We start from the raw sequence: 72,089 nt of genomic DNA, 5'->3' as shown, positions 1-72,089 counted from the left end.
TCAGCCGCTCACCCAGCAGACCCCCCAGGCGATTTTTTAGCGTCGGCGCCCAAAAATCGGCTCAGACGCATTCCAGGAGCTTGTTTTTCGCCGGTTTGAGCCGAAACTGGCGTCGGCGGACCCAGCCCCAACCCGGCGAGCTGGGGGCGCCCGGGAACACCGGGGCAATTGTTTTTGGCATGAAAGGACGGCGGGCCCGCCGAGTCAACGACCCCGCACCTTGTCATCCTCATCGCCTCGGTTTTCCGCGGGGAATCAATGCCAAGGTTACCGTCGGTCAGCCTTCCATTGATTCCTCACGGGCGGCGTGGCACGGCGACGCATCACCTCCCGCCACGCGTACAGATGGCACACGGGGCCAACACCCCCTCCGACCGCTATATAAGCAGCACCTCCCCTTGCTTGTGGCCGCACCCCCGCCCACAGCCGCCGAGATCTCTCCCCGTGCGCCGCCGTCGCCGCCATTCCTCCTCTCTCTTCCCGTGACCAGCCATGACGATGGGCGAGAGGTTCCCCGGCGATGGGGCGGCGGCCAATGGCTTCAGACGCCACTCGTTACACGAGTGGGAAGCCTACCTGATGTTTGAGGCCAACGTCCTGACGCCTCCCGACATGCGCACACTGGGGCAGTGGAAGCTAAGTGTCGGTGGCGTCCCATTCCCCTGCTGCCCGACGTCACCGCGCGTGCCGACTACTTCGCCGACAAGGTCGATCGCGTGCAGACGTCGCTGACAGAGGGGCAGCAGGCCCTCCCGCAGTACGCCGCCGGCAACCACGAGGCGTGGGTGGCATACTTCCAGCGCCGACAGGCGGAGCAGCTGGCCTCCACAAATGGGGCGCCGGTGGTGTTGGAGACCAAGAACAGCGAGGGCCGCCGCCTGTGGTAGGGCGCCCCCGGCCGCACTCTCCACACCGTCCTCCAGCACCTCGAGGGAGGCAACGACCCGCCGTTGACGTATCCTACCGCCCCGGTCCCCCGATAGAGTGGAGGAAAATGGATGCCGAGGAGGGTCGAATCCTCTTCACCCTCCTCCCGCTCCTCCTCCCACTCCTCTGGAGCGTCGGCATTGTTCGGCGTCAAGGCTGAGCGTGCGGAGACGCCGCTCGGCCGGCGCACCCGCAGCGCCGGCATCGTCATCAACGAGGGCGGGTGCGCGTCCTCTTCGGCTCCTCCCTGCTTTGTCAAGTAGAAGACGGAGCCGGGGCTCGCCGCCGTGAAGACGGAGCCAGGGCTCGACGACGCGGTGGCCTTGAAGTGGGCGCACGAAGACTAGGCGCGGACAGAGCTGGAGCGCCAGCGCCGCGCCTTTGAGCGGTTCACCGCTCGGCGCCGTGCCCGCGACGAGGAAGGCGTCGTCGTCCTCGACGACGACATCGATGACGACGCGCCGCCACCGTTCTGCCAGGGCGACCCCGGGCAGGGGTCCAGCAGGGGCGGCCGCGTGAAGGAGGAAAAGGACAACGACAGACAACGACGGCGGCGACTTTGCCTCTCTCAGCGCGTTATTTGGCTTGTAGTCGTGGCCTCTTTATTTTTTTAAGTATTTTATCTATGTAAAAAATTATTTCAATTCGCCGAAGTGATGTACTGTTTCGCCAAATATTTGTCTCGTTCGCCGAATTTTAGCCAAATAAATGTTTAAAAAAGTTTAAAACAGGCGTCTGGGGCTGATCCTTGGGGCGTTGGCTGGGAACCCCATCATCCTCAGGCTGATTTTAGTGCCGGTTTGCCCTCAGTGGCGATTTTTCAATCGCCGCCTAGAGGCCAATGGCTGGAGATGCTCTTATGTGCTACTCCTACCAATTACCGTGTGCAGGACAGCAGGAGTATTATATAGTACGGCCATCGAGTCGCCCCGTGCTTTAGTTAACACTTAACTGGCAGCAGGCGTGACAATTTATGTAGTCTTTCTGACCCAAGGGTCGTTTACTATTATTAGCATTTGCACTTTTGTGCACTTTTTCAGCTGAATGATGTCCTTTCGTGGTCTCGGAAGAACTACACGCTGGTGCTAGTGACATTTGTTAACGGGCCTGGCATGGCATCAAGTGCGAAGATCTACTGTTATCTTATTGAGGGAGAGAGACATTTACCATTCTTAACATGCACTTTTGTGCGCTTTTCTGCTGACTGGATTTGAACGCTTTTTGCATGGTGCCCTTTCGGAGTCTCTAGAGATATGCTGCTCCTGGTAATCTTGTTGTCCTCTGCGTACTTTACTCGGCCGAGTGCCTCATATAAGAATTGCACTTCTTTTCTTAGTTTTTTTTTTCGTGGGAACGACGAATTGCATATGTCAGTACGTGAGGGTGGTCTGTCGAATGAGCTGAGAGTTGCCGCCTCTGTATAGTGTCCCGAAATGGATGTATGAATGCAGAAACGAATCAGAAAATCAGGGCCCAGGGAAATGGAGGAGAAAAGGAAGTGTAAGACACATCGAGAAAGCATTTTCGATTGCTGAATATAGTGTTTTTTTTCAAGGTGGCAAAAGCTTCACCGGCGATGCTCCAAATTGCCACCTCCTACCCTGCGTGGCGAAGATGGTTGTTGGCATGGCGGAGATGTTGCAGAGATGGCACAGTTTTGGTTGTTGGCATGGTCCCCTGTCCAAATCCGATCTTCCAAGCGAACAACATACGCTTCCGACAGTGCCCAATTACGAGTGAGTTCATTGTGGTTTGCGGGGCTCCTCCGAACTGCACCTATAAGGGCATCTTCAACATCTATTCTTAAACCGTCTGCATCCTTCTGGACCGCGGAAGCTATCCAACGCGGTCCTGTATCGGTCTGTGGCACGGTCCGGACATACTTTCTTTCGCAAAACAAAGACACACGTTGGGAAATTTTGCGGGAGTCCGGACATTCTCATAACAAACCAAAAGTGACCACGTGCCCCACCTTTTCGTCCGGATGGCGGAAGGCCGTTAGCATGTTAGGTGATTAGTATTTGGGCATTTGACGGAAGCTTTGCAAATATAGTTGGGCATTTGACGGAAGGTTACTTCTTGCCATATGATTAGCAATAGGCAAGGTGATTAGAATTTGGGCATTTGATGGAAGCTTTGCGAATATATTTGGCCATTTGGCCGAAGGTTACTTTTTGCCATATGATTAGCATTTGACAAGATTAGTTTTCTATTAAGGTTCTTTATCACACATTGGTGGAATAACGGAAGCTTTGTAAATTGATTTGGCCTTTTGGCAGAAGGTTTGAAAATGGCCAAGCCCATTTGACGGAAGGAAGCTAGTTCTGTGGCAGAAGCAGCTAGCTTTCGTAGAAACTACACTCGCACATGGATTGATAGCCTTTCGGCAAACAAAAAGCCATTAATCATAATTTTTAGAGGGAATCCTGTAGTTATTTAGCGGTTAAAATTTAACAGCGACGAACATTTACGACCACGGTTGGATGGCGACCTCCCACATCTGTGTCCACGGACTGGCCGCCCTGTCCCCGGTCAGATGCGTGAGGAACTTTGCGGTTTGCCGTTGGAGATGCCCTAAGCTGACTTTGCATGTTAATTTTACTTCTTTTCTTGCGGGGGGAATGTTAATTTTACTTAACATAACGTAAGAAATCCAAGGAATATTCACAAACTATTTGCTACTTTAGTTCTCGTGCGGCGACTCGTGCGGCGACGCGGAGGTGAGATGGTAGGTCTCCTTCGCCGCCGATTTCGCGACGCGCACGCTCATGTTCCACGACGGCGAGCTCCTTCTGCGTCGCGATGCTCTCCGCCTGGTTCTCAAGGATTCGCGAGGGGTCACGGTGGACGCGCGGTACCTGCGCGCGGCGGAGGAGATCAACATCGGCGGTGTCATAGCCTTCCCGTGCCACTTCGCTAGAGTGCGCGATCGGCTGCCGGCAGCGAGCCGGCCGGTGAGATTCACCGCGGCCCCTGAAGCGGTTCAGACCGAAAAAACCCAGGCCGAGAGAGCGGTTCGGTCCGAGACGGGCCCGAGGTTTCCTAACCGCCCGCCAATGGCGGATGCGCGACACGTGGGGAGACATCCAACCCTCCATTCCCCGTCACAGCCACGCAACGGAGGTATAAATCCCGCACCCCGACCTGTGCTTGACCTAGAAACTTCATTCTCCCATTTCTGGGCGGCGGAGAGAAACCCTAGATCTAGGCCAGCAGAGTCGTTTGGGTGGTGGAGAGGCAAGGTGGGGGGAGACTCGAGATCCTTTGCTGTGGTGGTCGCCTCCTCTCCCATAGCGACAGAGGGAGGACGCGGCTATTATGGAGATCGACGTGAGGCGACTGGAGGGGGAAGAGCTGGTCGAGGGATGGGCCGGGTCCCCGGGCGCGACAACGACCACGGGGGTGAGAGGAGCAAGTTCTCATGGCGGCGCGACGACGACGGGGGCCACACCAACTCCAACTCCAACTCGTCCAAGGCCGCATAGGCGTCGGACGAAACATCCAGATGGGAGGAGGCTGCGGGGAGACGCCGCGAGATCCACGACGGAGGGATCTGGGTGCAGAAGGCACAGGCATCGTCGGGCTCGGGCGGCGTCAGTGCGGATCAACACGCCCCTCCACCGCAGCAGCGCCCTCATGGGAAGCAAAATCAAGTGCACCCTACAAAGAATCATGATCTCTGTCCCATTTGAAGTCTCCTGAGCAACCTCCTGTGCGATGCCCGCAAGCTTTCTGTGAGCGCTGCAACAAATTAGGTCATCTTGCATCTGTTTGTGTCGAATTCCTTCCTTGGGAGTGCATTGCCCCTATGTGTGCTTTCCAATCAAGAGGACAGGGCTTTTACTACATTCATGATTCTTGTACTGCTAGTCAGGTGAAAGAGAGGGCCAATAGTATTGTTGTTACTATCATAGAAGGGGAAACATCGACTCACCAAATGGAGCTCGATCTTAGTGATTACTTGACTACGGGTTGGCGATGTTCGACTCATGCTATTGGCCCTGGAGTCTTTGTTGTGAGGTTTCCTTATCCCAGATCAGTGGCGCAAATCTGTTATGTGGGAAAAGTCACTCTTAAAAAAGTGTGGCAGTGATTCATGCCACACAGTGGTCATCTGCTGTGGGGGCCAAGGGGGTCATGGAGGTGGCCTGGGTGAGAGTCAGTAACGTTCCTCTGGATAAGAGAAGCGAAAGAAACATGGCTTATGTTACATCTTTGGTAGGTGTTCCCCTTGAAATAGACGGTGCAACTCTGCATCTCCTAGCTCCATTCGTGTTAAATTGGGGTGCAGAAACATTAATGAAATCCATGTTGTTGCTGAGGCAGTACTAGGAGGGCACTTTTATGATTTTTTCTATGAAGTGGCGCAAGTTTTGACTAGAGATCCTAACAGAGAGAAAAAAACAGTGGAGATATCTCAAGAGCCTAATCAGAATGTGGAAAAAGAGGGGACTAAGCATGCGGCTCCTGGAGCTAAGATGAACAGTTTCTCCCCCGAACTTGGGTAGGCCCCTTCCATATCCAAGGGTGAGAAACATGAAATCATTCGGGAGTCACAGGAAAGTGTTGAACTCGATGACTCCTTGCACACTACTCTGTTAATTGACACTATGGCTCAAGAACGAAACCTGAGAGAGGAGAGTGTAAGTATCCTTAACAATGGCAGAAAATCGGTTACTCACTTGCCTAAGAATGGGCTAAAGTCCTACTCTCATGTTATGAGGTCATCCACACAGGTAAATGAGATGGCTGAATACAAACAAGACAAGCTGGGTGGGGGCAACAACTACAAAGTGGAAATGCCTGATGATGCGGTGGAAGATGAGGTGATTCCCACTCCTCCTCTAGTCACCGAAGATAACCTTCGCTTCAGTTCGCGTAATGTGCATAACAAAATGGAGAGGGTGGAGGAAAAAGCTGTGGCAGCAATGAAGAAGAGAAATATGGAAGGTACTCATAATAGCCCAAACTCTTTTGAAGCTCTATCTAATCCTGATTTAATTCTTAGGGCGGTTAAAATGGGGGTTGACATTCCTGATACTGATTTTACTTGCATTGATGTTTTAAGAGAACTTGAAAAATGTCGTAATAGAGAACCTCAGGATGGAAAGAAAGAGGATAATAATAATGTGGAGATCCCTATGATCTTAACTAATGCCAAAAGGGATAAAACTCCATTGAGTTTGAGGTGGGGTGATGAAAATGATATAGAGGAAGAGAATTTTACTGTTGTTAAATCCATGAAAAAGAGGGATAGGAAAAATAATGTGGTGATATCCAAACCTGTGACCAGGAGTCAGAAAAATGGTGCTTCCTTAATGAAAAAAGAGGGCAATCCTACTCTGCCTCCTAGTAGGATTACCAGAAGGGGAAAATAGTGTTATTAAATGAATGGAATGTTTTGCAATTGCAGAGGAGCAGGAAAGAAAGGAATGACTACCTGCTTCTCCGACTTAATTAGAGATCATTCCCTAGACTTTATAGACCTGCAAGGAACTATGAAGAAAAAATTCTCTCCTAAATTCTTAAGGAAGGTGGACCCCTTGGATATATATACCTGGAACTGGAGTCCCTCTATTGGCAAGTCAGGTGGCATCCTATGTGGTGTCAAGAAAGAAAACCTTGAAATTATATCCTGGGTACTTGGTAGCTTCCTTCTCCAAGCTAACATATATGATGTTAAAAACAAATGTGTCTGGGCCCTTGTTGTGGTCTATGGGGCAGCTCAGGATGATAGGAAGGATGAGTTCCTAAATGAGCTAGACTCTGTTTGTTCCCAGATCCATGTCCCCTATATAGTGGGTGGTGATTTCAATATCTTACGAAACAGTGAGGAGAAAAAACAAAAACATGGCCCATTCCCACTACACAGACAAGTTTAATTCTATCATTCAATCCCTGAATTTAAGGGAGATTTATATGGGAGGGAGGAAATACACATGGTCCAATAAGTAGAAGCATCCTACTTTGGAGAAATTAGACAGAATCCTTATGAATTTTGAGTGGGAGGATTTATTCCCTTTGGTGTCTGTTCGTAAGCTGGTGAGAGATACCTCAGATCACAACCCATTGCTTTTGACCACGGAACCTGTGAAAACAAGCCCTTCCCATAATCGGGAGTTCAGATTTGAGCTGAGCTGGCTCAAGAATGAAGAGTTTTATATCAAAGCTAAGAATATATGGGAGCAACCTGTGAATTCTGAGGATCCCATTGATATCTTGAATATCAAGCTCAAGCGTATCAAGAAATACTTCAAGGGATGGGGCGCTCACTCCTTTGGGCATGCTAGAAAAAGGAAAAAGTATATTAAAGAAGAATTAGAGAGGATTGAGAGATTGGAAAAAAGTGGTCCCCTTGATCCAAAAGTTTATGAAGAAAGGACCTCCTTGTGTGCGGAGTTGAATGACCTTCTAGTTATGGAAGAACTGTTCTGTTTACAACACTCCAACGAGCGATGGCTGCTTAAAGGAGACCGAAACACAACTTTCTATCATAGGATTGCAAATGGTAGGAAGAGAAAAAAAATACTATTAACTCGTTCACAGCAGGGGAGGTGACCATTGAGGGCACGCAAAACCTACTAGAACACGCAACCTCTTACTACAAGGAACTGTTTGGCCCGGCCAGGGGCAACATGTTCCACTTATCCCCTGAAGCCTGGTCTGAAGAAGAAAAGCTCAATGAGGAGGATAATGTACTACTCACGAGTGAATTCACAGAGGAAGAGGTGAGAAAGGCGTTGTTTGGGATGGGATGTAATCATGCACCAGCGCCGGATAACATTCCGACAGAGTTTTATATGCACTGTTGGGACTTTGTCAAGAGTGACATCATGCGCCTGTTCGAAGCTTTTCATTCAAACAAACTTGACATAGCCCGCCTGAACTATGAGGTGATTACACTTATTCCAAAGATGAAAGGGGCAAAGAAAATACAACAGTACCGCCCAATCTGTCTCCTAAGATGTCCTTATAAGCTTATCACCAAGGTTTTGGATAACCAGGTGGCGATTTTTGTTGATAAATTGATTAGCAAACATCAAAATGCTTTCATTAAACACAGGAACATCATGGATGGTATCCTTACGTTGCATGAAGTACTACATCATACACACCAGAAAAAAGAGTTGGGGTGGTGCTAAAATTAGACTTTGAAAAATCCTATGACAAAATTGATTGGGATTTCCTACTAGAGTGTCATCGAGACCGAGGTTTTGGTACAACATGGTGTGGCTGGATTAAAAAAAATTCTTCACAATGGCACTGTCAGTGTCAAACTGAATAATGAAAAAGGCCCCTATTTCTAGAGCCACAAGGGGGTGCGTCAAGGCGACCCCACTCCCCTTTTCTCTTCAACCTGGAAGTGGACACATTGTCAAAAATGATCCGCAATGCACAGAAAGAAAAGCTTCTTACTGGTTTGGCTTCGGATCTTATCAAAGATGGGGTAGCCATCCTCCAATATGCAGATGACACTGTCATTTGCCTGGAACATGATAAGAAAGCTGCTATTAACCTGAAGCTATTGCTTTATATCTTTGAACTCATGTCAGGACTTAAAATTAATTTCCTAAAAAGCGAAATCCTTTGTGTTGGAGGGGATGATGATACTCTAGCCTTCTATGCAGACTTGTTTAATTGTCAGATTGGTCATTTCCCAATGAAATATTTGGGTGTGCCAGTCAGCTATTCGACCCTCCGTAGCCTGCATTGGAACTTTGCTGACGAAAGATTTCTACGCTGCTGCGAGTCTTGGATAGGTAATGTGGCCTCCTCAGGAGGGAGACTTATCCTTCTTAATTCCTCCCTTACTAGCATCATCTATTTTTATATGTCCAGGTTTCTTCTGCCTAAGATGATCATTGAAAAACTGGACAAACACCGTAAACGCTTCTTTTGGCAAGAACATGAGGGTCGCAAGCGATATCACCTGATTAAATGGACCAGAATCTGTAGATCTAAAAGCAAAGGAGGACTGGGGGTGAAGACCTCCAAAAACAAAACATCAGCCTACTCACCAAGTGGTGGTGGAAACTGGAAACACAGCAAGGGCTGTGGCAAGAGGTGATCCGGGCGAAATACTTGAAAAAAGATACGGTAACATCGGTCAAAAGCAGATTTAGTGACTCCCCTATTTGAAAGGCTATTCTGAAAGTAAAAGAATATTATTTGGCCGGTCATAAAGTGGTTATGAAGTCGGGCAATCTTGCTAGGGCGTGGAAGGATTCCTTACATGATGAGCCACCTATGGACCAGAAATACCCTGTGTTGTATAGCATTTGCAATAAGCAGGAGATCATGGTGGAAAAGTTTAGAAATGGTGTGGGGGATGACTTCTTCCGGAGACAACTTCATACAACACTGTTAGATCAATGGAATGAGCTTAATGCCACTGTTAACTCCTGGGCGTTGTCGGAGGAACCTGATCAAGTGGTTTGGAACCTGAGCAAGAAGAAATTTTTTTACAACCAAATTGATTTATGATTATCTGGAGAGAAACATAGCAGGATGTAACTGTAGGTGGATTTGGCAGGCGAAAATCCCTCTGAAAATTCAAATTTTCCTGTGGCAAACCTTCAAGGATGCTATGTTGACTAGATATGTCATGAGTAGAAGACGATGGGCTGGCAACCCTAAATGTTCCTTCTATTGGAACAGAGAGACTTCGAAACACCTACTCTTCATGTGTCCTGTGGCCAGGGTGGTCTGGAGGATGGTGGGTTGCGTTCTGGGTACAGACACTTGTCCGAACAATATATGGCAATATTTCTCATGGTGCTATGTTTTCCTTCCTGATGGGGGGAAGTTTTACACATTTGTGCTAGCAGCCATATGTTGGGCTATATGGAATTGCCGCAACCAAGCTACCTTTGAGCAGAAAAAATTAAAGAAACCTTTTGCTGTGATTTATTCTGCATGTGGCTTTATCTCTTATTGGGCAGGGATGATGAATGGAGCGGACCGGGAGGTGATGGAGAGAGGAGCCAAAATGCTAAGGGCCAGCGCATCAAACATGATGAGGATCTACGCGGCATCGGGTGAGATGGCGCAGGATTGAAGGAGGGAAACTTTGCTTGTGATGGGTCATATTAACTTCGTTTTGGATCCTTCATCTTGGTCTTAGTATTTGATCATACTGCTCCTGTGTGAGCGCTGCATGTTGCTCCTGTGTGAGCCCTTTTGATGTCGTAAACCTTGCTGGATACTCTCGTTTAGGACTAGTTCGTGTTTGGGTGTCCTTGGGTTTTAGCCCCACGGTAAGCTGCTCGATGACGAGTGCTTGCAGTGTGTTTCCCAAGGATGCGTTGAACTTGCTTTCCCCTTTCTCAGTTCCTTAGTGACTGTAGTGTGGAAAACTTTGCATTTCCGTTATGTCAAAGTAATGGAAAGGGGTTATGCCCGGTTAAAAAAAAATTCTCCATTTATACTAGAAACTATCTTAATTTGCAGTATTTTCTGTTCAATATTACATATTTTACCAGTTTAGATTTTTTTCTTCAGATTTAACGTCTAGAGCAAACATTCCAGCGGGCCAGACAACGGCGGTTTTTTGCATTTACCCCGTACCTCTCTCACCGTATCATGTAAGGGCATTTCTAACTAAACCCTAATATTTCTTCAACTCCTCATATTGGCATGTTTTGACGAGTTAGACCTCAGTTGACTAAAGCCCCATACATATAACTCCTGTAAGTGCATCTAGTGCCACCCCTAGTTGGTTTTGGAGTATTGACGACAAACCTGGTTGAGGGACTAATGTGTTTGTGAGAATTGCAGGATAACACAGGTAGTAGTCCCTCATTGATTCGGTTTACCTACCGAAGATGACCCCTAAAAATGTGTGAAGACGTTGAAGACAATGGTGGTCTGTGAAGCTAATCACGTTGAACACTACAAGAGATCGAGCCTACTATGACGAGCTGAAAAATGTCATGGAACATCCATAAATGTCACGAAATACCCCTACGTGACATTTTCTGTGCGTCACGAGCATCGTCACGGAATCCCCGTCACAGATTATACCTTGTGACAGCGCGTGCACAAAACGTCACTCAATATGGGACCTTCAGTGACGTTCGATGTCACTAGATTTTTGATGGACCAATACACATTGTATTTCTAAATGGGCCGAGCCCGATAATTTGGTTGATTTACATTTTATATCAATTTTCTAGGCCATAGGCAATTTGTTGCACAATATTGTTTGATTGGGCCTTTCTTGGGCCATATGCATTTTCCACCAATTATTAAAAAAATTATACTCGTTCAATCCATATTTCAATTTTCCACACATAATATTTTCACTTCATATGACAAGCAATTTCGATGCAAAAAAATGACAAACAATTAATCTGTAAACAACTTGCGTATTTCACAAAACACATCATAGAACATCACAATCATAGTTCACATACTACATAAGACGAAATAAAACAAGTTACATAGGAACCTTATGAAACAAGTAGAATTAATGGGCACTAAGGACTACATTAACAAGTGAGTATTGTCTTTGGCTCCCAAACATTATTGTATAGCTTTTGTCTTCATCAAAGCAAGGAACATTTTTTGGTTCTCTATTATCCTAATTTCTTGAAGGCAACTAAAGTTGTTGTAACCCTTCTTTGTCCACCGTGACTTCTTCAAAGATGACTTGCATATCATCCTGTCAAAAGCTAGCATAGGATTAGAATTTGCAACAAACTTATAAACATATCAAAAGGAGAGGGCATGCTGTGATTATAAGGCCAGTAGTGACTTAATATATCGTGCATGTGCAACTAAGACTTACAACCACATTACAACTATCAGCACATATATTAAACCATGCAGATCCATTACTTGCGGGTAACAATGATTTTGGTTTATTTACAGTGGGAAGACAGAGAGGGTACGTAGGTGAGCAATCACACTGGTACCTATTAGCATCTAGAGAGAACGACATCTGTTTCAGACTATGCTTGATTCTAGCATGAGCACTACTCCATGTTCAAAACAATCATCATTGGCTGATGAGGGGTCTAATCACACAAGGAACAAACTTGTTGCCTATGTAGCACTTTGGCACACACGCAACAATGCAAAACTGTATACGGTGTGGATTATAGCAATCCAAAATTTTGGAACAGCATGGTTGAGGAGGAAATTGGAGTAGCAGCTACCATGTGTCGTTGGATCCGAATGGAGGGAGTGTCATATTGTTCGCCCGACATAGAGAGGAATGATGTTAGATTGGGATCCTGTCAATCGGAGGCAAAGATGAACTAGAGGTGGTGGGAATATGGCTTACCTGTAGAGACGAAAATAACATGACGTCGGCTGCATCGTCGATGCCTCATAGTTCTCTGCTGCTGCTCAGTGCAGGTAATGGCCATCATCATCCACCTCACGATCGGCACCCGTAGAAAATTCTAGCATTATGAATTATGTTTTCATTAACTTACTAAGATAATTAGTTCACCAATTTCACATCACCTAGTTCATCAGTAGATGAAAACTTCAAAAGTTCACTCGATATCCTACAAAAGAAGGGGAAATAGATGGAGAAAATGGTATCTCACAGTGCTCATCGTCTTTGAGGTGGCCGGCGACCCCTACATCTGACGACCATGCGCGGGTGGAACCCCTGGACGGCGGTTAGGCAGGTAGGGGCCTAGGGGTTGGGCGTGGAGGACGGTCCTCCTCATGACGGTGGTGGCGGATCCAGTCATCCTGGAGGTTGGCCTTGCTCACCGTGGTGGCTGACGACGACGAGGAGATGCAGGGATGGGCGGGGAGCCCGGGAGGTGTCCATCGTGGCAGGGCCGCACCTCTGCTCCCAACGCGGTGGATGTTGGAGGAGGGCCACGAAGGTGGTGACGCGTGCGTCGACGTGGTGGAGGGGTCGGCAGTGTTAGGGATCGCAGTGTCAAGGAGGAAACGGGACAACTGCAGTGGATATCACGCCATGGACGTGCGGCCCGAGAACGTCGAGAAGAGCAGGTACACGGAGCGCTCGTCCTCCCGGGCCCGACTGTCGCCGCTACAGGGCCTTCCTTTGGGGTCTCGATGTCGGCGGTGGCGGTAGTTGTTGCATTGATGGTGGGGGCGGCGGAGGTGGATGGGAGTGGGAACGTGGGAGAAGAGCGGCGGAGGAGATTGCAAGATTGGATCGGGGTTGAGAAATAAAAGGACGAAGCGAGATCAGATAATGAAATTAATTAGGTTCGGCTGGTGTACAGCTAAATGGGCTTCGCTCCCAAAATCTTAAAGTTTTCATACCGCTCAGAAAAAACATAAAGTTTTCATTCTCTCATTTCAAAAAATATATTTTCATTTTCTGCGCGCTGTAGAGCAAACCGATTCTACTGCAACTACTGGGTTTGATACGCTTACGTCAAAAAAGCAGTTGATAGTGGGTTTGACACTACCATGTATGTGTATAATCTTTTTCTGAACACTCCAATTTTTTTTTTCAAAAAGACGTGTACGATGTACATACTCTGATAAAAAAAGAAAACATGTACCACGTAATCTTGATAAAATAAAAACAAAAGGCATGTACCACGTACAATTTATCATGTATCTTGATTTCTCTCATTATTCCCTTTCTTGAGATGGAACAAAATAACTGCACGCCATATTCATGGGCTCACGGCATCACCAATAAGCTTTATTTTGCCACCACCTATGTGTATTACGTTGAAAAAAATTTGCATCACTTACCACATGACATATGTGGTAAGCAATTCAAACTATTCAAAAAAATACTGAATAACCTATGAAAAAATTATGTCGGGGTCCGACAACCAGGATTGACACAAGGGTCGTACTGCTCAATAAGCCGTCAAGCTTCTATGAGGGTGCCACTGCTAGTAGTTTCACGATGAAAAAATGAGCGTCACACATTTGTAATAATCGGTGACTGTAGTAGGCTCATCACGGAAATTACCAAATCGTCAAAGAAATTGGCAGCCAGGTGGCACTCGGTGGCTTAGGCAATTCAGTGACATTAACCGTCACCCATTTACAATATTCAATGACGCTACCTCCAAAACATCACACATTAGACATTTTCGTGACGTTGTCAACCATCGTCACATGGACTTTCGTCACAGTATCTTAATTTTCTTGTAGTGGAAGACTATGACATGAGAAGACAATGTCTGAAGACTATGGAGCGCGAAGACTTGGCTGTTTTGTTGTTTCTTTTCTTCTTTGTTGAGTCGTAGGAACCACCGCACTATTAAGTGGGGTCCAAGTGAACAAAGTCAGAGTGACTGAACTGATGCTTCACCAAATCCTATGTCTTCGAGCGAAGACAATGAAAGCAAATCTTATCCAGAGTCGGATGAGTCAGCTTTACTTGTAGCCCAAGTCAAGCTGCCGCGTGTGATTGAAATCTGACTGTTGAGACACGTGTCAGTTCCTTAGTGACCTAGGGTCATTTCAGACAAATCAGGTCGGGTTGCCCAGTGGCTATAAATAGCCCACCCCCTACGCCATAAATTCGTGGTTGCTCAGAGTTAGTATACGGCTTTTGTCGTTTGAGAGCATCCCGCCTCTGAAGCTTTTGAGAGAGAATCCTTGCGAGGACAAATCCCAAACCACCCAGAGGCCCAAGAGTGTTTGGCATCACTAAAGTCTTTCTGTCTGCGTGATCTGAAGACTTATTTCACTTGAGGACTGTGAATCCTCTAGCCGGTTAGGCGTCACGTTCTGAGCATCCAAGATTCATTGTGGATTGCGGTGAACGTAGTCTGTGAAGGTTTGGGAGTCTACCTTGAAGACTTACCAGAGTGATTGGGCAGGGACTGAGAGTCCTTAGCTCAAGGGGAATAAGGTGAAGACACGGTCTTATGAGTTAAATATCAGCCTCCCTAACCAGACGTACAGTTGTCACAGCAACTGGAACTGGTCGAACAAACCCCTGTCCTCCTGAAGCTACTGGTTCTATCTCTCACTTCTATTTACTTACAGTTTGTCTTCATGAAGTCATTGCCTACTTGCATTATCTGTTTGACTTCACTGTGTGACTATTTGTCCTGATTGGCTTCATACTATCTTCCATCCTGATCTTTACTACCTAGCTGCTAATAGTCTACGTGCTTTCACTTCATTGAATACTTGACTATGGCTTGCCTAGTGTAGTCTACCTTCCGCTGCATACGAATAGTGTCGTTTCTATTGCTTGTCTTTAAAACTCCCATGTTTTGAAGACTTTCATAAAAATCGCCTATTCACCCCCCTCTAGTCGATAACTAGCCATTTCAATTGGTATCAGAGCAAGGTGCTCCCTTGTTCTATGTGATTCGGTTTAACCACCTGGAGTTTTAGCTATGTTGACTGCATAGATAATCAAAGTCTCCGCTTCGTGCCCCATCTTCAGTGGCACTGAGTATCCCTACTGGAAGAATAGGATGCGCATGCATCTTGAAGCCATTGATGTCGATCTATGGTATGTCGTCAAGAATGGCGTTCCCAAGACTGGTGAAGGTGTCACCCCTGCTGATGTCAAGAAGTTCATTCAACTGGACTCTACAGCAAGAACATCATCTGTGGTCATCTGACTTAAGGGAAATATGGCCGTGTGAGTGCTCTGGAAATGTCGAAAATAGTCTGGGACTGGCTCTCCAAAGTCAATGAAGGTGTCTCAACTCAGCAAGATCAACGAATCAGTACTCTCCGCAACCTCTTCAACCGCTTCAAGAGACAAGACAATGAGAACGTCCAGCTCACATTTGATCACCTCACTGATATCACAAATGAGATCCAAGCACTCGGTGCAACTGACATTACGAAGCATGAAATAGTGAAGACACTACTGAGATCTCTTGACAACTCATTTGACACCTTAGCCCTGATGATACAAGGACGCCCTGACTTCAAGACGCTCGATCCGTCGGACATTCCTGAGAGGCTCAACACACATGAGTACCAGCTATCTGAGAAAAGAGATATCTATGGCCCTAACTATGGCCGAACTCGCGCTTTGAAGGCAAAGGTTGTTTCCTCGTCTGAAGAAGAATCTGACTGTAGGTCTGGTGATCCTGAAGATATTGGAAAGGAGCTTGCTATGATTGTAAAGAAGTTTCAGAAGTTCACCAAGAAGAAAGGCTTCAGAAAATCTTCACGATCCAGCTCAAGGAATGATGAAGCTTCCACCCATGACAACAAGAAAAGAACCTGTCACAAGTGCAAGAAACCTGGCCACTACATCTCTGAATGTCCACATTGGGACAATGAGAAGAAGAAGAAGAAGAGCTAAGAATATGATTATGATGACAAGAAGAAGAAGAAATCCTCAAAGTCTTCTTCCAAATCTTCTTCCAAGTCTTCATCACACAAGAAGAGCTCATCAGGCAAGGCACGTGCTTTTGTTGGCAAGGAGATGGATTCTGAGGAGGAGTCTGCTTCTGAGGAGGCGGTGGTGGAGTCTGAGGAGGAGTCTGACTCTGGTGTCGCAAGTCTGGCTCTAGATACAACTTACGTTGCCAAGTCCATCTTCAACACTGAAGACAATGGCTCTGTCACCAACGCTGATGACGAGAACGACTCGGCTCCCACCTACTGCTTCATGGCACGTGGTGCCAAGGTAAACTCACGCGATGCTTACTTTCAGACCTCAAGTGAAGATGACTCTGATGGTGAATCCAAACCTAGCTACCAAAAACTTGCTAAAATTGCAACTGAACAACAGAAAGCTATGGAACATATTCAAAAATTATTAGACAAAAGCGATGACCTATTGGACGCGAAAATGACTAAGACTCAGTCCTTAAATGAAGACATAAAAAATCTTCATGTTAAGTACCAGGAACTTGAAGGTCGACATGAAACGCTCTCAACCTCTCATGAAAAGCTTTCCTATGATTATCTTCAAAGGAAGCAAGAGCTTGAGAAATTGAGATCGGATCATGAAGATCTTCTAAAGGAAAACGAGTCACTCCGCACTCAACAGATCAGTCCCGATCAGGAAGGATTTGAACCACCATGTTTAAAATGCATTGAGCGTGATAACGCTGCCTCTGTTGTTGAATGTTCTACTACTGTCCCTGTTGAAATATCTTCAACTGCTAATGTGGTAACTAACCCCTCTGCTAAGGACACCACTACTACTGCTGATGAGAATGCTAGGTTGAAGACACTGCTTGAGACAGGGATGTACAAAAGTCTCAAAGGGCATCAGACACTATGTGATGTTCTCAAAAAGCAGATTCTGAACCGAAACCCTAGGAAAGAGGGTGTTGGGTTCGAGAGGAAAATGAATGTTGATGGGTTGTATTGGAAGCCTGAGCAGTACCCCAAAACCACCTGGGTTGCTGCAAAGGAACCTTCAGTAGATCCATCCACTTTATCTGGCTTCACTTGTGCTAACCCTATTATCATTGATGAATCCATTGATGCAAACTATAAATTGTTTAAGAATCTGAATGGCGAAGTGTTTGCCAGGTATATTGGTACTAACTGCAGGAATGGGCCACCTGTGAAGAAGATATGGGTACCCAAAAGTTGTCTTCAGAATCTTCCTGTGAATGTCATCTTGACACCACCTATGAAGAAGACAAACCCCATGCCAAAGGCTTCATATGGTCCAAAAGCTTCATACAGACCGAGGACTCATCTGAGTCACCCTAACGTCAATGTTTTGCAGGGAAATCATACTCAGATCCATGAATATGAGCGTGTTTCATTGAACCGCTATGTTCATAGAACTAAGAACTTTTCTGCTTATTCATATGAGTATTATTCACCCCCTGCAAGGCTATTCACTAGGGCTCCGAAGCCGAAGTTCTCAGATGCCGCACTTAGACTCATTGCTTCTAAGCCACCCCTGAAGATGTGGGTGGTTAAGAAAACTTAACTCTCTTTTGCAGGGAAAGGTCTCCAGCCGGAAATCAAAGGCGTCCAAAGCTAATGCTGGAGACCTTAAAATTCTTGTAGGGCACAAGATAAAATGCCCAAATGGTCTTACTATGTATGTCGCTCCAGATTTCCTTGACACTCATCCTATCTATCCTAACCAAGACCTGAATTTCCATGTTCCACTTGTTCGTCAAATGTTTCTGCTTCATAACTCGCTTGGTGAAGCCTATCCCCCAAACTGCACTGTAGGCTACGACACCTCGTGCTTTAGAATGGATTATGGACAGTGGATGCACTAATCACATGACTGGCGATCGAATTCTTCTGATGGATTCAATGATACGTCCATCAGACAAGAGCCACATCACATTTGCTGACACTGGTAAAAGCAAGGTATTGGGTCTAGGTAGAGTTGCAATATCAAGGGATCAGCACATGGATAAAGTGATGCTTGTTGAATCCCTTGGTTTCAACTTAATGTCTGTCGCTTTGTGACTTAAACATGATTGTGCTATTTGGAAAATACCGTTGCCTTGTACTGATGGAATATGACAAGTCTCTAGTCTTTGAAGGGTATCGAAAAGATGATTTGTATATGGTAGATTTCTCTGCAGGACCGCAGATGGCCGTATGTCTTCTAGCAAAAGCTTCAGAATGCTGGCTTTGGCATCGAAGGTTAGGGCATGCTGGCATGAGGAACTTGCACAATCTCGTGAAGAAGAAGCATGTTGTGGGCATCAAAGGCGTCAAGTTCAAGAAGGATCATCTGTGTGGTGCCTGCGAAGCCGAAAAGATGACAAGAGCCAAGCATCCCTCTAAGACAATCATGGCTACATCTCAACCCTTCGAGCTGCTGCACATGGACTTATTTGGTCCTACTCACTACTCTACTCTCAATGCTACTGCTTGCCTCTATGGCTTCGTCACTGTTTATGATTACTCTCGTTATACATGGGTGCATATAATCCTCTACAAGACTGAAGTGCAGGATGTCTTCAGACGCTTTGCCAATCGTGCCATGATGAACTATGGCGTCAAGATCAAGCATATCAGAAGCGACAACGACACTGAGTTTAAGAACACCGGCCTCGACCTTTACTTGGATACCATGGGTATCACTCATGAGTTCTCTGCTCCTTACACTCCTCAGCAGAATGGCATCATGGAGTGCAAGAACAGAACTCTTATTGAGATGGCCCGAACGATGCTCGATGAGTACATGACTCCACGGAAGTTCTGTCCTGAAGCTATTGATACTACATGCCACGTCATCAATCGCGTTTATCTTCACAAGCTTCTGAAGAAAACATCATACGAACTCCTAACTGGTAAGAAGCCAAATGTCAGTTACTTCAGAGTATTTGGTGCTAAGTGCTGGATCAAGGATCCACATCACACTTCAAAATTTGCACCTAAAGCACATGAAGGTTTTATGCTTGGTTACGGAAAGGATTGGCACTCCTATAGAGTCTTCAACCTCTTTCACTATAAAGTGGTTGAAACTGTGGATGTGTGGTTCGATGAGACTAACGGCTCGCAAAGGGAACACAAATGTGCTAGATGAATTACCCTCTAGCGAGTCAGTCAAGCCAATGGGAATTGGAGAGATCATACCATCTGAGAATCGGACTGAAGAAGAACTGGTTGTTTCTGCATCTACTCAACCTGAAGACAATGCTCAGCCTGAAGATAATCCCCCAAATGATGAAATTGATCAGAATGAGCAAAATCTTCGTCCTGCTCATCCTCGTGTTGCAAATGAAGTACAGATTGAGAAGATAATCGACAGCCTCAATGCACCTGGTCCACTCACTAGTTCAAGAGCTACACAAAGAGCAACACAACTAACCAACTTTTGTGGGCATTTTGCATTCGTCTCAATCTCAGAACCCAAGAAAGTCACTGAAGCCTTCATGGAACCTGAATGGATTCAAGCAATCGAAGAAGAGCTTCAACAGTTCGAGCTGAACAATGTGTGGGAACTGGTCAAGCGTCCTGATCCCCGGAAGCACAATATCATTGGCACCAAATGGATATATCGCAACAAGCAAGATGAGCATGGTCAAGTAGTCAGAAACAAAGCTCGTCTCGTTGCACAAGGTTACACTCAAGTGGAAGGAATTGACTTCGATGAAACATTTGCACCGGTGGCAAGGCTTGAAGCCATTCGCATATTGCTTGCCTATGCAAAGCATCACAACATCCTTCTGTATCAAATGGATGTAAAGAGTGCTTTTCTCAATGGAAAGATAGAAGAAGAAGTATATGTTGCACAACCTCCTGGCTTTGAAGATCCAAAACATCCTAATATGGTATACAAGCTCAACAAGGCACTATATGGCCTCAAACAAGCCCCTCGTGCTTGGTATGACACGCTCAAAGACTTCTTGAAGAGCAAAGGATTCAAACCTCACTACTAGGAAAAGGGCTATAGATAGGATTGATTCTAATGGCGCACTGTGGAAGCAGTGCGCCACTACTATATACTAATGGCGCACCTGTTTGTGATACGCCATTAGTGTGGAAGACACTAATGGCGCACCGTAAACAGGTTGCGCCACTAGTATGAATTATTTTTTTTTCCATTTTCCCATACATACTAATGGCGCATCGGGTCCATAATGCGCCATTACTATCTATAACTACTAATGGCGCACCAAGCAGGCAGTGCGCCATTACTGTAAATTTTGTTTTATTCTTTTTTTTGCAAAACTACTAATGGCGCATCGTGGCACAGTGCGCCATTACTAGTTTAAACTAGTAATGGCGCACTCAGAGGAGATGCGCCATTAGTATATATACTTATTATTTTTACTTTTTTGCAAAACTACTAATGGCGCACCGTAGGCTGATGCGCCATTAGTAACCAGGGTTACTAATGGCGCATTTTCCTACGGTGCGCCATTAGTAACCTGGGACCAACAAGATATTTTGGACAGCCCACACCTACCCACTCACTTTCCCCACTTCATTCCATCCACCTCCTTCTCCAAGCTTTCGGCCATCTCCTCCTCCTCATCTCATTTCCACCATAGATTCAACAAAATTAAGTGGTGAAATTACCTTTTTTTGATAGGTAAGTAAGGGAAAGCTATCTTCATGATATAGATCTACTTTTTTTTCTCCCTAGCTCGCTCCAACAACGTGCACATGCACTTTTTGTGGCCTAGCTAGATCTATGTATGTTTGTGGTGTTGCATGTGTTTGTGGTGTTGCATATATGTTTGTGTTTGAAGGTACTGGTATTTGAAATATGCGATAGTTGCCAATATTTTGCCGGAATGTTTTGATTCATTTCCGTTTCGGCGAGAATTTTGGCACTATGCATTCTTTTTGGTCCTATTTTTAGGGAAGGTCATGCCAAATTTTTTCTTGGTTCTAACATATCGTTTTGCTCTACCCCGCAGGCGACCATGGTCCACACGATGACTGAAGGCATCGTGAATAGGTTTTTGAGCTCCGCGAAGGCCGAGATGCTTCAAAAGAACGAGACGGAGATAAGATGTCCATGTCAAAGATGCAAGCTGAAGAGCCTTATTGCGGACCCGGATTCCGGGCAGGTGCGGGACCACCTGCTCTTGCGTGGTTTCATGGATGGCTATCGGTGGCAAGGTGATGAAGATGACTATCAAGTCGTCCATGGCCGAGGCCGGGCAAGAAATGAGGAAGGGCAACAAGACAAGTACCACCGCGGCGAGGGCGGGCGAGAAGACGAAGAATCTCCAGGACATGATCACGACGGTGATGCTGTACACAGTCATCATGTAGAAGATGTCGTACATGATGATGAGGAAGATCAAGACGAAGGGAATGATCATGAAGATGAAGATGCCGGAGCAGATGACGATGGAGGCTGGGTGCAGGACCCTCATATTCAAGAGCTGCTTCTCAAGCGGACGGATAACGCAAGAGCTGCCGCCCGAGAGAAAGCCAAGCTGGATCAACTGGAGATAGACGCGGTTACTCCATTGTATGAAGGATGCAGGCCCGAGGATACCCGCCTGAAAGTAACGCTCATGGCTCTGGAGATGAAGGTAAAACACAAAATGACCGACGCATGCTTCGGCGAGAGCATGTCATTCTGGCACGAACGTCTTCCCAAGGGGAACAAGTGCCCGACCAGTTTCGAGGAGGCGAAGAAAATCGTGTGTCCTCTGGATTTACCGCATGTGAAATACCATGTGTGCATGAACAATTGCATCATTTATCGGGACGAGCACGCGGAGTCTACCATATGTCCGGTGTGCGGCGTCACTCGATACAAGAAGAGGAAGAAAGCTCCTCGAAAATCGGTGTGGTACTTTCCGATCACTCCTCGTCTGCAGCGGTATTTCGCGGACCCTAAGGTAGCAAAGCTCCTACGTTGGCACGCGGATAGGGAGGAGAAGAAGCGAGAAGATGACGCAAATGATTCGGAGATAGATAAAAAAGACAAGATGATGAGTCACCCTAAGGATGCGAGCCAGTGGCAAGCGTTGAACTTCGAATACCCAGAATTTGGGAACGATCCAAGGAACATCGTGCTGGGCGCGAGCACCGATGGAGTCAATCCGTTTGGCAGCCAGAGAAGCACACATAGCACCTGGCCTGTGTTTGTGTGGATGTACAACCTTCCCCCCTGGTTGTGCATGAAGAGGAAGTACATTCACATGAGTATGCTAATTGAAGGGCCGAAACAACCAGGGAACGACATCAATCTGTATCTGGGGCTGCTGAAAGAGGAGCTTGACACGCTATGGAAAACGCCAGCCAATACGTGGGACGCCGCAGAGAAAGAATATTTCCCTATGAGAGCCGCACTGCTCACGACGGTGCACGACTATCTCGGTTACGGATATCTCGCGGGGCAGGTAGTCCACGGATTTTCTGGATGCGTAAGGTGCATGGATGACACAACGTATCGCCAGCTAGATAGAGATCCCTGGTCTTCGAAAACCGTGTTCATGGGACATCGAAGGTGGCTTCGCGACGATGACCCGTGGAGGAAACGCAAGGATCTGTTCGATGGTGAAACCGAACCCCGAAAACGCCCGTGTACGAGGAGCGGCGAGGAAATAGACAAGCTGTTGAAAAATTGGAAAGACTGCCCACTGCCGGGAAAGAAGCGAAAGGCGCCAGAGCCGCTGCTGAAGGTATGGAAAACGAGGTCTGTTTTCTGGGACTTGCCGTACTGGAAGATCCACCGTGTGCCTCACAGCCTTGATGTCATGCATATCACGAAGAACGTGTGCGAGAGTCTGCTTGGTTACCCTTGCTCAACATGCCAGAGAGGACCAAAGATGGGCCGAAAGCAAGGGCAGACTTGAAATCAATGGGCATCAGGCAGGAGCTTCACGCTAATGATGATGATGATGATGATGATGATGAGGCGAAGCAGGACACGGAAAGTCGTCGCAAAGGCAAAAAGGCCAAGAAGACCGGAAATGACTACCCTCCCGCGTGCTTCACTCTAAGTCAGGAGGAGATCGAGCAGTTTTTCACCTGCCTCCTAGGAGTAAAACTTCCTTACGGTTACGCGGGGAAGATAATCAGATACCTAGACCCAGCGAAGCAGAAGTTCAGCGGGATGAAGTCTCACGACTGTCACGTGCTGATGACGCAGATACTTCCAGTTGCAATCCGTGGGATCATGGACGCGCACGTCCGTGAAACGCTATTTGGCCTATGCAACTTTTTCGACGTCATCTCTCGGAAGTCGATTGGCGTGAGGCAACTCAGAAGGCTACAGGAAGAGATCGTGGTGATACTATGCGAGCTTGAGATGTACTTCCCGCCCGCATTCTTCGACGTTATGGTGCATCTGCTGGTCCATATAGTGGAGGATATCATCCAACTCGGGCCGACGTTCCTGCACAGCATGATGCCGTTCGAAAGGATGAATGGTGTCATCAAAGGATACGTTCGCAACATGTCACGTCCAGAGGGAAGCATAGCCAGGGGCTTTCTGACCGAAGAGTGCATCTCCTACTGCACGAATTATCTAGGCATCGAGAACCCCGTTGGTCTGCCCGTCAACAGGCACCTCGGCAGGCTCGCTGGATTGGGTCACCATGAGGGTCGCCGCGAAATGCATGTCGACTTCGAGGGTCGACTCGCCGACTTTGAAAGAGCAAACCTAGTCGCGCTACAACACATAGACGTGGTCGATCCTTGGGTGGTAGAGCACAAAACCTTTATTAAGAAGACGTACAATGACCGAGGCCAACAGAGGACGGACGGAGATATACTCAAAGAGCACAACTCATGTTTCACGCGTTGGTTCAAGCAGAAGCTTCTGTCGTACCCTTTACATGAGGATTCTTCCGCGGAAGAACAACTCATATTCGCCTTGTCACAGGGCGCCGAGCACAACCTGATGACCTATGAGGCGTACGATATCAACGGCTACACATTCTACACCGAGGACAAGGACATGAAGAGCGATGGTTATCAGAACTCCGGGGTAACGATGGAATCCTACACCGGTAACGACAAGGACAGATACTACGGAAGGATCGAGGAGATCTGGGAGCTGAGCTACGCTGGAGAGAAGGTCCTGATGTTCCGTGTCAGATGGGCCAAAAACGTCATAAAAGAAGACCGGTATTTCACCACCATGGTTATACCCGAAGCCAAATCCAAGACCGCGGGCGCAAACGTCACCGCGAAAAATGAGCCATGGGTACTGGCTTCCCAAGTGGACCAATGCTTCTTCATTACCGACCCGCCAAAGCCCAGTCGTGTTGTCGTGAGGAGAGGCAAAAGGAAGATCATCGGAATGGATGGAGTAGCCAATGAGCAAGACTTCGACAAGTACGGCGACCCGAAGATCGAACATGACGACGACGATGAAGTAGCAGCACACACCACAAGAAGAAGCAGGACCACCCTACCTAAAGGACGTCCGTTCCACAGAAGAACTCCGTTTGCGAAAAAGAAGGGCAAGAAGATTGTGAACAGATAGCTAGCTAAGACCGATTGTATTTAAATCGTAGTCTTCATTTCTCGATTGTATTTCATGGGCACCTTTTGATATCATGAATATTTTTAAATTTCATGGGCACTTTTTGAATTCATGAGGACACTTGATCTCGATTCCCCCTCCATCTCGATCTCGATCCCCCTCCATCTCGATCGCACCCGCACCCTCCCCCGCTAGCTCCACCCATCGCAACCCTCCCCCGCTCCACCGCCGGAGCACCCGGCCCCCCGCACCCGCACTTTTTGAACATATTTTTTAATTTTTTTTACTATTTTTATAAAAAATATTACTGTTATAATTTAAACAAGTTTGAACATATTTAAACACAAATAAATATAAAAAACAGCATTTAAAATGCATAAAAAATATTACTGTTATGATTTAAACAAGTTTGAACATATTTAAACACAAATAAATATAAAAAACACCATTTAAAATGCATAAAAAAATATTGGGGATCCTGGGAATCGAACCCAGGACCTCCTGGTGTGTGTGCTGCGTGCTGACCAGTCGGGCTAGTGCGTGGGTTCTGTTGTAGATAGGGTTGGGCTGTAGATATGGCTACTAGGCTAGGTTAAAACAAAATTCTAATGGCGCACCGAGGGGTGGTGCGCCATTAGAACAGTCGTACTTATGGCGCACCTGCGTGTGGTGCGCCATTAGAAAGCTTCCCTCCACCTATTCCCCTCTGGCCTCTCTCCCTCCCTCGCCAGATCCCCCCCCACTCGACCTAACTTTGCCCCCGCGCCGTCGCCCCGCGCCGTCGCCCCCCGACGCCCAGCCGCTGCCGGAGCTTCAACGCCGGCGTCTTCCTCAGTCCGGGCACGGGGTGCAGGACGACGACCGCGGCCGCCGGCCTTCCCACGGCCAACTGAGGCATCCCTTCGACGACGCCGCCGCCGCCGACCCCGACCCCAACCCCGACCCTGACCCCTCCGGCGACCGGCCGCGCCTGCCCAGGTACCTCTCCTCCTTCCTCCTTCCTCCCTCTCCATCCTTCCTCCCTCCCCAACCTATGCATGGTGATTCCTCCCTTCTCCTCCACCCCCTCACCTGCAAACCCTAGGGCCATGGCGGCAGGCTTCTTGCTCCCTTGTAAGAACATCCTCTCTGTTGGCCTACATGTATTTCAGAGAACAAATTCGTAGTTCATTTCATTCTGTTGGCCTGCATTAGGTAAGCATCAAGTGGATTTAACTATTTTAGATAGTTTCAGTTAACTGTTTTGCGTTTCCTGAAGAGGTTCACCTATAGTTTCAAAAATTCAGTCACTGGATATATGCAATAATTTACAAAGAGCAAGTGATGTAGAGCAAAAATTCAGCAAATGATGTATAGTTTCAAAAATTCAGTGAAACTGAACCTACCCTATTGCTTCATGTAGCAAAGGCGGCAATGCAAGCAAGATCATGCTTGGCTTAGCCAAATTCATGTTACTGAATTTTTTTCAACATGATAAAATTGTCATGCTACTAAATGTTATAGAAATGCAAGGGAACACAGAAATACTAGGGCACACAACATTTAGAGTACTCTGAAATTCAGTTCTGAATTTTTTGTTAGATAGTGGCTACACTAATCTAGAGTAGTATCCCAATCTGATGGAGTACTTGATTTGGGGGACTGAACTTATGCTTATGTATGCCATCAGAAGCAGTTCGAAATCATTATTCTCTCTTTTCCTTGCAGGTTTGGGCAACTTCAGTCGGTTGATCTTGAATCCATTGAGCCTTCACTTAGAGCTGGTACTCATCCATGTAACTCTTCACATTTCCATGTAGGATGGTTGCCTATCACTTACTAGTGTGCTAGTGCCCCTTAGTCCAAAGACTAATAGCTATGACAAAGTATAATTCCTTGTAGTGTTTAAGTATAACAAAATTCAGAGAAATGCATGCAGAAGCTAGATCAGTACCAGCTAGCTAGCTAGCTAGTAGTAGTACTACTGCTACTGTTCTTTCCTTTCTTTTGGTAGTACTACTGCTACTGTTCTTTTGTGTGCTGTCCACAGATTGGTGTACAGTCCTCCTTCGAACCCAACTTTTTCACCAGGTGGAACCAATGTGATTAACTTTAGGATCATTCTGTATGCATTTTCGCTGTTAAGAAGGCGCGCCCACAAAGCCATCTTCCACGTGCTTGACCATCCAGGTCCATCTTCCCCTAGTAAGAAACAACGATGTATTAACTTTCGATTTGAGGAGAAATGTCCCTTTACTAGTAGGTGAGATAAACCAGTACTAGGAAAATATTTCTTGTTGCACCCTTTCTTGGCAAAACACATACAGCTACAAGTTTGTGTCTTATGTTTTCACTTGATAAGCGATGCTCCTAAGGCACATCCCGATAGTAAACCATTAATTCCAGCAATGAAGTTCAACAATGTGTATTCTTATTAGACTAGCACAATGCCCGTTTGCTGCCACGGATTAAAAATTACACTGCAAGATTAAGATGATTATACTGCTATCTGTGCCAGACCACACCATCCATATCTGCTCTTATACACCCCCTTTGTGCTAGATCGAAGTCCAACAGTGGGTGTGGCGACTGTCAACAGTCATGATGATGGACAGATTGCCACAACCATTTGATTTTCTTTTGCATTCATCCTATTGTCAAAACATGCACAATTATTTGACTAATTCCATAGTATTGCTCGATACGGTTGATTCAAAAAGCAGGACAGACAAAAAGGACATATCAAATGTGGACATGTACTGTAAGGAAAGCATAAGCTATTTTATACCGAACAAGTAAAATCATAAGACTAATCTGCTGTATCCATTACTATATTTGGTCCATAGATGTTTATGACTCTGAGCCATGATCTGTAAAAATACATTTGTCATTCTTTCTGTGTTTGTACAGACTTTCTAAACTATTGATGATTTTTTGTTGGGAGACATATTATATCTGGAATGGAAGCTCACATAAGTTGAGCTGATTTTTGTCCATATGAAAGCAGAGGACCATATGGTCTGTGGCTGGGTTTTGTCTCCGACCATCGTGTCGTGATGAATTTGCAGGTACCCCGAGAGGCCCTTGAGTTTGCCGGAATGTCGATTAACTTCCGTTCCGGCAAATTCGGGTACTCCATATGTCCTATTTTCAGCAAAGGTCATGCTGAAATTTTCCGTGAATTTTAGCATGACTTTGCTAAAAATAGGACATATGGGGTACTTGCGACTAATGCATGGGCCGGGCTATCTTAGTACTTAGTTAAGTAGGATCAACTGCCCTGCCATTCTTGCTGCATTAAATCATAGGTGGCAATAGAGCCAAGTGATTAGGCCCAACTTAGAATTATCCTTAGCATCGATAAACCCTAGATGATAAACCCAACATAGGTGGCAATAGAGCCAAGATTAGGCCCAACCTAGGGTGCCTCGGCATCGATAAACCCTAAATGATGAAAACTTAACTTGGTTGCCCCGGATGCCTCGGTGTCGATGAGAACCTAAATGATGAAAGCTTAGGCTTTTAGGGTGCCTCGGTGTCGACAAACCCTAAATCATGAGACCATGATCTTGTTCCTTGACAATAACCATCTTTTTGACCAAACTTTTTTCCTATTTAGAGAGAAACATGGCCCACAACGATGAGGCCGGTGGTTCGGGCGGCAAGCAATTCTGGGAGCTGTCCCAAGAGATGGAGGAACAACCTCACCGCTATGATGACGCCGCGGAAGACACCGATCCTGATTACACAACCCCTAGTGGCGTCGGGGATGACACCACTGATGGTGCCGCCGAGGATGCCACCACTGATGATGGCGGCGCACACACAGATGGTGGCGGCGCACACACAGATGGCAGCCAACCGAAGAAGCAAAGGAAGGACCGGCGCCCGAATGCGCTCCGCACCGTCAAGGAGGAATTCACTCAAGTGGACTCCGACGGGAATCCAACGGAGCCCAAACATATAGTCAAGGGGTACTCGGTTCAGCTCGGGTGCATTCTCCGGAGCACCGTCTCGATCAACACCGAGAACCTTAGGCATAAGGACCGAGGGAATTTGCGCAACCTCCTCTTCACGAAGCTGCACGAACGATACAAGTTCCCCGCCGAATTTGAAAACACACGCCTCTCAGGGAATAAAGTGAACAATGCCGCCCTCACGAAGATGAGCACGGCCCTGTCTACTTGGAGAAGCGCGGTGAAGAGAATGATTGATAAAGGTGATAGTTATGACAAGATCAAGGCGAAATATCCTTTGATGAGCGAAGATGAGTACAAGGAGTTCAAGATCAAGTGCCAGAGCCCCGCAACCTCCGAATCAAGTCAGTGGGGGAAAGAAATGCGGGAGTTGAACTTAGGGGAACACAAACTCGGTCCCGGCGGTTATAGAGTGGCGGAGCCTATATGGGACAAGGAGGACGCGGAGCGTGCCGAGCAAGGCCTACCGCCCCGCTTCGAGAAATACAGCGGTGACAAGCAGACCAGGAACTATGTCAGGGCCCGGTACAAGGAGGACCCGATAACAAAGGAGCTTACCACGGATCCGAAGACCAGGGCGCTTGAGCTTGTTCTGGTAAGGAATACACCCCCGCGTAATTAGCTCCATATGGTTGCACTCTAATTAATCCCCAATATTTCTAAATGGTTCATGTTCCTTTCGCAGGACAATGAAAGCAGTAGCGCGGGGTCGTCTAAGAGCTCCCCTTTCGACACCCCTTTAAATAGGGCGTTGAACGTAATGAAAAAGAAGGATAAGCTCGATAAGCCGACGTCAGCTGGTCGTGTGGCCGGCAAAGGCTTGTCCACAAAATGGGGGTCATACTATACCGCTGGTGTGCGGAAGGAGAAAAAGACCAGCTCGGAAAGCCAGATGCGCGAGGTTGAAGAACTCAAGGCACAAGTGGCGCGGATTCCGGAGCTTGTCCATGAGCAAGTGCAACAACAACTTGGAACGACGCTCAACGCCATGGTGCCTACGTTGATTCATGGGCTGACGACGTGGATTGCGGGCGGCCAAAAGGGGCCTCCCCCGGTTCCCAGCTTCACGGCCAGCAACTCGCACAGCGCGGCGGCGGCACCATTGGTGTCTCCGGCGGCGGCGCCATTGGTGTCTCCGGCGGCGGCGCCATTGGTGTCTCCGGCGGCGGCGCCATTGGTGTCTCCGGCGGCGGCACCATTGGTGTCTCCGGCGGCGGCGCCATTGGTGTCTCCGGCGGAGGCGGTATTCGTGTCTCCGGCACCGGCACGGGCATTGGAGCTTAATGCACCCGGGTGTACGCCGACCGGCACCTCGCCAGCAAGCGCCCCCTCCGTCAGTTGCACGCCCGCCGTTGGCGGTGCCTCGACATTAGCCGAGCTCGACGGCATCACGGTAACTAAGCCTCTCGGCCGATGACTTCATCTCCTTGCCTTTGACTGGGCATCCCTGACGCCCTATACATGTTTTTCCAGGGCACCGCCGACGTTCCTTGCACTCTTCTGCACTTCGTGGGCGCCGAGTTGGTCGATGTCGCCAAGGGCAGAATCGTTCAACCGGGCAACCCCATGTTCCACGGTAATCCGATGCCAACCACAATGTATAGGGTTGAAGTGGTCCGGGTGCTGCCAGGCTGCGACGAGCTATTACCTCCGATTCGACCCGCTGGGGCCGACGAAGAAGATGAGATGACCCTCGGCACCTGCGTAAACTGGCCCCTGCTATGGCCGAAGAGCCAGATTCGTTTGGGGGCGGGGGACACCACCCCACAGACAAGACCGCCAGTCGTGCCGGCGCCAAGCCATGGCAAGAACGCCGCAACGCTACCGGACCTGCCGGACATCCCTATGGCACAGGATCCGGACAGCCCTATGGCACAGGATCCGGACGGCGACGACAACGACGACGGTACATTTACCAAAGTTGATAAGTACTTTGCCGAACATGGGTACGCTGACGAGTTCTGCGGGCCTCTTTCTCAAGAACCCAACCAAGACCACCGCGATCTAGCTGGTACGGCGGAGAAATCCAATTGCAACAAGCGTCGTCTGGCGTTCAGTTCTCAGGACACGCCTCCAGCTCCCGCCTTCACCGAGCCTCAGATAGCTGAGGCGCGAAATATTATCAGCCCCAACACGCTGAAGAAGGCGGTCTGTGAGCAGAACTCGGTCCCATTACAGGAGATCAAGAAGAAGGGCCGGAAACGAAAGACTAACAAGGGCGCCGGTGCGAGCCAGCCGGCACCGAGTTCGATCCGTGCTCAGGACGGGCCACCTTCACCTAAGGATATCTCGAGGAGGGTGCATGTGGCGGGTAGGGCGATGCTACCGCCAAATATGCTGAATGCTGCAACCGGTGCTATGCGGAGTCTGCACGACAGTGTTCTGATTTTGGAGAAGCGGCGTCTCAGAGAGAAGGATGTGGCATACCCGGTTTTCGTGGCCAAGGTGCCAGAGAGCAAGGGCTTTGTGGATGGCGACATCGGGGGTATGATCGTCCTGCGGTTTGATGACATCTTTGCTATGTTTAACCTTCATCCGTTGCACTACACCTTCGTTCGGCTGTTTTCGCTGAGCATGCAGATGCGGATCATTAGAGACAATACCCCGGACATCGTGATAGTCGACCCCTTCTACATGCGTGCCAAGCACTTGAGCAGCGCTGGGGACCGCCAAGTTGCGAGTTCACACCTCGAAGGCGTCATTCTGGCAAACGCAGATAAGGATAACTTCCTTGTGCCTTACTTTCCCGAGTAAGTCATCCCTTAACCGCCCCGTAACATATGATTTCTTAGATTTCGATCGTTCTTTTTTTTCTAACATTCCGTGTTCTGTGCAGTGACACACATTGCACACTCATCCTCTTAAGCCCGAAATATTCCATGGCCACGTATTTCGACCCGAACCGTAACTCCATGATAGACTACACAAATGTGAAGAAAGTTCTTGATGATGTTCTCCCCGGCTACGCCCAATCTGGAGGCACCTTCACCAGGCCAGTTCGTAAGTACGGCAAGCACATCTTCTCACACAATACGAAGTTCTGCTGCGTCAAGCAGCCGCCTGGCGGTCAGAAGGATGCCTACTACGCCCTCCATCACATGCGGGCGATCGTAAGGGACCATCATCACCTTCTGCTACCAGATAATCTCAAAGATTGGGCCGCGAGCTTGTCGGCAGTCCAGGACGCGGACCTCAGACAAGAATTCTTTCGCATCCAGTCGGAGTTTGCGGACATCATCCATCAAGATGTCCTTCATACCGCGGGGCAGTTCTTCCTCAGATATCAACCGTCCAACAGTGAGATAGATGAAACGCTACAAATGCAGGGTGACAACGACCGTGATTTCATGACCATCACGACAGACGGCGGCTTCACCCACGCTCCTGTCCGATGAGTTGAGTCGAAAGTAGTGATGTGTAGTTCTGAAACATTGATTGGCTCATGTTGTAATTAAACTTTAATGAATTCGGATGTCTCTTTGGTTTGGACGGTTGTTCAACTTAGATGTAATCGATGCTATTTATTAGTAGGACCATGAATCGTGCTATTAATGTCTTGCTTTTCTCTTCCGATCCTTTTGTTGCATACTTACACATTGCTTATGTATTGTCTGTTGTTTGGCTTGTGCATAGAGATGCCGTCGTATGTCGTGTACAAGGGTAAGGTTCCCGGAGTCTACGATGACTGGGAGGAGTGTCGGAGACAGGTTCACCGTTTCAGCGGTAACAGTTACAAAGGGTACACCACTAGGGCGGAGGCCGAATCTAGATACGCCCGCTATCTAGCGGGAGAGAGGAGGGAGCGTTGGAGGAACCGGATGAAGACCAGTTTGATCGCGATGATGCTCATCGTGATGACCACAGCTCTCTTCTATGTGATGGTAGTTTAGATGATCGATATCGACTTGTAATGTGAAGGCAAACTCGATACTCGCGGTCTTGAGACTTGTAATGTTTTATCTTTGTCCGGTCTTTTGAATCCGGAGACTAATATGATGAATTGTATTCGGAGACTAATCTTCTATTGTATTTGATGAATCTGATGTTGCTGTGTGCTGCTGTCTATATTCTATGCAATAATATATTTTGTAACCTGTGCAAAAATCAGAAAAGCAAAAAAAATAAAACCTAATATTCATACTAATGGCGCACCACACAAGACACTAATGGCGCACTGTGATCATCACACTAATGGCGCATTAGCTGCTGGTGCGCCATTAGAATGCCAAAGCACATTTGTACATATGGCCCCTGGGAGGCATTCTAATGGCGCACTGCAGGCTATACTAATGGCGCACTACGCGGTGCGCCATTAGAACACCAGATACTAATGGCGCACCAGTAGTGCTCCATTAGAATTTAATTCTAATGGCGTGATGCCAGTGGCGCACCAGTAGTGCGCCATTAGAAGGCAAATTCGGTGCGCCACTAGCATGCCTTTTCCTAGTAGTGCCTGGTTCACTAGATCCTACTCTCTTCACGAAGACATATGATGGTGAACTGTTTATGTGCCAAATCTATGTGGATGACATTATCTTCGCCTGCACCAACAAGAAATACAGTGATGAGTTTGGTCACATGACGCAAGAGCAATATCAGATGTCTATGATGGGTGAACTGAAGTTCTTTATGGGTCTCCAAATCCGTCAGCAACGCAACAGCATCTTCATCTCTCAAGAAAAATATCTCAAAGATTGCCTGAAGAAGTTTGGAATGCAAGACTGCAAAGGATACACGACGCCAATGCCAACCAAAAGTCATCTGGGTCCCGACGCCAATGGTAAAGAGTTCGATCAAAAGGTATATCGCTCCATGATTGGTTATTTGCTTTATTTATGTGCATCTAGGCCAGATATAATGCTTAGTGTTTGCATATGTGCCCGATTCCAAGCGGCACCAAAGGAATCACATCACTTAGCTGTGAAGCGAATTCTTCGATATTTGGCTTACACCCCAACGCTAGGATTATGGTATCCAAAGGGCTCAGTGTTTGATCTAGTTGGATTCTCAGACGTTGATTATGCTGGTGACAAGGTTGATCGCAAGTCCACATTAGGCACATGTCACTTTCTAGGACGATCACTTGTCTGTTGGTCTTCAAAGGAGCAGAACTGCGTATCTCTCTCCACTACTGAATCCGAATACATTGTTGCTGGATCTTGTTGTACTCAACTTCTCTGGATAAAGCAAACTCTCAAGGACTATGGTATTCACCTAAAGAATGTGCCACTCTACTGCGACAATGAGAGTGCCATCAAGATTGCCAACAACCCAGTTCAGCACTCGAAGACAAAGCACATTGAGATTCGTCATCACTTTGTCAGAGATCATGTCATGAAGGAAGATATTGATATCATTCACGTCAACAGTGAAGAGAAATTGGCTGATATCTTCACAAAGCCCTTGGATGAGAAAAGGTTTTGCAAGTTGCGGTGTGAGCTAAATATCTTGGAATCCTCAAATGTCCTGTGAATTGGACACACATCCTAACCCTTATGCATTTTGATGACTTAGATGTGCAACACACGAAGTAACGTATATCTTCAATCAATGAAGACTTACACTCTAAGTGTGAATACATTAATGCGGAATTTGACTTCGGAGTGCCACGATAATTGTGCGACGTGTCTGGGTCTAATACTTCCTATACGGTGGGTAACGCCACCACCAAACTTTTCTTTGAAGTGTTTCCCTTGGTGTTATGTTTGCAAAGTCTTCAAAATTGATTTATCTTCACCATTGACTTAAGCTCCTATTTATCTTCATTTGGTAGTATACTAGTTATATACGTACTTGTGTTATGTCCTCTACAGCATTCACTTATAGCTATGACTTCGTGCTGAATCTTTTGATCTAAGTGAATGTGATCGGACCCTAACCTATCTATGCTTCTACCTCAACTCTATCTGTCCAAATCATATGCATTCTATTGAAAACTGTCGATTGTCTTCACTGAGACCTTGTTAGCTAAAGTCAATCTGACAAACATTTATATCTGTTTTTAATGCTCTATCTTTATTGCCTGAGACCCGAAGAATTCAGAACGACCACCCGGACAATCCAGGCATGCGTGGGAACATGGAACAACTTCCAAGGTGTTGCATGCTTGCCACGTGTCCTTCAGATGTGGACCGCCAGGGGCACCTGCGTAATTGCGCTGTGATGTCCCTTTCCTTATAAATACCCATCCCATCGCGGTCAAAATATTTCTTCCACCTCGCCACCTCTCGCAAACCCTAGCGCCGCCGCTAGCTCTCGACGATGCCAGCGACGAAGGGCTTAGCTGCCGCGGCTTCTCCGATGCCGTCCTCACGCCAGCCGCGGACCTCATCTTCTCCGCCGCCGCCGTAGGCGTCTCTCGTCGCCAAGTTAGGGCACGGGAGATCGAACTGCTTGGCCTACAACTTCGCTTCGTCTAGCAGTTCTTTGTGTGGTAATTATAACTCACTTTTTACCGTCTTTTTGATCTAAATGATTCATCCTTCTTTACCAAAAGTGGTTTCTACACTTCAAATTGAATATGTCTAGTTCTACATCTCATGTTATGCCTAATCTGTTCACTTATGCTTCCCTACAAGTCTGATTCCTCACTTGTACCTATTCTTGGATTCGTACAAATCTGGAACCGGCTCATAACAAATAAGTGAATGTCTTTGCAATATGAGGTCAATGTCTTCAAACTGATTTATCTTCAAAATCTTCTGAGAATGCATATGACCTCTTCCCCTTCCCTCGCACCTATAATGTTGTCACAGGTACATGTTCGTGGGATAATTTCTTGGTTCTCATAGTCTGCATTCATTTGCAGAATTCTTACAGAGTCACTTAAATTCTCCTGAAGCCAATTCTTGTCTGACCAGTCGTAAGAAGCCTTTGCAAGTTCTGAAGCCTTTCAGGTTAAGATTCATGGCTACTGACAAATCAGCTAGAAAGAGTGGCCGACAGCACCGTGGGAATACCTCCAAGGATTTGCCACCTGACTTGCATGAGATGTACAAGACTGACCCTGAAGAGACCTATGGTGAACGCAAAACTCGAATCCAATGGATTTAAAGATATTGGGCTGAAGAATGGTTCAAATACAGATTTGTCACGGCTAAGTATGCCGAGAAGAATGCCATCAAGCGACCTTGGGGAGATATCCTATACAAAAATCTTCCACCTAGGTCCAAGTCTGAAGCCATTGATCAAGGCTTCTATCCGTGCATGGTTCGCGGCCCACAACCAGAGAATGCTGACCCATCTTCTCTGTTGTGGTGTCGCGAAGACGATCTGTTCAAGTGCAACTTCAAGTTTGCCAAAGACTCTGCTATGAAGAACAAGAAGGCATTTGTACTTGACTTCAATCCAGGTCCGTCTGCTCCTCGGGAAGATGGCACCCGTGAAGCCAATGAAAACAGGATCGACCCCTTCTATAACTTCGAAGGCCTCCTCTCGCACATTGCCGTCCAAGGTGCAAATGTGGATCACTCTGCTCATGAAGCAGATTCTGATGAAATTCCAGCTCTTCCTAAGCCACAGAAGCAAAAGAAATCTAAGGCTTCAAAACCCACTGCTGCACCAAAGGCTTCAAGGTGAAGCCACTTGCAACTGCTCCTCCTGCATCGAGCTACTCTAAAGATCAATCTCGGGTCTCCAAACAGAACGAGAAGCCTCAGAAGAAAACTGCTCAGAGGTCCAGTCAAGCACTGACACTAGCTGTCGTTCTAAGGAACGAATCTGAAGCTATTGATCTGTCGTCAGATGACGAGTTTGGTGATGATGCTCTGGAGCAGCTGATAAAGAGCAAGCAAGAGGCGGAGATCTTCAATGATCTGTCCCTCTTCGATGTAAACATCCTGGACAACTTCATTGATGAGTGGTTTGACAACCCTGATCTTAGCTTTGATGATCTTCAGCTCCCAATTGGCATCAGCGTCGCCTTCCAAGGCGCCATTGCTCCTGAGCTGGCTCTGGCTCAGAAGATTGTCGAACTGAAAATCAAAATTGACTATGAGAAAGAACAGTTCAAGAAGCACATGGCCAAGCTTAGTGTGTAGTGTATGATGTTCAGAAATTCAAGCTGATGCTAAATAACCTCAAGGAGACATTTCGCAAGAAACGTGAAGAAGCCAAAGGCTCTCGGGACCGGATGAAGAACCTCGCTGCCAAGTGTGTTCAAGCTTACAATGAAGCTGAAAAGCGCAAGGCACTTGGGCGACCAGGCATTGACCCCAAGATGACTGCCAAGAAGAAGAAGTCCACTGTGACCCCATCTGAAGCATCAAGGCAGGAAGAACCTCGCATTATCTTCCCTGCCAGTATGACAGGCTCGAAGTGAAAGGTCCCCACAGTGGCTTCAGAACAAAAGAAAACCAAGGCAGCTGAAGCCGAAGCAAGAAAGCGCAAGTTCAAGAACACCACTGATGACACTCCCTTGCCCAAGAAGAGAAAAATCAAGAAGAAAGACTGGGCTGCTCCCCAAGAGCCCCTTGTCGGTGTCAAAACTAGCGGATCTCGGGTAGGGGGTCCCGAACTGTGCGTTTAAGGCTAATGGTAACAGGGACTGGGGACATGATGTTTACCTAGGTTCGGTCCCTCTCGATGGAGGTAATACCCTACTTCTTGCTTGATTGATCTTGATGATATGAGTATTACAAGAGTTGATCTACCACGAGATCGTAGAGGCTAAACCCTAAGAGCTAGCCTATGATTAAGATTGTCCTTGTCCTACGGACCAAACCCTCCGGTTTATATAGACACCGGAGAGGGATAGGGTTACACAGAGTCAGTTACAAAGAAGGATATCTAACATCCGAATCGCCAAGCTTCCCTTCCATGCAAAGGAGAGTCCCATCCAGACATGAGACAAAGTCTTCAATCTTGTATCTTCATAGTCCAACAGTCCGGCCAAAGTATATAGTCCGGCTGTCCAGATACCCCCTAATCTAGGACTCCCTCAGTAGCCCCCAAACCAGGCTTCAATGATGATGAGTCCGGCGCATAGATTGTCTTCGGCATTGCAAGGCGGGTTCTTCTTCAAATCCAGAGTACTTGTCGTAGCGAACAGTGTCCGGCTTCCCATTAATGTTGTACTCCTCGGCTTTTGTGCTTCAATAATGGCTATCTCCACGTGTCGAGTGAATACGAGGAGCCGGGGCATTTTTACATTTGCCACCCTGACCCTGTAAGTGAACCATCTATTTGAAGAGACGGGGATCCTCAGATCCAAATCTCACCATCTTACCCCAAGCAAGCATTCAACAGAGCGCGTCCGGAAAACCATTCCATCATGGCTAGTCACCGCGGCTCCTCTTCCTGCTCCCGTAGCTCTACGCAGGGTGATTGGAAAAAGTGTTCTGTCCCTCATAGCCATTTAGTAGAGTTATAGACCCAAGGGTTTCTTCCACCTGCATACATGGTCCCCGTCCGAGCCGGACTAGCCACCTATAATGGCAGGGAGCAAGCGGAGAACTCTCCTAACCCATCTCGGGGGGAGCGGATATGCCTTGTCCCATATTGGCTGAGAGGGCTTGGGTTTCCAATCCACCCATTCCTCCGCAGGCTCCTGGAATTCTACGGCCTCCAGCTACATAACTTCACTCCAGCCTCCATACTACACATAGCAGGGTATGTTGCCCTCTGTGAGCTATTTCTGGGCTGCGGAGCTCATTTCAAGTTATGGAAGAGGCTATCCTGCCTCGTCCCTCGCAATCAGGAGGGATCTATATAATCAAGTGGGCGGAGCCGAAATATGGCGCGTCGCCCAGGCCGGATACCTGTCCGGCACTCCAAAGAAGGCATCCGAAGACTGGCCTTCGGAGTGGTTTCATGTAGATGATGTTCCCCTTCGCCCAGTCCGGCCGGGCCTTCCTGAGTTCACCAAAGCCCCGCTAAAGAAACGCCAAGCTGGCACCCTCAGAGCCCCCAGGAGGAAGATGACAGAGAAGTCCTCTATCTGATGGGCAGGATAAAAATACTGGCCCAATCAGGACTGACAATAATAGAAGTTATGTCAATATGCATAATGCACGCGGGGGGGGGGGGGGGGTGCAGCCACTTCAATATCGGGGGAAACCCATGTGGCATTTTAACGGAGAAGATGACCCACCCGCTGCGGTCATAAAGGTCCGGACTCTGCCACCACTCTGGTGCGAATATTGTCCGATTTGTATAAAGGAGAAGAAGAGGAGTTCCTCCGCATTAAGCCGCAGGATGGATTTTCCATATACAACCCCCCAAGCTGGGTAAGCTGTTATTCTTTACTCGACTCTATCCATTCTTGTGTCCTTTGTTACCAACATTCACCTTGCTATTTTTAAAGCAGGAACTGAAAAAGGCCATGAAGGAATTCAACAGCCCATCTCCGCAGACAGAGGATCCTGGCCGAGCTCTCGACCCCGGACTTGAAGAAGATCCGGATATATCTGTGGAGCTTGTCGACGGGTCATTCTATCAAGCAAGCCGTGATGGTGCCCCGGTGGCCGTCCTCGCCGATTATCCCGGGCTGCTCCCTGTATTGAATGTAAGTAAAGCCGGAGCCCTAACTTCCGAATTATGCCATACCTTAAGCACACATGTTGCATTTTTATAGAAACGACCATCGGGACGCCGTGCTGAGCCTACGGGGGCTCATCAGCAAAGGGAACCCGGGCCGAGCAGGCTTAAGAGGAAGGCGGTTAGGATTGAGACGTCGGTGCAGAGGTACAAATTAAACTTGCTCCGTGATTATCTTTGCTGAGATGTAACGGTTTTCATTGTGTCCTGGCAGAAAGAATAGTCGCCGGACTTTATCCGGAGACCCTGCCGGCCACACCTCAAGCAACCGAATTCCTGAACCGGACTCACGGGTGGAGGCTGACATGGGGACAACACCGAATTGTCCTCCTACAGAGGATGCGGACAGGCTTTCCGCTACAAATTCCGAAGTGGAGAGCGCCATAAATCACCGGTGCAGACGGGCCATACTCTGCAATGATATTTTTTCCAAGGAGGCGTTCAACACCTTCAACTCTGGAGACGCATATATCCGCGCCGCTCAAGATGGACTTGCCAGAGCAACGGACCAGTATGCGAAGGATATACGGGTAAGAAAATTTGATAAGTATGTGTAGTAGTAGCCCCTGAGACTTGAAACAGTTGGCACAACTGATTTAAGGATCATTGTATGCATAGGTTCTTGTAGAAGAATACCCATTTATCTCAGGAGCTGGAGGAATGCAAGACCCAGCTAAAGGCAGCAGTTGCCGGACTAGAGGAATCCTAGAAGGCCTCTTCTGGTAATACTTACCTTGATAAAGGAATTTGTAAGGACGTATACCTGTTATTTATTCGGCATGGTTTACAAATCTAACAAGAGATTTCTGCAGACAATCCCGGAGAGAATCCGAAGATCGTGAAAGATAATGAGCCACATCTGCGAAGTCAGCTAAAGGCGGGCGAGCGCGTGCTGACGCAGGTTATTCAAGAGAAAAATAATCTCCAAGATGCCAATATCCGACTGAGCATCGAATTGGCAGATGTTCGAGCTCAGCATGCTGACTCCGTAAAGGAGAACATGAGGCTTCGACGCGACATTTATAGTAAGTGCTTAAACGAACTATAGAACAGTTCGGCGAGGAAGCGAATTAACAGAGTTATGTCTGTAGGTATGCTGACGGGCCGTCCTGAAGAGGAGATGCCCGGATCCGCAGGCAATATGCTGCAAGATCTCTCACAACTGCACGAACGAGCTCGGCAGGTGATGCAGGGTATTGCCCAGGCCCTGTGGCCATCCACTTCCCTACCAGGAGGTATGGGGGAGCTTGTGGAGATGCTTAAAGGAGCACGGTGGCGCTTCCGGTTATGTAAGGTATCCGCCTACCGTCAAGGTGCAAGGGAATCCTGGGCCATGGTGAAGACGCGACATGCCAAGGCTGACCCAAACCATATGGCCGAAGTTGGACTGGTGGGGCCAGATGGGAATGAGATTCCCGTAAGTCTGGTATATGACCAAGTAGCATTAGCCGCAAAGTATTCCCAACAGGATTGTAGGCTAGACAGCCTGTTGGATGGTATAGAAGAAGAATTTAGCCAGTCCAAGTGACTATGTACTTCAATGGACTTTTTAGTCCCTAGCCGGATTGTAAATCATTTGTCATGGCATACCTTTTCGCTTCAGCCTTCGGACCCGACAGTCCGAAGTGTATCCGAATAGCCGCTCAGTTATGTAAAACTGGGGTATGCATGGAAACCAGGCGTGGGGGTCATAAGTGCTTCAACAGAAAAGTACCCAACTAGTTATGTTATATTGCATGGGTAGTAAGAAACATCTTCCAGAGAGAATAGTTCCGTTAGGGGTTCCTTTCTGAAAGTGCTAGTTATCGACTAGAGGGGGGGTGAATAGGCAATTTTTATCAAAGTCTTCAAAACGTGGAAGTTTCAAAGACAAGCAATAGAAATGACCTAATTGATATGCAACAGAAGATAAACTACAACAAGCAAGCCATAGTCAAGTATGCAATTATGTGAACGTACAAAGACTAATAGCAGCTAGGTAGTTAGGATCAGGATGGAAGATAGTATGAAGCCAATCAACGATAGTAGTCAAGCAATGAAGTCAAACGGATAAGACAAATAGGCAATGACTTCACAAAGACTAACTCAAAGTAAAGGGAGGGAAAAGATAGAACCAGTCACTTGTTGAAGACACATGATTTGTTGGACCAGTTCCAGTTGCTGTGACAACTGTACGTCTGGTTAGGGAGGCTGAGATTCAACTCAGAAGACCGCATCTTCACCTTATTCCCCTTGAGCTAAGGACACACAGTCCTCGCCCAATCACTCTAGTAAGTCTTCAAGGTAGACTTCCGAACCTTCACAGACTTCGTTCACCGGCAATCCACAATGACTCTTGGATGCTCAGAACACGACGCCTAACCGGCTGGAGGATACAAAGCCCTCAAGTGTAATAAGTCTTCAGGTCACTCAGACAGAAAGACTTCAGTGATGGCTAACACTCTTTGGCTCTGGGTGTTTGGGCTTTGTCCTCGCAAGGATTTCTCTCTCAAAGGCTTCGAGGTGGGTTGCTCTCAAAACGATAAAAGCCGTAAACTAACTCTGAGCAGCCACCAATTTATGGTGTAGGGGGTGGGATATTTATAGCCACAAGGCAACCCGACCTGATATGTCTGAAATGACCCTGGGTCACTAAGGAACTGACACGTGTTCCAACGGTCAGATTTCAAACACTCACGGCAACTTTACTTGGGCTACAAGCAAAGCTGACACATCCAGCTCTGGATAAGATTTTCTCTCATTGTCTTCGCTCGAAGACATAGGATTTGGGTTGAGCATCACTTCAGTCACTATGACTTTGTTCACTTGGACCCCACTTAACAGTACGGTGGTTCCTATGACTCAACAAAGAAGAAAAGGAAACAATGAAACAACACAGTCTTCGCGCTCCATAGTCTTCACTCAATGTCTTCTCATGTCATAGTCTTCAATGTGAATATCTTCACATACCACCATTGTCGTCAATGTTTCATACATTTTTAGGGGTCATCTCCGGTAGGTAAACCGAATCAATGAGGGACACAACCTGCATTATCCTGCAATTCTCACAAACGCGTTAGTCCCTCAACCAACTTTGTTGTCAATACTCCAAAACCAACTAGGGGTGGCACTAGATGCACTTACAATCTCCCCCTTTTTGGTGATTGATGACAAACTGGTTGAAGTTTTCAACAGTAAAGAAGTATTTGAAATTGTAAAGGATAGGGTATTGTCTTCATAAGTGGCAAGGGCTCCCCCTGAAGATGTGCATATAAGTAATTTGCTTTTGGAATGCAAATGCACATGGCAGGTTGTACTTGTGGAGATCATCTTCAACTTATGAAGATAATTCATCATGCATAAAATGATATAACTAAGAGGATGACATGCATAATGAAAAATGGACGTCTGCAGAATGATCTAAGTGCAGAAGTTATCATCGCACATGGAAAAGCAAATAAGTTGCAGACGACCATTGAGTTTAAGTGTTACAACTCAAAGAACGAAATGTATCAAAAGCAAGAGTTGTAAACACATAGGCAAAATATAAAGCAACCGCCCATATGAACCCGCTTGAAGACTATCAAACTCATATGCTTCTCCCCCTTTTGTCAGTAATGACCAAAAAGGTTTGAAGACATAGAGCATCTACTTGTCCTCATGAGGAGTAGGTGAAGCAGCAGGGTTGTCGTTGTTGTTTGGCGGCGCAGACGAACTTGGTGCAGTGTTGATGCATGCAGAAGTAGGGGGTGGTGAAGTGGCATCATCTTCATCATCGATCACATTGGCATTCACAATTGCCGTGGAGGAAGAATAGTCAGAGTCTTCAAGGGATGGAGTTCGTCGTAGGACAGCATTCCGTGGAGGAGTGGAGTGGAGTCAAACTTGAATCATTCAGTGAAGCCATCATCTTGAATATCTGCTTCAGCACTGAGCAGGGTCAAACTCTTCCATGATCGCCGACAGGTTTTGTGAGTGACAAATGCATTCTTGGTGGCAAGATTGCGAATGCGATTTACATCCACCAAGAGGCTTTGCATCTGACGCTTGAGCCAAAAGTGATGCTTATCTTGTTTCTGATGCAGTGCCACAAGAAGTTCTCGGTCATTCAGGACACGAGAGCGCTTCTTAGATCTTTGGGCAATTGTGCTCTCAATAGCTTTAGTTGGCGCACGATGAGGTAGACGAGTGTTTCCAGCCATTGGATAGACATGAGTTACTGCTTGGACTCCTTCCATAGGCTGAGTGAAGCTATGGTGTTCAGCATTTTGAAGACAGAGAGGCTTCTTGGTAGGCTCAGGGTATATGGCTTCAACTGACATATCAACCTCTGGTAGAAAGATCACATGATCGCGAGCAGAGGGCTGATAGTTGATAGCAGAGTGTAGCTTGATGAGGCGCATGACCCATGGAGCATAGAATTTCAGGCCAAACAGGTCAGATCCAGATGCATCCAGTTGCCGGAGGAAGAAATCTTGTGCATTGAAGCTGATGCCATTGAGGATGTAAAAGACCAATGTCTTCATGGCTCCTTCAAGTTTTGCAGCTGATGAATGCCCTTTGATTGGCCATAGAGTCCGCCTGATGATGTGATATATTGTGCACGGCAGATACTCAAGGTCATCAACAAAGAACTCCTTTGGGTATTCAACATCATGTGGCAAAGGCTTCATCATGCTCAACATCTGGCTCATGTTGGGTTCTGGCTTATGGAAGATGCTCTCCAGTGCATTGCGGTGATGTTGACAACCAGGTTCGTACAGCTCTCCAGGAGTGGATAACCCTGTATGCTCAATGGTGTCAAGAGCTTTGGCTTCATGATGAACATTTCCTGTCATCCACTCGAGAACCCATGTCTTTGTATCCCCGTTGTAGCCGCGAATGTGGAGGGTAGCATAGAATTGAAGCAAAAGTTCTTCATTCCAATGTTCTTTGTCTGTCACAAAGTTGAGAAAACCAGCATCATGAAAGCAGTCAAGTGCTTCTTCTAAGCATGGCAGTCCAGCAATGGCTTCAGCGTCAAGGCGCATATGAGGGAAAATGCACCCTTGATCATACAGAACGCAGGAGTAATAGCTTCGTTGCTGATGACTCCAGAAATGATCAGATGATATTCTTGGCCTTGAGTAGGGGTTCTTTGAGCTGTCAAAGAAGGTGTTGTGGATTTTGAAGCCATTTGCATTGAAGGACCCTGCAGATGTGGCAGTACCTGGAAACCTTGGCAGTCTTGGCTTTGGTTTCTGGACCTGAGGCCTATGCTCAATGTGATAATCAAACTGAGGACCAGAGACATTAGGTGGAGGGACAAGAATGGGCCATCTTACTATGATTAGCTTGCCATGGTTGTATGCTTGCTCAATTGTATAGGGCCTAGGTGGCAGAACAGGAGCAGTGGCAACAACAGTGGCTTCAGGCTGCACAACAGAAGCTTCAGGAGCAGTCGCAGCTTTGACTTCTGGCATGTTGCTTGGTGCAGGCTCCACATTAACTTCAGCCATGACTACGTCATTGGCTTCATTTGTGTTGGTGGTGGCAGCCTCAACATTTTCAACCTCCACTTGATGAGCTGGAGGGTCTGGCACAGGCACGTTCACTTCAGGAACAACTTCTTCAGTGATGGGGGGAGTAGGGACACGTTCTTCTTGATGTTCGTCATCGGCTGATGCAGCCGGATTGTCTTCAGCAGCTTGGGCTTCAGACATGGAGACATTCACAGTTGGAGTGGCTTCTGAAAACACTTGACGTGCAACATATTGGTGGTGCAGTTCTCCTTCTGGAACGCTCGGAAGAGGGACTTGAGGCCTTGGTCCTTTGCGAAGCCTTTGTAATACAGGCGACGCCTTTGGAGATGGAGTTGGCTGGGCCTCATCCTATTCAACTTGCACAAATGGTGTGACTTGTTGTTGTTGGGGAGTACTGGGGGAGTCCTGTTGTTGCGCGCGATCAGCCCATGATGCATCCTAAGCAATTGGCGTCAGAGGACAACCAATGCTGGTGATTTCGATGTTCGTGAGAACAGGCAATGATACCACGTTGTGTTCAATCTGAGGAAGAACTTCATCATCTTCAACATTGTCATGGTGACCAATGTCTTCAGCAGCGATGGGATCTACTGCTGGAATTTCTTCAGCTTCATGAGCCTATGTGGAAGCAGGCTCATGAACAATCATTCATAGTTCTTGGTTTGCAGATGCAGGGCGAACCACTGAGATATGTTCAACAACTAAGGGCTCTGTGGGAGCAACCCGATTCTTCTTGATCTTGCGCTTCTTCTTGGAGGGAGCAGCATCAGAGGCTTCTGAGGTTTTCCTTTTTCTGGCTTCACCCTCTGCAACCCTCGTCTTCTTCTATTCTGAAGCGGTTGACATGGCCTTTGGCTTTGAGCCAGTCATGCTGCTTGGGAAGACTATGCGAGGTTCATCCTGCCTTGACGGTGCAGATTGGACAGTTGATAGATTCTTCTTCTTTGCAGCCATTCTGGGGTCAATGCCAGGACGACCAAGAGCCTTGCGCTTCTCAGCCTCATTGTATGCTAGCACACACTTGTCAGCCAGACTCTTCATGCGCTCATGAGAGCCTCTAGCTTCTTCACGCTTCTTGTGAAAGGCTTCTTTGAGCTCGTGTAGCATGATCTTGAAGTTTTTTACATCTTGCACGCTGAGCTTGGCCACATGCTTCTTGAACTGAGCCTTTTCATAGTCAATCTTGTGTTTCAGTTCGACGATGCGCTGAGCAATAGCTAGCTCAGAAGCAATAACGCCATTGAAGGACACGCTGGGGCCAATGGGAAGTTGCAAATCATCAAACTTGAGATTTGGTGTGTCAAACCACTCATCAATGAAGTTATGGATGATTGCCACATCAAAGGGAGGCAAATTATTTAAGATCTCTGCTTCTTCCTTGCTCTTGATCAGTTGCTCATGAGCATCATCTGCAAGATCATCATCGCTGGACAGATCAATGTGCTCTTCACGCAGAATGGCAGCAGGAGTCAATGTCTGATCAGTACTCTTGATGATTTTCTTTTTCTTCTCCATCTTCTTGGAGATGCGTGATAGATCTTCAGACTGCACACTGTCTTCAGGAGGTACAGTGGCCAGTGGCTTCGCACGTGAAGCTTTTGGAGGTGCAGCTGATGTTGAAGCCTTAATCTTCTTTAGCTTCTGCGACTTTGGAGGTGGAGCTGGGGCTTCATCAGTGTCAGCATCATTTTCAGAATGATCCACTTTGGCACCTTGTACCAAGATATATGAGATGAGGCCATCAAGGTTTGAAAAGGGGCCGATTTCATTGGGTTCCGCATCACGTGAGCTGTTATCACGGGGAGCAGAGGGACCAGGGTTGAAGTCTAATCCCAATGACTTCTTGTTTTCCTTGGCCGATGCCTTTGCATGCTGGAAGCTGCGCTTGAAGAGATTGTCATCACGACACCAGAGCAATGATGATTGGTCGGCATTTTCAGGATGTGGTCCATGGACCATACAAGGATAGAATTCTTGTGCAATAGCTTCAACTTTGTTCTTGGGGGGAAGGCCTCAATAGAGAATATCACCCCAAGGACTTTTGGTAGCATTCTTCTCAACGTACTCCTGGGTCACGAACTTGTACTTGAACCATTGTTCAGCCCAATATCGTCGAATCCATTGGATTCGTGTCTTGCGCTGATTGTAATCCTCATCAGGATCTGTCTTGTAAAGGTCTGCGAGGTCATCAGGCAAATCTTTTGATGTTCCCCCTCGACGCTGTCTGCCACCCTTCCTTACAGATTTCTCTGCAGCCATGAACTTCAAACTGAATGGCTTCAATATGTTCAAAGGCTTCAAATGCTTTCGCTTGCTGGACAAACAGGAACTGGCTTCGGGAGAGTTAATGTGTTGCTGTAAGAATTCTGCAAACGAATGCAGACTATGAGAACCTAGGGATTCTCCCACGGACATGTACCTGTGATTGATGGGGTCATGTACCTAGGGTAGGGTCACTGACCTGATCTAAGTACCCTGCCCAAAGACACCCTTAGAAGAGGTCACCTTCCAGTCGACCAACGAGGGACTCACTCGACTGACTTGAAGGACTCAACCACAAAGACTCACTCGACCACCAGAAGGTCAAGAGGCACTCTGCACTGTAACGGCCTGTAATTAAGTAGACTTTATAATAGTAAAGACACTTTATGTGGGGCGTTACCAGTAACGCCCCAGACTTAACTCACCTTAAACCCTCTCCTACGTGGGCTGGCTGGGGTCCTGGCGCACTCTATATAAGCCACCCCCCACCACAGGTAGAGGGGTTCGGCATCTTGTAACTCATATACATATAATCCACTCGACCGCCTCTGGGCTTTGAGACGTAGGGCTTTTACTTCCTCCGAGAAGGGCCTGAACTCGTACATCCCCTGTGTTTACAACCTCTCCATAGCTAGGACCTTGCCTCTCCATACCTACCCCCCACTCTACTGTCAGGCTTAGAACCACGACAGTTGGCGCCCATCGTGGGGCAGGTGTTTTAGCGATTTTGTGGGGAAGTTGCGATTCTTCCGAGTACTTTCATCATGGTGGCTGCTGGAGTTTTGGTCGAGGGTCGAGAGATCCGTCTCGGCGCTCTCATCTTCATCGCCGACGACTCCGCCTGGCTCCAGGAGGCTCCACTCGACGTTGATGCGCTCTCCGTCCGCGGTGCGACGCATTTTCGCGCATGTGTCCGCGGCGTTCTGCTGCGGCAACCGTCGACCCCGTATCGGTCGACATCCCCATCGACCACCTTCCCGGTCTCCCGCCAGCGCAAGCGCTCGGGCCGGTCGAGGATTCAGCGGTGGGTGAGGCACGCGGTGGCTCGCCAAATGGCCACCACCCAAGTTGCAGCAATCGAGCCCGACGAATCTCTCTACGGCTTGTTCGATCTGTCGACTGGCTCCGTAGAGACCGCATACGAGTGCGATAGCAGTGATCCGGCGGCAGAAATCCTGATGGTCGACGGGCCCGCAGTCCCCCTGGCTTCGCCCGTGATGGTGGAGCAGGCGACGGAGGCGACCCCGCACGAGATCACGAAGAGTACCAGCCCGAGCCACTCGACTCTCTGCAAAGAGAAGAACTTCGCCGCAGGAATGTGGATGTCCTGCGTACTCCCATCGCAGGAGAAACCCTCGAGGCTCGCGCCTTGGAGGAGGCACGTTTGGCCAATTTGGCCGAACGCACTCGACTGGAGAATCTTCAGCGAGCACTCGACGAGCGTGCGCGGCAACGAGTTCCCGACACCAGTCGACGTCAACTCTTCCCGCCGACTCAGGTATATTGATCCCCAATCCAGAATTTAGCAGCTGCGACCCGTATAGCAGAGTCCATCCAGCCCTCTCAGTCGGAAGCTGGCAGAGGCTTGATGCAGATCAGGGATCTGCTCCGGGCAGCAGGAGACCAGAATTCGGCCGTGTCGCAGTCGCGCAACAGAATTCACAGTCGACCCGTCGCTGCGAATACGGTTCAGTCGGCTCACAGTCCCAGATCGCCTCCGCGGCGTGAAGGGTGTGACAATCGACGAGACCAATATGGTGACCGACTCGACCGAGATGATAGGCGTCGAGTGCACAATTCCCCTCCGAGGGGTGGGTCTTACGCTCCTCGGCAGCAAGATGACAGACGTCAGTTCAGTACGGGGCGAAGAGTTCCAGTCGACCCCAGAGAACCAGGCTTCGACGCGCGATCCATTATCGTGCAAGGTTTGGTCGACCGAAACAGAGCCCATCGAGGCGGACTCGACAGAGATGCGCCCACAAGCAGTCGAGTGCATGTTTCTGGTCCTGAATGTTTCAGCAGATCTATCAGAGCCGCAGTTATCCCTCCCAATTTCAGGTTGGCAACAGGAGTCAGCAAGTTCACTGGTGAGTCTAAGCCTGAAACTTGGCTTGAGGACTACCGAGTGGCAGTTCAGATTGGTGGTGGGAACGACGAGGTGGCCATGAAACATTTGCCCCTCATGCTGGAAGGTTCTGCCAGGGCATGGTTGACTCAATTACCTCCTAGCAGCATTTACACTTGGGAAGATCTGTCCCGAGTGTTCATCAGAATGTTTGAAGGAACTTGCAAGCGACCAGCTGGACTGACAGAGTTGCAAGTCTGCGTGCAGAAGACCAATGAGACTCTTAGAGAGTATATTCAGAGATGGATCACTTTGCACCATACTGTGGAGAATGTGTCTGATCATCAGGCAGTCTGCGCCTTTAAAGATGGCGTCAAGAACAGAGAATTGAGTTTGAAGTTTGGTCGAACCGGTGACATGACTTTGAGTCGGATGATGGAGATTGCTACCAAGTACGCCAACGGCGAAGAAGAAGACCGACTCTGAAGCGGCAAGCACAAGCCGAGTCAGTCGGAAAAAGGAAACACCAGTCGGAAACAGAAGCGGAAAGTTGAACCGGCAGCTCCTGGAGAGGCTCTGGCCGTGACTCAAGGAAAGTTTAAAGGGAAACCAAAAGGATCCTGGAACCCTAAGAAGGTGAAGGATAAAGAAGGGAACGACGTGATGGATATGCCGTGTCACATCCACACGAAGAAAGACGAAGAGGGGAATATCATCTACCCGAAGCATACCACTCGCCAATGTCGACTCCTGATCCAGCAGTTTCAGGGAAAACAGTCTAAGGACAAGGAGAAGGAGTCAGACAAGGCCGAAGACAAGGAGGACAGTGAGGAAGGATATCCGCATATCAACTCCACTCTGATGATCTTTGCAGATGTGGAAAGCAAGAGTCGATTGAAAGTCATTAACCGAGAAGTGAACATGGTTGCCCCAGCAAAAGCAAATTATCTAAAATGGTCCCAAATACCCATCACATTCGACCAATCTGATCACCCGACTCATATTGCCACCCTTGGGAGGCAAGCTTTGGTGGTCGATCCAGTTGTCGAAGGCACTCGACTGACAAAAGTGCTGATGGACGGTGGAAGCGGGCTGAATTGGTTGTATGCAGACACGCTGAAAGGAATGGGCATTCCGATGTCCCGACTGAGCACCAGTAACATGAGCTTTCATGGAGTTATAACAGGGAAGAAAGCCGAGTCACTCGGCCAAATAGCTCTGGACGTGGTGTTTGGTGATTCGAAACATTTTCGCAAAGAAAAGTTGACGTTTGAGGTCGTGGATTTTCAGAGTGCATATCATGCCATTTTGGGGAGACTAGCTAACGCATGGTTCATGGCTCGACCATGTTACGTGTACCTCAAATTGAATATGCCCGGCCCCAAGGGAGTGATCACTGTCACCGGTGATCGGAAAAAGGCAGAAGAGTGCTTTCAGAAGGGCTCAAAGATTGCCGATTCCCAGGTGACAGCGGTCGAATTCGAAGAATACAAGCAAAATGCAGATCCGAGTGAGTTGCTGCGATCCAAGAAACCCGCCACAGAGTCTGCATTTCAGTCGTCCGGTGAGACGAAGCCTGTTCACATTCACCCGACTGACCCCGATGCAGCTCCGACCCACATCTCCACAACACTCGACCCGAAATAGGAAGAAGCGCTCATCCAGTTCCTCCGTGAGAACTGGGACATTTTTGCATGGAAGCCCGCTGACATGCCAGGTGTTCCCATGGGACTGGCTGAGCATCGCCTAAGAGTCGACTCATCTGCAAAACCAGTCAAAGAGCATCTTCGGCGGTCCGCCGTCCAGAAGAGAAAAGCCATTGGTGAGGAAGTGGCTCGACTGTTGGCGGCAGGATTTATCCGAGAGATATACCACTCCGAGTGGCTCGCTAATGTCGTCATGGTTCCTAAGAAGGACAAATCGCTCCGAATGTGCATTGATTTCAAGCACATCAACCGGGCCTGCCCGAAAGATCATTTTCCTCTCCCTCGCATAGATCAAATTGTTGACTCGACCGCGGGATGCGAGAGACTGTCTTTTCTAGACGCCTACTCCGGGTACCACCAGATCCGTCTATACGGACCCGACGAGATAAAAATAGCTTTCATCACTCCATTCGGGTGCTTCTGCTATATCACCATGCCATTCGGCCTCAAGAATGCCGGAGCCACATTTATGCGAATGATTCAGAAGTGTCTACTCACTCAAATCAGTCGGAATGTGGAAGCATATATGGATGATATCGTTGTCAAGTCGTGAAAAGGTTCCGACCTGCTCGCTAATCTCGCCGAAACATTTGCCAACCTCAGAAGGTACGATATCAAGCTCAATCCATCAAAGTGCACATTTGGAGTTCCTGGTGGCAAGTTACTCGGTTTTCTCGTTTCCGAACGAGGAATCGATGCTAATCCAGAGAAGATCGGCACTATTCTCCGAATGAAACGCCCTGTGCGAGTGCACGATGTCCAGAAGCTTACTGGATGCTTGGCCGCATTAAGTCGATTCATCTCACGACTCGGTGAAAAGGCATTGCCTCTTTACCGACTGATGAAGAAGACAGACAAGTTCGAGTGGACTCCAGAAGCTGATGCAGCATTTGCCGAGCTAAAAGCTCTGCTCTCCACCCAGCCGGTGCTTGCTGCTCCAATCAGCAAAGAGCCTCTGTTGCTCTATATCGCAGCCACAGGACAAGTCGTCAGTACTGTGCTTACGGTCGAGCGGGAAGAAGAAGGAAAAGCTCTCAAAGTTCAGCGCCCAGTGTATTATTTGTCTGAAGTCTTGACTCCATCCAAGCAGAGATATCCTCATTATCAGAAGCTTGTGTATGGAATATACATGACCACAAATAAGGTTGCTCATTATTTCTCTGATCATTCCATCACAGTCGTCAGCGACGCTCCACTATCAGAGATTTTGCACAACAGAGATGCAACTGGTCGAGTGGCCAAATGGGCGATTGAACTTCTTCCCCTTGATATCAAGTTTGAGGCAAAGAAAGCCATTAAGTCCCAGGCAATAGCAGATTTCCTCGCCGAGTGGATTGAACAGCAGCAGCCGACTGAAGTTCACTCGGAGCATTGGACCATGTTCTTTGATGGCTCTAAGATGTTGAATGGTTCCGGTGCTGGGGTTGTCCTGGTTTCCCCCAGAGGAGATAAGCTCAGATATGTGCTCCAGATTCACTTTGATTCCTCCAACAATGAGGCAGAATATGAGGCCCTCTTATATGGGTTGCGCATGGCCATTTCACTCGGCGTCCGTCGCCTGATGGTCTATGGCGACTCGGATTTAGTGGTCAATCAAGTGATGAAGGAGTGGGACGTGAGAAGCCCAGCCATGACTGGATACTGCAGTGCAGTGAGGAAGCTGGAAAAGAAGTTCGAGGGGTTGGAGCTCCATCATATACCCCGACTGAAAAATGAAGCAGCTGATGATCTAGCAAAGATAGGTTCCAAGAGAGAAGCCATTCCGAGTGGTGTGTTCTTGGAGCATGTACACACTCCGTCAGTCAAAGAAGATCCTTTCACCGAAGAAGCTCCACAGCCCAAGAGTGCCACAGATCCGACTGAGGTTGAAGTCCCAGCAGTGGTCGACTTGGTCATGGAGATCTTGGTGGTCATTCCCGATTGGACAGTTCCATATATCGCGTATATCCTGAGAAGAGAGCTCCCGGAGGATGAGGAAGAGGCTCGACAGATCGTCCGCCGATCTAAGGCCTTTACCGTAATCAAAGGACAGTTATACAGAGAAAGCGCGACTGGAGTCGGTCAGAAGTGCATAACACCGGAAGAAGGTCGAATCATCCTTAATGATATTCACTCGGGGACCTGTGGTCATCACGCGTCCTCTCGGACCATCGTGGCCAAAGCATACCGAGCCGGATTTTACTGGCCAAAGGCGAATGAGATGGCAAAGGAGATAGTGGATAAGTGCGAGGGATGTCAGTTTTACTCGAATATGTCGCACAAGCTTGCATCAGCCCTGAAGACCATTCCACTCATCTGGCCTTTCGCAGTATGGGGGTTGGACATGGTCGGTCCTTTGAGAACAGGGCGAAGTGGCTTCACGCATGTACTGGTGGCAGTCGACAAGTTCACCAAGTGGATTGAGGCTAAACCAATCAAGAACCTTGACGCTGGTACTGCTGTTAGCTTCATCAGGGAACTAATATTCAGATATGGAGTCCCGCACAACATCATTACGGATAATGGGTCGAACTTTGACTCGGAGGAATTCAGAGATTTCTGTAACTCTCAAGGCACACGGGTCGACTACGCTTCAGTCGCCCATCCGCAGTCGAATGGACAAGCAGAGCGAGCCAATGGCCTGATTCTCAAGGGATTGAAACCCCGACTGATGCGTGATCTCAAGCATGCAGCTGGAGCTTGGGTCGACGAACTTCCCTCAGTGCTTTGGGGACTGCGGACCACACCTAATCGGTCGACCGGAAGAACTCCATTCTTCTTGGTCTACGGAGCTGAAGCAGTCTTGCCGAGTGATCTTCTCCACAATGCTCCTCGAGTTGAAGTCTACAACGAAGCAGAAGCTGAACAAGCGCGGCAGGACGCAGTCGACCTTTTAGAGGAAGAAAGGGAGATGGCTCTGATCCGGTCGACCATCTACCAACAAGATTTGCGTCGTTTCCACGCCAGAAATGTGAGAGGTCGAGCCTTCCAGGAAGGAGATTTGGTTCTCCGAGTGGATCAGCACAAACCACACAAGCTTTCTCCTTCTTGGGAAGGTCCCTTCATCGTCACCAAGGTCCTCCACAACGGGGCGTACCGTCTTTACAACGTCGAGCATAATATCGACGAGCCCCGAGCTTGGAACGCGGAATTACTCCGCCCATTTTACACTTAAGTTTTATCACTCGGATGAGTTGCAATAAAGTACTCCTGTAGTTCATGGACCTCAAAATAATAGTGTCATAGTTCCTCCATAATTTTTGTCACTTTTCATTTCCCCTCAGTGGGTGACTTAGCCGCGAATCTGTTCCGCCTAAGTTTGTAAAAAATCCTACCGAGTGGTGAGCCAGACTCCCACTCGGAGGCTTAGCTGCGAATCCGTTTCACCTAAGTAATCAAAAATCCTACCGAGTGAAGAGCAAACCTCTCACTCGGGGGCTTAGCTGCAGTCCAAGTACTCTCCTAAGTTATAAAAATCCTGCCGAGTGGTAAGCCAGACTTCCACTCGGAGGCTTAGCTGCAGTCCAAGTACTCGCCTAAGTTATAAAAATCCTACCGAGTGGTAAGCCAGACTTCCACTCGGAGGCTTAGCTGCAGTCCAAGTACTCGCCTAAGTAATCAAAAATCCTACCGAGTGGTAAGCCAGACTTCCACTCGGAGGCTTAGCTGCAGTCCAAGTACTCGCCTAAGTTATAAAAATCCTGCCGAGTGGTAAGCCAGACTTCCACTCGGAGGCTTAGCTGCAGTCCAAGTACTCGCCTAAGTTATAAAATCCTGCCGAGTGGTAAGCCAGACTTCCACTCGGAGGCTTAGCTGCAGTCCAAGTACTCGCCTAAGTTATAAAAATCCTACCGAGTGAAGAGCAAACCTCTCACTCGGAGGCTTAGCCGCAGCCCAGTGCTAGCCTAAGTTATCAAAATCCTTCCGAGTGAAGAGCAAACCTCTCACTCGGGGGCTTAGCTGCGGTCCAAGTACTCGCCTAAGTTATAAAAATCCTACCGAGTGATAAGCCAGACTTCCACTCGGAGGCTTAGCCGCAGCCCAGTGCTCGCCTAAGTGGACTAAGGAATAAGTTGATTGCAATAAAGGCGCCCTGCTTTGAACCTGCAAAAGACATTTCGAGCCAAAGCAATCATATTCAAGCACCAAATTCAAGTTCGAATCGATATCTAAAGGAACCGAAAGTGCTCAGGCGCTAAGCCCGTTAAGGTTTATCGGTTACAATTCCACTCAGCATACCGAGGCAAATTTAAAGCGTCGAGCTTAGAAGAAGTTTTTTACCCCTCCTACGGAGGGCTGGAAGGTGCAACAAACTCATCAAGATCAATTCCGTCTGCGATCCGAGTGGCAGCCGCAAGGAAAGTTTCCATAAAGGACCTGAAGTCGTGTTTCTTGGTGTTGGCCACCCGGAGGGCCGCCAGCTTCTCTTCTCGCGCATCTTTGCAGTGGACTCGGGCCAGACACAGAGCAACATCTGCACCGCACCGAGCCGAGGACTTCTTCCACTCCTGCACTCGACCAGGGATCGTGTTCAAGCGAGCCATCAGCGACTCAAGGTCATTCTGAAGTGTCTCCCCGGGCCAGAGCGTCGAGTCGATGCGAGATGTGGCGACCTTCAGCCTTGCAAGATAGTCCACGGCAGCTGCAACATGGGACTCCAGTCGGAAAACATTCATGGCAACTTCGTCGTTCACCGGAGAATTGACGGGGTCGAGGTTTGGTTCCAGCCGGCTAGTTTCTTCTTCAAAGTTTTGACAAAATTCTGCAAGGACGATCACTGAGTCAAGGTGATGGTCGAATGGAAAAACCACGATTGGAAATAATTGCCTAGCATAGAGGTTTACCTTCAAGCATAAGAAACAGCTTCTTGGCAAGACCACTCAGGAAGGCCTCCAGATCATTTGTCTTCCCAGTCAACTTACTGACTTGATCGGTCAGGGCAGCTTTATCAGTTTTCAGTCGACTGACCTCCTTGTTGGCGATCCCAAGAGCAGCTTTCAGATTGGTATTGTCTTGTTCAAGCTTGGTGACTGAAGCTAACTTCTCGTCAGCAAGCTTGATCTTCTCAGCTAGTTCAAGGTCTTTTTCTGTTGGGCCTCCCTTACCTTACCTGCAAGTTACAGCAAGATCAGATTTTGAAACAAACGAAGGGGAAGATCAGTCGTCAAGGTCTCACCAAACATACCTTCGGTCTCCTCCTTTGCCTTCGTCAGTTTCTCCTGAACCAGCTTCAAATTCAGCTCGAGCTGAACGTGCTTGTTTTCCAGCTCAGAGTAGCGAGCCACAAGATCATAGGAGTTCTGCGAAGAACCAATCGACTAAATGTCAAATATAATTCACTTCCGAGTGAAAAAGGAAAAATCACACGTTTCTAAGACTACAGCCGAATACAAGCATTCGACCGTAGTCTCGGGGACTACACCCAGTGGGTGCACTCAGCGTGCCCCCACTAATCCTATCGAAGATAGAGTCGACCAGTCGACCTCAAAAAAAAAGAGAGAGAGAGATGTATTCTTTAAGACTGTAATCGACTGCAAGCAGTCGACCACAGTCTCGGGGACTACACCCAGTGGGTGCACTCAGCGTGCCGCCACCGGTTTGCGAAATCCATTCGACATAGACTGAAATTATAAAGCCTAAGGCCGACTGCTAGCAGTCGACCTTAGCCTTGGGGACTACACCCAGCGGGTGCACTCAGCGTGCCCCCGCTAACACGGAGTCTAAGTCGACACACCCACTGGGTGACTACTATAAATTCTGGAAAGAAAAGTTTTTGATAGCATATCCTAACAGAACAAGCGGTGGTCGACTGACCTGAACATTGCTTTGAAGGGCGGAACTGGCGTCGTAAGCTGCCTGGCTCGCATCCCGGATGGTCCTTAACTCCTCCATCATGATCCCTGCCTGGCGTATCGCCTCCTTCGCGGCGCCAGCTTGGTCCTCTGGGACGTGGTTGCGTCGTGAAGAGGGAGGGCTGCTGAGCTCTCGTCAGTGGATCTGCGAAGGACACAGCTGTGTCGAGTGGTATTCTCTTCCTCCGCAATCAGAGTCTCAGGCGTCGTCACATCCTGGGGCACCCTGCTGGCAGACGCTTTCCTACTCTTTCTGCGCTTTCAGCGGTTCCTCATCCTCATCATCATCAGGGAGAGTGATAACAACATTGGGTGGAGCTACAGAGAAGAATCAGGATTAGAGATCATGAGTCAGTCGACTAAAACGGCGTTAAGAATATAGTACCTGGTTTTGAGGTTGCTGCGTCCTCCATCTCATGGTCATCAGCCCGGGCTGAGGTCTCAGAAGTAGCATCACTGCAACTCCAAAGAATCAGTCGACTAACTTCAGCGTCAACCAGAGACAAGGTTCACACAAAATAAGAAGACTTAAGCAGCATGATTACCCTGATATGGTGGGGATGGACACCTTCATCTTCGGTAGGAGCTTGGTCGGCTTCGACGGAGCCGCCCGGGGCTGCTTCGGCGCCTTTTCAGTCAGCGCCGGAGAGGTGGTCCGAGGGCGCTTGGTCGACTGTGCAACGGTCGCAACCCCCTTGCCACGTTCAGTCGAAGGGTCGTGGACAAGCTTTGACCGCCTTTCTGAGCGCGGTGGTACGACCTCCTCCTCCTCTTCTTCCTCGTCTTCAGCGTCATCTTCATCACCGTCATCGTCGTCATCGTCGTCATCATCCTCAGCAACGTCCGAGTCCCATTCTTCCTCCTCCTGGCTCTCGCCCCCACTCGCCTCACCCTCCTCAGTCGGAGCCTGTGCTCCATTGGGCATCGAGTACAGCTCGGTGAGGGCCTGATAGACATCAAGACAAGGATCAATCGACCAATTAGCAGAATAAACAGAAATGAATATGACAAGAACACAGTGGAGAGCAGAGCAGGCATACCTTGTTTGGATCACTGTTGTGGTCGAGTGGAGGAATCCTTCTGGCTCCGCGTGGGTTATCCTTGTTTCCGGTAACGGCGGCCATCCATCTTTCCAGAGTGACATCGTCGACTGCTTCTGGATGGACTCGAGTCTCGTCTTCAGTCCCACAGTACAACCACATGCAGTGGCTCCGGAACTGAAGGGGCTGGATACGACGCCTAAGGAAAACCTCTAGGAGATCCATGCCCGTCACTCCCTCCCGAACCAACTGTACCACGCGCTCCATCAACATCTTCACGTCAGCTTTCTCCTCCGGAATCAACTTCAGAGAGGAGGGCTTGTTCACTCGGTCCATGGTAAATTGAGGGAGTCCACTCGACTGCCCCGGCGTCGAATGATCCTGGCAGTAGAACCAGGTCAACTGCCAGCCTCTGACTGACTCGGGAAAAGTCATGGCTGGGAAGGTGCTCTTATTCCTCACCTGGATCCCCAGGCCCCCACACATTTGGACGACTCGGGTCCTTTCGTCGCCTGGGCTCGGCTTCTTCACGGTCTGAGAGCGACACGTGAATATATGCTGGAACAAGCCCCAATGCGGTCGACAGCCCAGAAAACCCTCACACATGGACACGAACGCGGCAAGATAGGCGATAGAATTTGGGGTAAAGTGGTGGAGCTGCGCTCCAAAGAAGTTCAAGAAACCACGGAAGAAAATGCTCGGCGGCAAAGAAAATCCACAGTCGACATGGGTAGCCAGGAGCACGCACTCACCCTCTTCTGGCTGGGGCTGCCACTCCTTCCCCGGAAGCCTCGCAGCTCCATGAGGGATCAGGCCCTCGTTGGCCATGTCGAGGAGATCTTTCTCCGTGATGGTCGACTGGATCCAATCTCCTTGGACCCAGCCCTTCGGCAGGCGGGATCTAGACGAAGACCCGCCGCGGCTAGTGGATCTCCCCTTCGCCTTCTCCGTCGCCGACGCCTTCTTCGCGCGTTCCAGCGCCGCCGTCTTCTCCTTGGCCATGGTTGCCGGTGAGACGCGCGAGGAGAAGTTGTGCCGAGGCGAGAGCAAGCGCGCTGGACGGAGACGAAGGGAGCAGAGAAAGAGAATGCTGAGGCACTGTACAAAAAACCCTCGCCGGGCGTATTTATAAGGTCCCTCCCAAGTGGATGACAGGTGGGCCCGGTCGATCTAATCATATCCAGGAACAGTTATGCAGGCGGGATACGTGGCGAAGAAAGCGGCGCGGGGATCGAGGCGTCTATGTCCCGTCCCATCCGAACGTCGTGGTTCGCTCCGCTTCGCGCGCTTCCCCAAATTTCGCATCCCGCGGAATCCGCGAACGGCACATCGGTCTGTCAGACGCGGGATTTCCTGCGATCCGTCGCTCGGAATATCGTCGAAGCCCGAAAGATCACTCGACGAAAGAAAGAGAATGGATCGAGTCGACTGAAGACAAGTTGCTTCACTACCAACGAAGAGATTCTTTGGTCCAGGACAACGCACGACCAGTGTGCAAAAGTTAATCGGAAACAACATCAACTTCTTCCTCACTCGAAGCCTCAATCCATTCGGGGGCTAATGAATGGGGTCATGTACCTAGGGTAGGGTCACTGACCTGATCTAAGTACCCTTGCCCAAGGACACCCTTAGAAGAGGTCACCTTCCAGTCGACCAACGAGGGACTCACTCGACTGACTTGAAGGACTCGACCACGAAGACTCACTCGACCACCAGAAGGTCAAGAGGCACTCTGCACTGCAACGGCCTGTAATTAAGTAGACTTTATAATAGTAAAGACACTTTATGTGGGGCGTTACCAGTAACGCCCTAGACTTAACTCACCTTAAACCCTCTCCTACGTGGGCTGGCTGGGGTCCTGGCGCACTCTATATAAGCCACCCCCTCCACAAGGTAGAGGGGTTCGGCATCTTGTAACTCATATACATATAATCACTCGACCGCCTCTGGGCTCCGAGACGTTAGGGCTTTTACTTCCTCCGAGAAGGCCTGAACTCATACATCCCTGTGTTTACAACCTCTCCATAGCTAGGACCTTGCCTCTCCATACCTACCCCCCACTCTACTGTCAGGCTTAGAACCACGACAGTGATAGCATTAGAGATGCGAGGTAAGGGGAAGAGGTCATATGCATTCTCAGAAGATTTTGAAGATAAATCAGTTTGAGAACATTTGACCTCATGTTGCGAAGACATTCACTTATATGTTGAGGAGTTGATTCCAGATTTGTACGAATCCATGAATAAGTACAAGTGAGGAATCTAACTATATATGAAGCTTAAGTGAATATGCTAGGCAGTATGAGATGCAGACAGAATAGATCTAACATTGTATAGACAGAAACCAATTTTGGTAAATAGGATGAATCATTGAGGATCGAAAAGGTGGTAAAAATAGAGTTATATTTACCACACGAAGAACTGCTAGATGGGATGAATAGGAGACCAAGCAGTTCAATCCACCGTGCCCTAACTTGGCGACGGAGGACACCTACGCGGTGGCGGAGAGGACGATGTCCGCGGCCGGTGTGAGGACGGCGTCGGAGAAGTAATGGCAACTAAGCGCTTCGTCGCCGGCGTCGTCGAGAGCTAGCGGTGGCGCTAGGGTTTTGATGAGGTGGAGAGGTGGAAGAAGGTTTTGTTGACTGTAGGGGACACGTATTTATAAGTAGGTGTGCAGCATAGCGCAATTACGCAGGTGCCCCTGCCTGTTCACATCCGAGGGACACGTGGCAAGCATGCAACATACTTAGAGTTGTCCCACCTTCCCACGCCCGCCAAGTTTGTCGGATGGTTATTACGGCTTCTCCAGATTTCAAACAAACAGACTTAATGTTTGTCTCTGTGTCTTCTGCTGACAAGGATGCAGAGAGGACATTTGACAGTTTCAATAGAATGCATATGATTTGGACAGATAGAGTTTGAGATAGAAAGCATAGAGAGATTAGGGTCCGATCACATTCACTTAGTTCAAAAGATTCAACAATGAAGACATAGCTATAAGTGAATGCTGTAGAGGATAGTATACTAGTATATATATATGAGAAAGCAATCAAATCAACATAGTGAAGTAAATCATGAAGATAACTTGAAATTTGAAGACGAATTAAATGCGAAGATATTGCAAAAATAACGCCATGAGTGAAACACTTCAAACCAAGAAATTTGGTGGTGGCGTTACCCACCGTATAGGAAGTATTAGACCCAGGCACGGCGCACAATTATCGTGGTGCTCCGAAGTCAAATTCCACGTTAATGTATTCACACTCAGAATGTAAGTCTTCATTGATTTGAGATATACTTTACTTTGTGTGTTGCACATCTAAGTCATCAACATGCATAAGTGTTAGGATGTGTGCCTGATCACAGGACATTTGAGGATTCCAAGATATTTAGCTCACACCCTAACTTGCAAAACCTTTTCTCATCCAAGGGCTTTGTGAAGATATCTGCCAGTTGCTCTTCAGTGTTGATGTGAATGATGTCAATATCTTTCTTCATGACATGATCTCTGAGAAAGTGATGACGAATTTCAATGTGCTTTGTCTTCGAGTGCTGAACTGGATTGTTGGAAATCTTGATGGCGCTTTCGTTGTCACAGAAGAGAGGTACTTGTTTCAGATTGACGCCATAGTCCTTGAGAGTTTGCTTCATCCATAGAAGCTGAGCGCAGCAAGAACCAGCAGCAATGTATTCAGATTCAGCAGTTGAGAGTGATACACAGTTTTGCTTCTTTGAAGACCAACAGACAAGTGATCGACCCAGAAAGTGACATGTGCCTGATGTAGACTTGCGATCAACCTTGTCTCCAGCATAATCAGCATCCGAGAATCCAACCAAGTCAAATCTTGAGCCCTTTGGATACCATAATCTGAGCGTTGGGGTGTAAGCCAAATATCTAAGAATTCGCTTCACAGCTAAGTGATGCGATTCCTTTAGTGCCGCTTGGAATCGAGCACACATGCAAACACTAAGCATAATATCTGGCCTAGATGCACATAGGTAAAGTAAGTAACCAATCATGGAGTGGTATACCTTTTGATCGAACTCTTTACCATTATCGTCGGGACCAAGATGGTGTTTGGCTGGCATTAGCGTCGTGTAACCTTTGCAATCTTGCATTCCAAACTTCTTCAGACAGTCTTTGAGATATTTTTCTTGAGATATGAAGATGCCATTCCTTTGCTGACGAATTTGAAGACCAAGGAAGAACTTCAGCTCACCAATCATGGACATCTGATATTGCTCTTGCATCATGTATCCAAACTCATCACTATACTTCTGGTTGGTGCAGCCGAAGATAATGTCATCCACATATATTTGGCATATAAACAGTTCACCATCATATGTCTTCGTGAAGAGTGTGGGATCGAGGGACCCAGGTTTGAAGCCTTTGCTCTTCAGGAAGTCTTTGATTGTATCATACCAAGCGCGAGGAGCTTGTCTGAGGCCATACAGTGCTTTGTTTAGCTTGTACACCATATCAGGATGTTTTGGATCTTCAAAGCTAGGTGGTTGAGCAACGTACACTTCTTCTTCAATCTTGCCGTTGAGGAATGCACTCTTCACATCCATTTGATATAGTAAGATGTTGTGATGGTTAGCATAGGCTAGCAGTATGCGAATAGCTTCAAGCCTAGCTACAGGAGCAAATGTTTCATCAAAGTCAATTCCTTCAACTTGAGTATATCCTTGAGCCACAAGACGTGCTTTGTTTCTGACGACTTGACCATGATCATCTTGCTTGTTCCGATATATCCATTTAGTGCCAATAATGTTATGCTTGCGAGGGTCAGGGCGCTTGACAGGTTCCCAAACATTATTCAGCTTGAACTGTTGGAGTTATTCTTGCATGGCTTGAATCCATCCAGGTTCCATAAAGGCTTCAGCAACTTTCTTGGGTTCTTATATTGACACAAATGAAAAATGCCCATAGAAATTTGCTAACTGTGTTGCTCTTGAGCGAGTAAGTGGACCAGGTGCATTGATGCTATCAATTATCTTCTGAATTTGTACTTCATTTGCAACATGAGGATGAACTGGACGAAGACCTTGCTCATGCTGATCATTATCATCATTGGGAGGATTGTCTTCGGTCTGAGCATTATCTTCAGGTTGGTTTGGTGCAAAAATGATAAGTTCCTCTTCAGGCTGTGCTTCAGAAGGCATGATTTCACCAGTTCCCATCAGCTTGATAGATTCACTGGGAGGAGCTTCATCTAGTGTGCTTGGCAGGAGCTCTCATTGTGAACCATTGGTTTCATCAAATCGCACGTCCATAGTTTCAACGATTTTATAGTGATAGAGGTTGAAGACTCTGTAAGAGTGTAAGTCCTTTCCGTAACCGAGCATGAAGCCTTCGTGAGCTTTAGGTTCAAATTTTGACTTGTGATGGGGATCCTTGATCCAGCACCTAGCACCAAATACTCTAAAGTAACTGACATTTGGCTTCTTGCCAGTGAGGAGCTCATAGGATGTTTTGTTCAGAAGCTTATGGATGTAGACACTGTTGATGATGTGACATGCTGTATCAATAGCTTCAGGCCAGAACTTTCTTGGTGTCTTGTACTCATCGAGCATTGTTCGAGCCATCTCAATGAGGGTTTTGTTCTTGCGCTCAACAATGCCATTTTGCTGAGGTGTGTATGGAGCAGAAAACTCATGAGTGATTCCCATTGTATCCAGATAAAGATCAAGCCCGGTATTCTTGAAATCAGTGTCGTTGTCACTTCTGATATGCTTGATCTTGACGCCATAATTGTTCATGGCTCGATTTGCGAAGCGTCTAAAGACATCTTGCACTTCAGTCTTGTAGAGAATTATGTGCACCCATGTATATCTTGAGTAGTCATCAACAATGACGAAGCCATAGAGACAAGCTGTTGTTGTGAGGGTAGAGTAGTGAGTAGGGCCAAATAAGTCCATGTGTAACAGCTCGAAGGGTTGAGATGTCGTCATGATTGTCTTCGAGGGGTGCTTTTCCCTTGTCATCTTTCCAGCTTCGCAGGCACCACACAAATGATCCTTCTTGAACTTGACACCCTCGATGCCTATGACATGCTTCTTCTTGACGAGTGTGTGTAAGTTCCTCATGCCAGCATGCCCCAGCCTCCAATGCCAGAGCCAGCATTCTGAAGCTTTTGCAAGAAGACATACGGAAAGTTGTGGACCTGCTGAGAAATCTACCAAGTATAGATCATCTTTCCTATACCCTTCAAAGACTAGAGACTTGTCAGATTCCATTAGTACAAGGCAACGATATTTTCCGAATAGCACAATCATGTTCAAGTCACAAAGCATTGAGACAGACATTAAGTTGAACCCAAGGGATTCAACAAGCATCACTTTATCCATGTGTTGATCCTTTGAGATTGCAACTCTACCTAGACCCAATACCTTGCTTTTACCAGTGTCAACAAATGTGATGTGACTCTTGTCTGATGGACGTAAGGTTGAGTCCATGAGAAGACTTCGATCACCAGTCATATGATTAGTGCATCCGCTGTCCATAATCCACTCTGAAGCATGAGGTGTCATACCCTACAGTGCAGTTAGGAGGATAGGCTTCACATAGTGTGTTGTGAAGCATAAGCATTTGACGCACACAAGGATTATCACAGCTTAGATCAAGGTTAGAACACACAGTATGACAGGTAAGCGATTCATATGTGAAATACATAGTAAGTCATTTTATCGTGCGTCCCTTAATGTGTTTTAGGTCCCCAGCAATAGTATCGGACGCCTTTGATTGCTGGCTGGAGACCATATTCTGCAAAAGAGAGTTAATTCTTCTTCACCACCCACATCTTCAGGGGTGGCTTAGAAGCAATGAGTCTAAGTGCAGCATCTGAGAATTTTGGCTTTGGAGCCCTAGCAAATAGCCTTACAGGAGATGAATGATACTCATATGAATAAGCAGAAAAGTTCTTAGTTCTATGAACATAGCGGTTTGAAGACACACGCTCATATTCATAAGTTTGAGTACGATTTCCCTACAAAACATTGGCGTTAGGGTGACTCAGGTGAGTCATGTATCCGTATGAAGCCGTTGGACCATATGATGCCTTTGGTATGGGGTTTGTCTTCTTCCCTGGTGGTGTCATGACCACATTCACAGGAAGATTCTCGAGACAACTTTTGGGAACCCAGATCTTCTTCATAGGTGGTCCATTCCTGCAGTTAGTACCAATATACCTGGCAAACACTTCACCATTCTGATTTTTGAATAGTTTATAGTTTGCATCAAAGGATTCATCAATGATAATGGGATTAGCACAGGTAAAGCCAGATAAGGTGGATGGATCCACTGAAGGTTCCTTTGCAGCAACCCATGTGGTTTTGGGATACTGCTCAGGCTTCTAGTAGGAGCCATCAACATTCATTTTCCTCTCGAACCCAACACCCTCTTTCCTAGGGTTTTGGTTCAGAATATGCTTTTTAAGGACATCGCAAAGTGTTTGATGTCCTTTCAGACTTTTATACATCCTTGTTTCAAGTAATGTCTTCAACCTAGCATTTTCATCAGCAATAGTAGTGGTATCCTCAGTAGAGGGGTTAGTTACCACATCAGTAGTTGAAGACAAAGCAACAGTAGCAGCAGTGGAACATTCAGCAACAAAGGTAGCGTTATCACGCTCAATGCATTTTAGACATGGTGGTTCAAATCCATCTTGAGCGGAACTGATCTGTTGAGCGCGAAATGACTCATTCTCTTTTTGAAGATCTTCATGAGCCGCTTTTCTCAAGCTCTTGCTTCCTTTGAAGATAATCATAGGAGAGCTTTTCATAAGTGGTTGAGAGCGTCTCATGAAGACTTTCAAGTTCTTGGTACCTAGCATGAAGATTTTTTGTGTCTTCAACTAAGGACTGTGAACGTGTCATTTCCGCGTCCAATAGGTCATCGCTTTTGTCTAACAGTTTTTGAGTATGTTCCATAGCCCTTTGTTGTTCCGTAGCAATTTTAGCAAGTGTTTTGTAGCTGGGTTTGGATTCACAATCAGAGTCATCTTCACTTGATGTTTGAAAGTAAGAATCACGTGATTTTACCTTGGCACCACGTGTCATGAAGCAGTAGGTGGGAGCAGGATCGTCCATGTCATCAGCTTCAGCGTTGGTGTGGAAGTCATTGTCTTCAGTGTTGAAGATGGACTTGGCAACATAGGCTGTGGCTAGAGCCAGACATGCAACGCCAGGGTCGGACTCTTCTTCAGACTCCACCTCTGCCTCCGCAGAAGCAGACTCCTCCTCTGAATCCATTTCCTTGCCAACAAACGCATGGGCCTTTCCAGATCAGCTCTTCTTATGTGATGACGACCTTGATGAGGACTTAGAAGAAGACTTTGAAGATTTCTTCTTCTTCCTATCATCAGAATCATATTCCTTGCTCTTCTTCTTCTTCTTCTCATTATCCCACTGTGGACACTCAGATATGTAGTGCCCAGGCTTCTTGCACTTGTGACATGTTCTCTTCTTGTTGTCTTGAGTGGAAGCTTCATCATTTCTTGAACTGGATCGTGAAGACTTTCTGAATCCCTTCTTCTTGGTGAACTTCTGGAACTTCTTCACAAGCATAGCAAGTTCCTTTCCAATGTCTTCAGGATCATCAGAACTGCAGTCAGATTCTTCTTCAGATGGGGAAACAACTTTTGCCTTCAAAGCACGAGTTCGGCCATAGTTAGGACCATAGATATCTCTTTTCTCAGAAAGTTGGAACTCATGTGTGTTGAGCCTCTCAAATATATCAGACGGATCGAGAGTCTTGAAGTCAGGGCGTTCTTGTATCATGAGGGCAAGGGTGTCAAAGGAGCTGTCAAGAGATCTCAGTAGTGTCTTGACGATTTCATGCTTGGTAATCTCAGTGGCGCCGAGAGCCTGAAGCTCATTTCTGATGTCGGTGAGGCGATCAAACGTGAGCTGGACATTTTTATTGTCGTTTCTCTTGAAGCGGTTGAAGAGGTTGCGAAGAACACCTTCACCAGTTTTGGGAACGCCGTTCTTGACGACATACCAGAGGTCGACATCAATGGCTTCAAGATGCATAGGCATCTTCTTCTTCTAGTAGGGATATTCAGTTCCATCGAACACGGGGCACGCAGCGGACACTTTGATTATCCCTACAGTCGACATAGCTAAACTCCAGGTGGTTAAACCGAATCACACAGAACAAGGGAGTACCTTGCTCTGATACCAATTGAAAGTGCTAGTTATCGACTAGAGGGGGGGGTGAATAGGTGATTTTTATCAAAGTCTTCAAATCGTGGAAGTTTCGAAGACAAGCAATAGAAATGACCTAATTGATATGCAGCGGGAGATAAACAACAACAAGCAAGCCATAGTCAAGTATGCAATTATATGAACGTACAAAGACTAATAGCAGCTAGGTAGTTAGGATCAGGATGGAAGATAGTATGAAGCCAATCAACGATAGTAGTCAAGCAATGAAGTCAAACAGATAAGACAAATAGGCAATGACTTCACGAAGACTAACTCAAAGTAAAGGGAGGGAAAAGATAGAACCAGTCACTTGTTGAAGACACATGATTTGTTGGACCAGTTCCAGTTGCTGTGACAACAGTACGTCTGGTTAGGGAGGCTGAGATTCAACTCAGAAGACCGCGTCTTCACCTTATTCCCCTTAAGCTAAGGACACACAGTCCTCGCCCAATCACTCTGGTAAGTCTTCAAGGTAGACTTCTGAACCTTCACAGACTTCGTTCACCGGCGATCCACAATGACTCTTGGATGCTCAGAACGCGACGCCTAACCGGCTGGAGGATACACAGTCCTCAAGTGTAATAAGTCTTCAGGTCACTCAGATAGAAAGACTTCAGTGATGCCTAACACTCTTTGGCTCTGGGTGTTTGGGCTTTGTCCTCGCAAGGATTTCTCTCTCAAAGGCTTTGAGGTGGGTTGCTCTCAAAACGACAAAAGCCGTAAACTAACTCTGAGCAGCCACCAATTTATGGTGTAGGGGGTGGGCTATTTATAGCCACAAGGCAACCCGACCTGATATGTCCGAAATGACCCTGGGTCACTAAGGAACTGACACATGTTCCAACGGTCAGATTTCAAACACTCATGGCAACTTTACTTGGGCTACAAGCAAAGCTGACTCATCCAGCTCTGGATAAGATTTTCTCTCATTGTCTTCGCTCGAAGACATAGGATTTGGGTTGAGCATCACTTCAGTCACTCTGACTTTGTTCACTTGGACCCCACTTAACAGTACGGTGGTTCCTATGACTCAACAAAGAAGAAAAGGAAACAACGAAACAACACAGTCTTCATGCTCCATAGTCTTCACTCAATGTCTTCTCATGTCATAGTCTTCAATGTGAATATCTTCACATACCACCATTTTCATCAATGTCTTCATACATTTTTAGGGGTCATCTCCGGTAGGTAAACCGAATCAATGAGGGACACAACCTGCGTTATCCTGCAATTCTCACAAATGCATTAGTACCTCAACAAACTTTGTCGTCAATACTCCAAAACCAACTAGGGGTGGCACTAGATGCACTTACACTTTCCCTGGGTACGCATGCATCGAAGTGCATGTCCGAACTGCGAGCAGAAGTGCGGGATACAAAACATCTGGGGATTCACGTTGTAATAAACGAAAAACATCTTTTGTTCACCGACCGAATATTCCCTTAAGAACGCTAGCTTCCGGCTTCACCCAGTCTGAGGTACAAATCCGGCAGAACCGGCAGTAACAATCGCAGAGGTGCTCCCCTTATGCCCTAGCCAAATTAACGAGAACGTAGGGCATAAACACAAGAGCCAGGCAACCCAGCATGGCCAAAACTTAAGTCATATCGATGCATATGATGGTGAAGAAAAGGCACATATGCAAAAAACGAATATGTGGCTGGCAGGAAGCCATTAAAGTAATTATATTTAGCTTCTGTATAGGAAGCCCCCAGGTATAGTGAGCATGCATAGTGCGGCCGGAGCGATCAAAGCATCTGTACAATATTTAAGGCTTTATGTGAAAAAGGTAAAGGGGGCGAGAAAGGAAGGAGGACATAATTAAAAGAGCGAAGGTAAGGAGATGAACACTGAGTTCGGCACTAGGCGTAGAATCTTCGGAGTCTGGCTGTGTTCCATGGGTTCAGCTCGAGTCGGCTATCAGATGTATTGCGCAGACGGTACGCTCCTCCGGTGAGAACTTTATCAATGATGAAGGGACCCTCCCACTTGGGTTTGAGCTTATCCTTCTTCTTCTCCGGTAGGCGTAGAACAAGTTCGCCAATGTTATAAGTTTTGTCCCATACTTCTCTGCTTTGATACCTTCGAGCCTGCTGCTGATAGAATACAGAACGGGCTTTTGCAACGTCACGCTCCTCCTCCAGGGCATCTAAGTTGTCCTGCCAATCTAGCTCGGCTTTCTTCTCTTTGTACATGCGCACGCGAGGTGAGTCATGGATTATGTCGCAGGGTAGCACTGCTTCTGCGCCGTACACCATAAAAAATGGTGTGTATCCAGTAGTACGATTCGGCGTGGTCCACAGCCCCCAAAGTATGGAGTCGAGCTCCTCGATCCAATGCGTGGCTGATTCCTTCAAGGATCGCACTAGTCTGGGTTTGATGCCGCTCATGATGAGACCATTTGCACGTTCAACTTGACCGTTTGTTTGAGGGTGATAGACATAGGCGTAATCGATCTTAATGCCCATGTTGCCGCACCAAGTTTTCACCTCATCGGCTGTGAAATTTGAGCCATTGTTAGTGATGATGTTGCGGGGGACACCATAACGGTGTACAACCCCTGATATGAAGTCTATCACTGGTCCGGATTCGGCCGTTTTAACTGGTTTGGCTTCTATCCATTTGGTGAACCTGTCCACCATGACCAATAAGTATTTTTTTCTTATGGCTTCCCCCTTTAAGAGGTCCGACCATATCCAGCCCCAGACGGCAAAGAGCCAAGTTATGGGGATTCTTTGGAGAGCGGTAGGGGGCATATGGCTCTGATTGGCGAAGAGTTGGCAACCAACGCAATGTTGGACAAGGTCCTGTGCATCTGCCCGGGCTGTCGGCCAGTAAAAACCTGTATGGAAGGCCCTGCTTACAAGTGCCCGAGCTGCAGCGTGGTGCTCGCCGAGTCCGGCATGGATTTCGGCTAAGAGCTGCCACCCTTCCTCTTCGGAGATGCATCTTTGGAGCACTCCGGTGGAGCTTTTCTTATAGAGCTCTCCCTCATGGACTTTGTAGGCCTTGGAATGCCACACAATACAACGTGCCTCATTTTGGTCCTTGGGGAGCTCTTGCCTATTTAGGTAGGCTAAGAAGGGTTCGGTCCATGGGGCGATGACAACCATGATTTCGTGGGCCGAAGGTGTTACTCCGATGCAGAGCCTCCGATTACGTCAGATGGTTCGGAATCCGGGGTTGTATTCGGAGCCGGATTGATATTGCCAGACTCCCCTTCCCATACCACGGACGGCTTGAACAGCCTTTCCAAGAAGATATTAGGTGGGACGGGGTCGCGTTTAGCGCCGATGCGGGCGAGGATATCCGCCGCTTGATTATTTTCTCTAACCACATGGTGGAATTCGAGCCCCTCGAACCGAGCTGACATTTTGAGGACGGCATTATGGTAGGGCGCCATTTTCGGATCCTTGGCATCAAAGTCTCCTTTTATTTGAGATATTGCGAGGTTCGAGTCCCCGTGCACTTCGAGGCGTTGGATGCCCATGGAGACTGCCATCCGAAGACCATGCAACAGAGCCTCGTATTCGGCTGCATTGTTGGAGTCTGTGTATAATATTTGGAGTACGTATTGGACCGTGTCTCCGGTGGGGGAAGTCAGGACAACACCCGCTCCCAATCCGGCAAGCATTTTAGAGTCGTTGAAGTGCATGATCCAATTAGAGTACGCGTCGTACTCTTTAGGGAGTTCGGCTTCTGTCCATTTGGCGACAAAGTCATCCAGTACTTGCGACTTGATGAGCGCCGTGGTTTATATGTTATGTCGAACGGAAGGAGCTCGATAGCCCATTTGGCAATCCGGCCCATGGCGTCGCGGTTATTTATTATGTCGTTGAGTGGTACTTCGGAGGCCACCGTAATCGAACACTCTTAGAAGTAGTGTCGTAGCTTCCGGGGTGCCATGAAGACCGCGTATGCTATCTTTTGATAGTGTGGGTGTCGGGATTTGCGTGGAGTGGGACAGTGGACACGTAATATACCAGATTTTGGAGCGGGAACTTGTGTCCGTCTGCTTCTCGTTCGATGATGAGCACTGCGCTTACAACCTGGTGTGTTTCAGCTATGTATAACAACATAGGTTCGCCAATATTTGGCACGGTCAGGACTAGATTGCTAGCCAATAGGGCTTTTATCTCTTCCAATCCGTACGTGGCAGCATCCGTCCACTCGAAGTGTTCGGTGCGTCAAAGAAGGCGATAAAGAGGTAGTGCCTTTTCTCCTAATCGGGAGATAAAGCGGCTTAAGGCAGCCACACATCCAGTTAGTTTCTGGATCTGCTTGAGGTCTGTTGGGATAGCCAACTGTGACAGAGCTCAGATTTTTGCCGGATTTGCTTCGATTCCTCTATTGGAGACGACGAAGCCTAGCAGCTTCCCGGAGGGTACGCCGAATACACTTTTTTCCGAGTTGAGCTTGATGTCGTATGTTCGGAGGTTATCGAACGTGAGTCTCAAGTCATCTATTAAAGTTTCGATGTGTCTTGTTTTGATGACCATGTCGTCCATGTATGCCTCCACTGTTTTGCCGATTTGCTTTTCGAGGAATGTCTGAATCATGTGTTGATAGGTTGCGCCAGCGTGTTTGATCCCGAAAGGCATAGTGTTGAAACAGAAGGGGCAATATGGTGTTATGAAGGCCGTTGCGGCCTGGTCAGATTCCGCCATCTTTATCTGATGGTATCCGGAGTATGCATCGAGAAAACACAGTGAGTCGTGTCCTGCGGTGGCGTCAATGATTTGGTCGATGCGAGGGAGGGGGGAGGGATCCTTAGGGCAAGCCTTATCGAGGTCTTTGAAATCGACACATAGGCGCCAGGATTTGTCCTTCTTTGGTACCATTACCAGGTTTGCTAGCCAATCCGGATGTTTTATATCTCTGATGAATCTAGCCTCGAGTAGCTTGGCTAGCTCTTCTCCCATGGCTTGCCGCTTAGGCTCTAAGAAGCACCTAAGAGTCTGCTTGACTGGCTTATATCCTTTCAGTATATTGAGGCTATGTTCGGCCAGCCTGCGTGGGATGCCCGGCATGTCTAAAGGATGCCAGGAAAAAATATCCCAATTCTCGCCTAGGAAATCTCGTAGTGCAGCGTCCATTGTGGGGTTCAACTGTGTCCCAATGGAAGCTGTCTTTGTGGGATCCGTTGGGTGGATCTAGAATTTGACTATCTCATCCGCGGGCTTGAAAGAGGTGGACTTGGGTCACTTGTCGAGTATCACGTCGTCCCTGTCCACTGTGGCGCGTGCTACGTCTTGAGCTTGCGTTGGT

Source organism: Triticum aestivum, chromosome 3B (assembly GCF_018294505.1).
Source record: "Triticum aestivum cultivar Chinese Spring chromosome 3B, IWGSC CS RefSeq v2.1, whole genome shotgun sequence".
NCBI classification, from domain to species: Eukaryota; Viridiplantae; Streptophyta; class Magnoliopsida; order Poales; family Poaceae; genus Triticum; species Triticum aestivum.
This window is presented reverse-complemented; position numbering follows the sequence as displayed.